We start from the raw sequence: 72,089 nt of genomic DNA, 5'->3' as shown, positions 1-72,089 counted from the left end.
CTATCAGACTTGTAAATACGAGCTAAAGCCTGTGTGCCAGTACTTTAGCGAACATTTTGTAATCAATATTACACAATTATGTCTGTCTCTAGCCTCCCACGGTTTTCAACTTTGCTGCATTTCGCTTTTCGGAATAATAACATGTAAAGTGTAGGGGGTTGAGTGTCGAGTTCATATGCCATCCTAATTATTTTATGTAAAACAGGTGCAAAAACATCCGATAATATTCGCGAAAACTCTGAATTCAGGCCGTCAGGTGCAGGGGATTCGAAGGTTTGCAGGGCTGAAATGGCGCCTTCACTTATTCAGCTGTTATTGGCTCCTCAACCAGAGCCCGCTCATCCTTACTGAGCTTAGGAAAAGTCTTGAGGAATGGCTTGTCATCAGGCACACCACTGGTGCCCGGGTTGCCACTGAAAATGTTTCATAATGAGAACGAAATGTATTAGGAATGTTGGGAGTATGCGAATAGCACCTGCCCGCTGTACTCTAGTTCTACTACAACCTTTTAAAGTGAGTATTGATTTTCATCACCAAATGCCCGTCCTGTTGGTGGTTAGTAAAGACACCTGCGTGTTTTAGGCCGAATTACAGCTCCCTGATATTTTTCGGCCATATACTGCTGCAGCTGAGCTTTAACATAGCATATTATAAGCTTTAACATAGTCGCATGCAACTTCATCAATAAACTGCGGAGCTCACGTATGGGAAGTCGCTGCAAAAAGGCTGCCCAAGCTGAAGTTTGTATAGCTAAATTTTTATTGTTTTGTTTTAAAGAACGGCCATTTTTTAGAAAACACGGAGGTCTGAAATGGCCAATGTATTTTTTTAAACAAGCAGCTACAATGTGCTGCAAATGTTCATCATAGTGTACGCTATAGTTTCGAAATTTCCCAAGGGATCGGCGGAGCGCACCACCCCCGCGGTCAAATCCTAGCAGAAACCATGCAGTTATCATTAAAAAATATCGGCCTCACAAGATAGTGGCACGCTGTCAGCGGTAAAATGAAAGTTGCCATTGTGGTTCCTTTCTTCACGGCACATACCCACGCGATGAATTTGGCAAGTATTGAAAGCTTTGAGGAGCTACCGTGCCCAGAAAATTCACGAACTACGAAGTGGAAACAAAAATATTCTAGAATAGTGCGCACCGCGCTACACCTGAACGCGGCGGCACGTGAGTTGAACAGGCACGCCATCCGCGCAGAACGTAGATTCTAGGGGCGCTGTGGCGTCTGCCAGCCTGCTTGCTGACGTAATTAGTGCCTCAAGACGAAGAAACGGCAGCGAAAAAAACCCAGGGCCAACCCTACTAACCTGAAACTTGAAGAGGGGCGAAGCTTGCAGTGTATAAGTGTATTCAAAGGTTGTAAGTCTCTCTCTTGCCACTCGGCGCGCGCTGATTGGGTGCCGGAGAAGCGCCGGTGGGAGGAGCAACGCACTCTTGCTGAGGCGGTGGCGCCCTCTCTTGCGTTGAACTGGATTTAAGCTATAAAATGAGACACAGACTGTCCGTAGGTTGTCTTCGTGTTACTCGCGGCAGCTTGCTAAGAAGTATGCGTTACAGGAAAAAACCTGGCGTTTTAGACCAATTTCGAGACAAAATTTAACAAATTTCTGTTAATTATGCCATTAAATCCTGGTTCTTCCTGTATAATAAATAACTTTAAAATAATGTTGTTTATTTTTAATCGTTTTTATTCATTGTACACTTGTTTTTGGCCATCGTTTGACAACTTGCGTTACCGTGACGACATGACACGATGACAGGAGATGGCGACATCTCGAGCCCCTACGATGCTTCTTCCCTAAAAGAGATGCAAACACAATGTACAGAAAAGAGGCCCATCGAAGTAATTCACGCCGAAACAAAGCGAAAACAAAAGTGAAGAAAGAGATGCAAATACGATGCAGCAGTGAAGGAGTGAAGCATCGCCAGGATGTAGCCTTGAAAGCTGGGAAGCAGACTTGGTGCCCCCATAAATTTTTACATGACGTCATTCCACGTGCTGCTCCCAAGAAATCGAATTCCATCGAACCCAACTGCATGACGATCTGCAGCATGTTGTGCCTCCACACCAAGGCGCAGCGCGCCGCCATCGCTTTGCAATGGTGACGTCTTGAACAGCCCCAAGCCAATTTGATGGAATATGTTTCAAGTTAGGTGCTAGTCCACCAGCGCTCAGTGCGCCCTAATAACTGCGGCGTCCACAGCAAAATGCGATGCAAATCTGTCACCTCCATCTCTCTGCACACAGAAAGCATGTTTCTCCATGGCAAGTGGACAGAGGGACAGCACGCTCGCTTGACGCAGAGGTTGTGCATGTTTGTAAACCTGCCGGTGGAAGCAAGGGCTTTTTACACCGTAAACCTTCTGTAACGAGGACCCCGTACGCGCCGACACCGACGTGGTCTCGGCACTTGGTATCGACAATTCCTTGTGTACCGGCGTCGGTGTCGGCTCTTAAGAATACCGGTATACATTAACAGACCAGAGACTAGCCTTCTCAATCACCCTATGCGTGCGGTATTCTTATTTACAATGTGCCAGAAGGCAGAGACGTTGTGGACTCCTAAGCACTCCGTATGATAGAGTGACTGCGAAAGCATTGGTGTTGAATTGCGGAACGGATACGCCGGTTGAGTGCGCGTCGACAGGTTTCACAGCTGAAGACGGTTGAGAGTCCACCGCCGTATACATCACACCGATGAAATTTGTGGAACAAGTGCCGGATGGGAGGCAGCGAGTTCATTTTATGCAGGATACTGACGCGGTGCGTGCAGCTGCGCGTGTGCACTTTTACCTTCACCGTCCTTCCTCTTTGCGAGGTTTTCTTCCTTGTTCGTTTAGTATGACTGAGCGGCTTCGCTCAAGGCCCTTCTTAGCCCTAAATATACGCACTGAATTAAAGTTCTGGTATCGACCTGGGGGACGAACCAGACTACGAGTCGCTACATTGTGCACCCTTCGTACAGGTTATACACAGTGCAACTAGCAAGCGCCCACTGTGGGGACCACAAAATGCTTGCCACGGGGTCTACGTGGAGGTCTACTGGACTGCTTTCCGGGACCAAGATTACGATGAACAGCAAAACAATCTCTGGGTCTCTTCGGACGAAACATATACATATACCCCAGTGAGTGAAGCTTAAAAAAAGAGAAACAAGAAAACAAGAAGCAGCAAGGCAGGTACGTTGCGCCTTAATCAAGCAAGGGGCGCCAAACATATGTATTGGTGTGTGGCCGCCGCCCATCAATGTGAAAGGGAGCCGCATCCCCGTTCGCAGGCTCGGCGTGGCCTTGCTCGCTTCCAGTTGCGCCTCGCGCCCTGGCGACCTAATTATTACCAGCCCCTTCGGAAGGTGACGACGTCTCCGCATTTCCGTCGCGGGTGCGCCGAGAGTTACAAGAACAAGAGAGTTACAAGCTTCCAGTTGCGCCTCGCGCCCTGGCGACCTAATTATTACCAGGCCTTTCGGAAAGTGCCGACGTCTCTGCATTTCCGTCGCGGGTGCGCCGACTGTAAAAAGAACAAATGATACAAAGGCCCTCTCCCGCGGCCAAACATTATACACCCTATTAGCGGGCACGTGTTTTGTTACTGACATAACTGCTGCTTGTGCTACTCACATTTCTCTTGTACTGTTGAGGAGATTTTTGTAACTCGCGTTTCTAAGTCACAAGCCCTGGCCCAGTGCCTAGGTTCACGCTTAGTCAGAAATAACAAGCTCAGGAGGTTCGGGGGCTCCTTGCGCATCTCGATTGATTGATTGATTGTAGGGTTTCACGCGCCGACGCAACGCGGGCGATGAGGCGCGCCGTAGTGGAGGGCTCCGGATTAATTTTGACCACCTGGGGATCTTTAACGTGCGCCGAAATCTCGTACAGACGGGCGTTTTTGCTTTTCGCCTCCATCAGAAAAGCGGCCACCGCGGCCGGGAATCGAACCCGCGACCTCGTGCTCAGCAGCGCAACGCCTTAGCCACTGAGCCACCGCGGCGGGTCTTGCGCATCTCGCATTCCAGAGGACAGTGATTCGAACCTCACCGAAAGCAAAATGAATTTTTTTCAATAAAATTCGTTACTTTGTCTACGTAGCTCTCCCGGGAAATGTGGCGTCATTCAGGGCACTGACTGACCAGTTGTGTATTTAGCCGGCGGCCCTTTTGTGTGCCAGGTACACAAATTTTGGCCAACAAGGGTAACTTCGTATTGCTTTCGCATTAAAAGGATTAAAATGAAGTTTTTTTTTTCCTGAAAAAGGTTTATGCTACAAGAGGAAGCTAGCCATTTGTCACATGATAGCCTTCAGTTTGTTTTCTGGCCACGCGTAGTTGCCACGTGCCTAGTGTCATCAACCGGTATCCGCAGCTTGACGTATAATGAAATGATCGTTGCCTGGCACGCCATTCCACTTAGCGTATGGTCATTTAACGTTAAGTAAAAGAATTGAAGGACCCTGACGAAATTATATGCTTAACAACGTACGCGCTCAGGCGGAGTGGCCAGTGATGGCGGTAGTAGTGGTCCGAAGGTCAAGGCCGATTTACCAATTCTCATTGCGATGCCATCATACCTACCCACGATTCTCTCACAGTCATTCAAGTGGATTGGCCTATTACCCTGAGAGCAGCTTTGCGAATTTCATTGCCGATTCAACTATCTCTATTGGCAGTGACGGCACCATATCTACCTACACATGCGATTTCGAAGTTCAACGAGAAGTGATGACCACGCATTCCGTTATACGAGAGTGATTAGATTCCCCGTAACGTTTTGCTTTCTCGAGCACATTACAGAAAAAAAGGCTGTGGCTTTGCGTCAATATCTGATTAACGAATTACTTGGTTTAAAGCGCACTGTAACGCCAAATGGGGCCGCTACCTATTCAGTTCAGTGTCCCTCTAACAACATCAGTTGAGTGTCCCTCTAACAAGATATTTTATGGTGTTAGCATAAAGTATGGGCCATGAGGGCGCTGTTAAACCGGAATTATCTATGTTCCATTTTAAAACCATTACAGAAGGGTGAAGGAACACTGAATAGAAATATTTCGCTTCGTACGTTTCAATTCTTCGGAATTAAGTGAACGGCTTGCTCAAGACTACAAAACTTTAAAAGAGATTGATGTGTATAGAGCATGGGGTACAACTGCTAATAACACAGAATGCCCTACTTTCACGCACCGCATGCCACATACGGTGACCAAGGCCATCGGGCCATAAGGCAGCGAGATGCATGAAGTCTTTTGCGAGAATACAAAGTAGCGACTTTATTCCATTGGCGGCGGAGTGTGGCAGCGGCGAAGCAGTTAGCTTACAGTTCACGAATCGAGAAAAGCCTGCTGTTCCTCATCCTCTGTGCGGCCTGTCCACGTGACGTGTCCAATTCGTCAGTAAACGGTACTGCAGCTACCACGGGGAGCCCTAAATCGAGCGCCGTAAAGAATACTAAAAATAATCCGCGCGTTACAAGGACAAAAAAGTTCGCTAAGGCAAGAAATTTCCAAAAGGAATTACAATAAAATTGCTCCTCAATATTTTTTTTCGTTGAGCAATGTCCATGAATCCCTTAGATCCGGCAGTACATGGCGAAGGTTTGGAGGAAGCGGGCAATGTATTCCATGGGCTATACATAGCGGTAATAAGGAATCGCTACCAACGATTAATTCCCCTGTCGAGGGCGTGCGAGGAGCTAGTGATGCGTCATCAGAGCGAAAGAAGGAACTGAAACATTCTAATCCGGGACATATACGGGAATAACAAGCAACCCTTGAGCTCTTGGAATAATAAGCGGCTTTCTTGCTCCGAGCAGTGAATTTAAATGACTCTTTGCTCTGCGGGAGTTGAGTTCGCCAAATGCAGTGCACTACCGCATAAAATAAGCTGTAGTGTTACACCGGTGCAGAAATGTGGACAAATATACCCGGTAGTGCACAAGTGTGAAGGTAGCTTGAGGTGGGGTGCGGCAGCTATGACTGGTGGTGTTTCAGGAGTGTAGCATTTAATAAAACGTGCTCAATCACATCGAAATGGGGTGCGAATCACTAATGATCATCGATGCTAAAAAATGTGCTCTTTTTACACTAAAAAAGGGGTCTGGATTATTTTAAGCAATGTATACGTGCCAATTTTTTGGACTTTACGGACATAAATAACTTCGGCTTCACACCAGTAAACGATATGGAGTGAAACTACTATATAACTAAATTTTAGCTCATCCATGTGGATGCCATCGATGTGCGTTAAACAACGTCCTCGAATATTTCATTCTCAAGCAAAGTTAATTGTTTACAAATGTCGTGCAAGGTGCGTTTTATAAATGGTAACATTGTTCGTTCTCCTTTACCATCCCCTAAATTAGCAAGCGGTTAGGATAAGTAGTAAAATCATCGGGTTTTTTATTTATTTATTTATTTATTTATTTATTTATTTATTTATTTATTTATTTATTTATTTATTTATTTATTTATTTATTTATTTATTTATTTATTTATTTATTTATTTATTTATTTATTTATTTATTTATTTATTTCTACATACTGCAGCCCCAAGAAGCTATCGTAGGAGTGGGGGGTACAAAACGTACATCACTGGTTACAAAGCACCGATACAGCTTACACTGCAACCGTTCAACACGACGTACGAAAGAAAAAATAACGAACACTCCAAACATACTTCATAATAAACACAAGTACAGCAAGTACGGGTGATTCCACTAAAACCTCTGGGCCTATCACTTCAGTAAAGCTTGAAGCATGTCAGCGGGTGGTGCGCGAGGCAGTGCATTAGACAAGAGTGCACCCACATCCCCCGTATTCTCCGACCTCTCAGGGCTCTTAAATACCCCCAAAACATTTCTTATTTTAATAAAGCCTTTCTCTTGCAATAATCACAAAGTTTGCTTAGCTTTTGCATTGAATGCTGATGTCCAGATCCTAGAACTGTTTGTAATAGTAAATTGCAGTCTTCTTTAGAGCTTACAAATGTTTTCTGCAACGAAAACCAAGGACTGCTTCCGACAGGGGGAACCTCCTTAAGCGTAATTCCTCGGTGATTCCTCGAGATTCCTCGAGAAACACAAGCACCGCCATTTCGTCGCTTTTCAAATACGCGATGCGAAGCGAATTCTACTAGCGTGATGGGTTTTCCTTGCGCCAACGCGGTCCCCGATTCTTAGTTTTCCCTCTTCAGTCCCAGTCATAGTGGGAACACTGGATTTCCACGTGGCGTGCTTCTGAACGTGGCATGACAGGAGCGTCGTAGGCGCAATAAAACATGGGTAATAAAAACGCTAATTTGGCATGCGGGAAGTTTGAGGCAGCTGTGTCGACACAGTCTTGTCATGACACAGCCGTAAACGTGCCCTGCAGGAAACGACATTGAGTGCATGCCAATTAACATCTACTGCGATCGCGGGAATGCGAAGAGTGGGGGGCGTTCCTGATCTCCGTGCACGAGTTTTGAAGCAGAGTAAAGCTCGGCACAGAAATAGCAGCACGCTGTTGGTAATCTACTCTAGAGCAAACTAAAATATAAATTCAGGTTTTTACTCGTCGAGAAGCTTACACGTTTGGTCCTCAGCCACATGCCATAGTGGACAGCTACAGGATAATTTAGTCGACTGGGAGATGTTGAACCTGCGCGGAAATCTCCACACGCGAGAGTTCTCGTTTCTCGGTCCTGTAAAATTGATTGGAATGATGTCGTTGCTTCAAGGTTGGAGTATTTGTGCTGTTGTAAACTGCAAGTGTTCGGGGTGTAACGTCACGACAGACAACGGGTGCCAACTGCGTCCACCATGGGAGATGACTACATGATGTTCGAAAGCGTATATTATCGGTCAGTGCAATAAATGAGGGGAAATTTTTCCATCACCTACAGCGCTCCTGAACGAGTCGTCTTTTTCTGCACGCAAATGCTTGGTGCTTGCTTGCCGTGTCAAAAGAATATTTTAAGCGAACCGCACGCATGATACATTTCAGTTAAGCATAACACGCCTTTTGAAATACCCCCATGAACATTAAAATATTTTAGCCTGCATGCGTGTGCGTGTGGGCACAGGTTCAATAAGGAAACGACATTTGTGTGTATTTCTGATAGAACACAGGCCTTACCGAATAAGAAGCATGGGTATAATGCACTCTACCATAGCTCTCGTTTCTTTTTAACAGAAGAGCTGTTTAGGCCGACACAAATCAGTCTATCGCACAAAATCACCCCCAAGCCTCAAGAAAAAAAAGAAATTTGGTTAGGGGAGTCCGGGAATCGAACCCGGAACATTTACACCGTGAAATCGGCAATCTAACCAATGGGCCTTCTTAACGGCACGAGGGGTACGTGTTACAGCAGCGGGGACAATAACATGTGCAACCACTTGGAAATAATAAAAAAAAAACGCTTCCCGTGGTCGGAATCGAATCTGGGTCCCTCGCGTTATGAAACCGATATACTTGCATTTTTTTTTTTGCATATTGAACAAACAGTCACATCAGTGTCTACGAGCTGGTTTAAAACACATCACTGTCAGTTTAAAACCCGATCACCGAACTTTGGTGCGGGAAAACTATCATAAACATCAAAAGAAGACAATTCCTCTAAAATGGGTAACCACCTAAGCTCCGAAACTGCATATTATTTACTTCCTTCAGTATACTGACATTCTGAGCAAAGTACTTGCTGACAGTCTTCGCATCAGCATCAGAGTGGCGCATCGCCATACGACTCAACCAGATGGCATGTACGCCCAAAAGCATTATCAAATCGTACGGCACACTGTCATGTTTGTCTACTGGAATGAAACGCATTCCATGCGGTGTCACAGACAAGTATTTTTCAGGGTACGCTGAAGGACGTCCCGCATACCGCATGCGGAGCATTTCCTTTGGGTTCGTTGCGTGGGCGCTGGCTTTCATTCAATAATCATTTAAAGTGGCTTAATTGTAAGTTGGCGGCCACAATGCTGACAATTCAGAAAAGCAATGAATATGCGTCTGTTATGAATTTATGTCTTAACGGCCACGGCTTCCATGTGAAAATTGAAGAAAACGTTGGTGTATTGATAAAACGACAAATTAAAAAACTTCGGGAAGAACATCGTGCACAGTTAGAAAAGAGAGATTTGTACATGTGTGCACGAAAAAAAGATGACATGAAATAGCATTACCACACCTTCCTTGGAACAGTACACTTGTCCAAAAAGTGAGCCATAAAAAAAGTTGAAAGCAAACGAAAACTCCATGTATGTACCTACCTTAAAACTACTGAGAATAAAAAGTAAGGAAAAATAACAACAGCAGCAGCATACTAAGGCCTGATTTGTAAATAAGCTCTAACAATAAGAAAACAAAAACATCGCCGACTGCCAAATATACAAGTTTATGCACACCGTATACCACGACGTAGAGGTCCGAACAGATCGCCACCCGCCGCGGTGGCTCAGTGGCTAAGGCGATGCGCTGCTGATCACGTTGTCGCGGGTTCGATTCCCAGCCGCGGCGGCCGCTTTTCTGATGGAGGCGAAAGCGAAAAACGCCCTTGCGTACGTCATTGCGGTGCACGTTAAAGATCCCCAGGTGGTCAAAATTAATCCGGAGCCCTCCACTACGGCGCGCCTCATCGCCTGCGTTGCGTCGGCGTGTTAAACCCTACAAACATCAACAACAGATCGCCTGCTCGAAGGTCTCTATACAAGACATGCGCAAGAAGGCTGTGAATTGACAGATAGTTGAATTGAAAGCCATGCAAATTATAAAACCGACAGTACAACATCAATTTTGCGGTAAGAAGCACGTTAAAAACGCCAGCCATACTGAAAATTAAACAACTGCGTGGCAGAAAACTCGCAGTTGAATGCCACATGGCTCAGCGCGGCCCAGCCAATAGCCTGTTCCGCTGCATTAGCTAGAACTCAGATATCAGAACGCGTCAGTTGTTTTATACTAATCTATTAAACAACGCGGCACTGCAGCGTGAAGTGGGCGCTGACGAACCAAGCCATGAGCCAGCACTCTGCTGCGAAATCGGGGATTTGCATACGAAGCAATCTAAAATTCTTGGGGCAGGATAACTACATGCATATTATGCCAGGACATCTAGGCAATCTAAAACTATCTAAACAACGAATGCTGTCATTTCGAGGTAGTGACAAATATCATAGCATAAAAGGGCAAGCACCAAAGGGAATTCCTTAAAGCCCTGTTTTATAGAATATTGTGCAGACGCGTAGTCTAAGGGCCACGACTCACAATAATTTGGAAGAACGGTTGTGACAAAACCGGTGCATCCAGTGTTAAACAGCGGCACAGACAGACATGTTTCAGGTGTGTAAATGTAAAATGTCCATCACGAGTGTTCGATAGAATACGCGATCGATGGCACGCCCCAAACAGAGTTGAGCCTGCACAAACGTTTAGCCGGTTAGCCTGAATGGAGTGCACACGCAAACCATGTGTTAGATGAACGGTTATACGAAAAGACGGTTCTAATTGGGTTCAGTGATTGATGTAGCGTAACCTAGCTTAAGAATGATTTTTATTTTCACTCAGTTGTCACTCGTTGCAACCTCTCTCTTCTACGTCTTTCCATAAACACGTCAATATCACTAATCTAGCCAGGCTACCTCCTTAACGAACCTCTTTAATACCAACTAGACTACACACACTTAGTTTTGCGCCTGAGTACAACGAAAGAAATTCCGTAATTAAACACATCCTCTTGTCATCGGGCCATCAGGTTGTGGAATGATTATAATTGTAACATTGCATTTGGATTTAACTTGGTATTTTTCCGTCAAAAATTGATATCGCCTTTCTTCTGGTAAACTCTCCCAGAAAAAAATACGAAAAGTGGCATATGTAATGGAAAGTGTAAACTTTCTAGAGAGTTTTACTCGTTTTTTTCCCACTTAATCGCGTATTGCTTTTCGAACATGCTATGTTTCGATTAACGTTTTTGGTGTCAGAACATCGGCGATATATTAGTATTGCATTACTTTCTGCTTCCAATACTATGTTGTTCTGCGCGATAGGTTCTAAACTGCGCCATTGTCGTATTGGAGTGATGTCATGTAGTGTTTGAGGTGTTATGTATTTTTACATGCACGCTATTTATGTGTCCTACGTTTTCTTTGTGGCTCTTACACAGTCGTTATATGTATTATATGCTGTATTTGCAGCTGCCTCCACTTCTTAGTTTTCATTGCTTATTTTGTACTGTAGCCACTCTTTCTCAATGTCCTACACAATGAGCATGTAAAAAATTCTGAAAGATAATAGTAACAAAAAACCTACGGTAAAACTACGCAGTCTGAGTTCGGTAGACTTGTAGACATATATTAGTCATTTGAACGCAGGTTTTTTTCTTTTTTTTTTTGAAGAAATAGTGAGTAGTCCAAGCCGTCGGCCAACTTGAATTTTGGCTTAGGAAAAGAATTAAATAAAGTAAGAACAAAGATTTTGGGACAGCGCACAATAGTGACTCCAAAGCGCTACAGAATCACCCTGAAATTTCATCGTGACCAGGAACATTGCAAAAAGGTACAAATAGACGACTGCGGCACAAAGGTTATAATAAATTTTGGGCCGAACCATTCTCGTTTGTCACAAAGCCCCATTCACTGCAAAAAGTCACATTTGTGGGCGCGAGATGAGGCTCTAAGCACTTTGTTTATTATTGATTGAATTGATACATAGTTGCTCTTTCGACTCCACTACTTACCCCATTATGATAGAAGCCTGTATTGCACTTAGAAACCGCGTAGCGGTCCTCATCAAGCAAATATGCACAGTGGGATGCATCAATTATAAAACGTGATTGTTACGATACGGTAAAACGCCGCTGATCCTGCAAGCGTCATGCTGTTGAAGCTTACACTTGCTAGAAATTGTTTTAAGACATCCACATAGCGCTTCACATTCAATATGATGGACAAGGTTCCAGTCTTACAGCGGTTCTTCAGGCCCTTTATCATCGCTACCTGTTGACGCATTTTCAGTTGTTCCTCCTCGAATTACCTGCAATAAAGATTATCTCATTAAAAGCAAGTAGTTAGCGCGATTGGAACGGAAAGGCAGCTGAACCACCACCAGAAAAATCGAAAACAAGAAGGCAGAGTTTACCGATTGCAGCTTGCTTCGGATGGAAAATAGAGGTGAAGAGAAAAAAAAAAAACGCTAAATGAATGTGAATCATATCAAGATAAGCACATTATGGCCACTGATTTGTGCGAACCAGAAGCACTTTTGGCTGGACTTATAGGCTGCCCATTATCATCCGGCTGACTGGGATATTGAGAGGCTGAGAGAGCACCGTGCAGCAGTTTCGTCGCTTGCGGCGGGAGGCCATCTGGCCGATCATTGCAGGCGGTGCCCTGATTGTACGCCGGCGTTCGATAAAACACGTGTTTTAGGATCTGGACGTGACCAAACTAGTCGCGATATTAACGAGGCATTTCAGATCTACAGGGAAGGAGTTAATTGTGTGAGCACCCCTTCAATCACTCTTACAGATAAGGAGATATGCTACCTACGAGGGCGCATGTGTGACACATAGGCTGGCTTGTGTGGGGATGTGTAGAGGCAGGTCGTGGTGATATGTTATCTTTCTTTGTTTCACGGACGCTAAGTGAAATTTCGGTTGTAGTCTAGCGAGTGTCCTGTGTATTTCTTCTTGAAAATGCAGTAAAACAAAACGCCACAAAGACGATATGTTAGTCAGGACAAGAGAAAAATGTTTTGAGTTTAAGAGAAACGGACACCTTTCTGGGTATCACTGGTAGCATACACGTGGTGGGAGAGCCATGGCGCATCAAACCGAAGTAAAATTTGAAAGCGTTCATCCACCGTCGAGCAACCACATTACACCAGGCGACTGCATAGTACAAGACCTTCAGCAATAACGAGCAACCGGCCGATAACAACTGAGGCCGACGCGCCGACCATACATTGGAGATAAGTGACCAAGAAGCTGTGTCTGGCCACCTCACTCTCATGTTGGAACCCTGCAGGGCAGTAAAATGTAGGCAATCGTTGGACCAAGGCCAAGTACTGTGGCCGTGTTTCTGCTAGCACCTAAACTCACATAAATTCAACGAAACAAAAATCGTCTAGAGGGAAGTATTCAGAATGGAAGTAAAGCCTAACATGCCCATCGGTTCTATTCCTGATTATGAACGTGGCTATGGACTCTAAAGGGCTGTTATGAAGTCTCCGAGAAGGAAGAGTAACTCTAGTTGGCACATTGGAACACAGCGTAATTACTCTTCAAAAACGACTGTTATTTTAACACAGCGCTATAGATTCATTTAGTGTCAAAAAATAAGACTGCTACACGTCGAGGACCACGTGCCCAAGTGGTCGGCCACGGATAAGTCACTCAGTTGCTATAATGATCTGCTGGATTTTACGTTCTTCCCATGGTCGCTTAGAAGAGCGCGTGGTGGACCGTGGCGCAAAAATATGGAGTGTAAAAAAAAAAAAAAAAACTCGGTGACCTCTACAGCGCAACCGGTTCGGAGAGGGTCGGTTTCAGCATAGTGGGTGAGGTGGTCAACCGCAGTTACTACCCACCGATGACCAGCTGGGGTAACGGGCAACGGACCGTATAAGTCGATGCCCACAACATCGACTGGTGCTGACGGACAAGGTAGGGGTTGCAGCATTCCGGCAGGCGCTGTTTTTGGCCGTTTACGGTGCTGGCAGGGCGCGGAGGAAGCGACATATTTGGAAACACTGGTAGAAAGCCCAGGCCAAAAGAAACGACTTTTGATCCTGTGGTAGGTCTTGCGAAAGCCTAAATGTCCGGTCGTAGCGTCGTCGTGAAAAACTCGCAGTATCTGCTGTTGAAGAGCACGCGGAACGACGGAAACCCACTTGTCACCGGTAGGGTCGTAACTGCTCAACGTCTACAGGCACGTACTCCCCCAGGATGCATACGAGTGAGGACATGGGCAAAGATTAGATAGGAGGTGCCCTCCGCCTGCTAGAAATCGCGACTCAGTTGTTTGTTCGGCGGTTTCTTGTAATGTAAGCTTGCACAATCGTAAACCTCATTTAGCCCCGTCGTGAACTTTGGTACTTTCTCAGGGAGAACTCAGATGACATTACTTTATTGTCGGGTCGTTTATTGCTTACACAACCTCAATTAGTGCTGGTCGGAAAAGCAGTTTTCTGGGCCAATCAGTTGGCCTGAACATCGAAGAACAGTAGAACGTTTCACTGTCACCTTTAGGCTTAGCATAATTATTGGGAGAATAAGCTAATCATTGCTGTAACGCACAAAAAACCGGAAAAAAAAGCCAGTATTTTATGCAATATGTACTCTTATTATGAATTTTTTTGTAATAATCTTCGCAATTTACGGGGTGCCTAGAGCTATTTGATTGATCTAAAATCGAACACAGCTTCTTGTAGTGGGTGAGGTACCACGCCAAAGATAGATTCTTCGAGGGCAGTAGTTGGAACCGAAGGCAGTACGCAAGAGCCAAGCTTGAGGCCATAAAGAAGGCGATACACGTCTTTTAAGACATCTTACGCACATGTTTCTCTCATTCCTTGGTTAATTACATCTTTCCATGGTTCAGACGGTTTCAAGGCTTAACTGCTAATCTCAACATGCCACCAAGTGTCATCACTTGGGAGATCTCATTTTGAAGAATTTCTTTTCTTGATGCGCATTCCGTTAGTACTTACTGCCGATCACGTCGCGTTGCCCACAGATCTGTCCTTTTTTACCGACTCACGCAGCCAAGATACCATCAAACGTTCACTTTCGAGCCAAGGACGCTATAAAGGCAATTGCAAAGCTGGCTTCCTCAGAATAACCTTGCTGTCGTGGCACAGTGCAAAGTTTCCCTTTCTTCAAGAATGCAGGCAAAAAAAAAAAAAACTTTTCCTCGACGTTGTAGCGCACCTATCAGTAAGTTCGGGCCGCGAGTGAAACGCGTAGTCTGCTACTTTTTTTTTGCTTTTTTATTGGAAGACAAGGGGTCACTGGGTTCACTTATTTGACAGTTTAGTTTAAATTTTTCGACATAACACGAGGCTCTAGCACGTAAACAGGGTGGGCCGACCAGCGCCACGCGTTCGTCTTCTCGGCGTCGGTCAAGTTCACGAGGAAGGAGGCATTACTCGATACCCACTCCTCCCACGGCCGCTGTTCCCTCTCTGATCCGAACTCGTCGATCTCACGAGGAGCCGGCGACGCCGGGAGTACGTGACGAGCATCGCGAGCGACCCCGGCAAGTGGTCGGAGACAGACGCGACCGGGTTATACGACGAAGAGCGAGGGGGGAGCTGCAAAATTAGACACGAGACGAAGACGCCGAAGAAAGAAAGGGAGTGGGAATGAATGCAGAGCGGATGAAAAAGAGAGCGGATAAGATCGGAGCCGAACGTGTGTGCGGCACTGAATTTCGTATGGCCAGTGAGGTAACCAGAAGAGCAGCTTCCCGACGGTAAAGCGTTCAGGTTTCTCTGCCCCTTGCTCTCTTTTTTGTCGTTCTTACAGTGAAGCGTACTTAGAAGGGGAAGAGGTACTACCCTGGCCTTCGAGAATGCAAGGTTAGGGCGGTGCGCCGGCAGTGTTTCTGATGATTTTTTTGTTGAGCGCACAGACAGAGCTTGCTCGTGTAGTGAGGACAAAATGCAAGAAATAAAGCAGACTGTCTCCGGAGAAGAGTATCCGACCTGGTGATGAGAGGGTGCTTGCTGACGCGACGGCATGAAGAGTCCGCGACCTTCTCGCCCCATTGCACGAAGACTATATAAGGGAGTTACCGGTGTCGCCACGTAGCCAGTTTGATGCTCTGGTCAGTTGGTGTGGCATAAGGAAGAATGCTCGGAGTGAGTTGCAACTATTGATAGTTTTTTTCTATTTATAGCATGAGAAGGGTTTTTTGTTTTTAATAGTAGCCTAAAAGATGCCAAGCCAGTTCAACAAAGCGGTTTTTTTGGAGGAAATACTATTTCCGTTCAACACTAGATGAGCAACACATGTAACGTTGCGCTAGTGATTCCCCAGCTGAATAATTTATGTTGGATTTGCGTATTTGTGAACGAAGTTCGTCTTTTTTCAGCAAAAATAGGTAGGCAGTATGCCCGCTTGCTATGTAGTGTGTATATAAAAGAACTGCGACCTCTGGCATGTTTTTCGATTCCAAATTTTAGTTTGGCGGAGAAGCGAGTCAATCTCAACTACCGCTGCAAGCATTCCAAGCTCAAAATAAATTTATTCTGTCATTACGTCTTATCAGTTTCCTAAAAAGCATCGGGAAAAACGTTAAATTTATTTTTAATCCTGTTTATTTTCAGTTACCGGTCTTGTGCCTCCTGTCACTGGCGTGCAGCGCGCTTGGAGGCGACTACCACACCACCGGCCATGAAACCGCGGTCCCAGCGAGCACTTCCCACACCGATGCTGCCGCAGCGGTGACTGGAGTACACACTGGCCCTGCTTCCAGTACCGTACACACTGATGGATCAGCCACGACCTCACTCCATACATCTTCTGCTGATGTTGGCGGCATCCACGCAGTCAGCAGCGGCATTGATAAAACGGACGTGGCAACGATTCATGCTCAGCCAGCTGCGGCCAATGTGCACAGCACGCAGGATGCGTCCACGATTCCCGGCGCTCCATTACATACATCGTTTGATGCCATCTCAGGTGTGAGTGCCGTCCACACGTCGCCAGGAGCTGTGCCCACGGTCCATTCCGCCCCGGCTGTGACTTCGCAAGAAGGTGTGACTCCTATTCACGCTGCTCCTGCACTTTCCACTGGTCAAGCTGCTCCAATTGATGCATCTCAGGTTACTCCGGGTCAAGCGTACCAGCCGGGTACCATCTTCGGGACCGCACAGGCCTCGCCACCGGCACCAACCTTCACTCCACACCCTGGTGTGCCCGGCTACCCAAGTATCTTTCAACCCGGACCTCCATACGGCCTTTATTATCCGCCGACAGCAACTCCTGATTCCACGCAAGGTTCCAAGGTGACCAAGGATGGGGTACAGGACGCACCATCCGTGCAGGGCGTCTATCCGCCTGGGCCAACACCATTCGGCCTTTATTTCCCGCCGACAGCAACTTCTGATTCGACGCAAGGTTCCAAGGTGACTAAAGACGGCGTACAGGACACGCCATCCGTACAGCGCGTGTATCAGCCTGGGCCAACACCATTCGGACCTTACTTCCAGCCTGGCCCTTACTTCCAGCCGAGTCCGTACTTGGGTTTCGCGCCTGGTCTCGGCAGGCCTTCTCCTTACCCTTCTGGGCCGGTATTTCCTGGCTACCAAACAGACTCCAGCGCTCCCTCGAACGAGGGTGGTTCCGTTTTGACATCCGTGAACACCGTGTCGTCCACGCCGAAGGACCACAAGGTGGCTGATGCCTACCAGACCTCCCCGGCAGTTGCTAACACGTATCATGAGGGTGACCCAGCGGCTGTACCGGCTGTTCACGCTGCACCCGATGTATCTAACCCGCAGACCACTGACTATGGCACCCCGGCAGTAGGCACTGGTGCCGCTGTCTACCAGCCTGCCTCAGGAGTGGCCACGACTGCCCACACAGACGCGGGTCCGGGTTTTACTGCCTACCAGGGGGTACACCCTGCTGTGAGCAGCATTCATAACACTCCTGGAGTGACCTCCGTTCATGCCGCCTCAGCTGCCGTACCAGCTGTTCACGCTTCACCTGATGTCGCTAGCCCAGGGACCACCCACCACGATGTCCCGGCCGCCGTCTACCAGTCCGGCCATGGAGAGGCCACCCCTTCCCACGTGGAGGCGGGTCTTGGTATTACTGCCTACCAGGGAGTTCATCCTGCTGTCAGCAGCATTCATGAGACTTCTGGCGTGACCCCCGTTCATGACACCCAATTGCCAACCGGCTACCAGACATCTCCGGCCAATGGGGCCGTTCAGCCGTCCCTACCTGCCTTCGGAACTACCGCTGTTCATGGGGCTGATCCCGCTGTGGGCTCTCTGCATTCGCCTGCGCCGGCCTTGACTTCCGCCACTGGTCACGAAGCCACCCCGGCCGGGGTTGGTGTTCATTCTCAACCCATTGTGGCTGGCTCTACAGCCGTTGCCCACCCTGAACAAGGGGTTCATGGAGTCGCTACTCCAGCTCTGCACCAAGGCCTACAGAGCACTCAATCTGGGGTCCCAGGATACAGCGGCATTCAGCTACTTACCGCTCCTCACGGCCACCCGGCTTTCGCACCATACGGCGGAGTACACAGCGTCCCTGCTTACGGTCTGGGAAACAGTGCTGCTCTCCACGGCGCCAATCCAGCGTTCAACTTCGGGCCTGCGTACACCTATGGAGCACCCGAACTCGGCTACGGCGTGGCTCCCTTCGGAGCAGGAGTCGGCCATGCATTCCCACACTATGGTCTGAACTACGCATATGGCGTCGGTCCCCAGGACTACAATGCCCTCTACATTCGCCGCAGAAAGAAGTGTAAGTCATATATAATCGATTCTCAAGTTTTGGAACCAGCAAAGTGCGCCGAGCATGTCCTTTTCCCTCCTTCCCATTTGAAATTAAGCAATTGGGTGACAGCCATCACAAATGTGCTTAAAGTCTATGATGACAAGAATTTTACAGTGCAGAACATCTTCGTAGGAAGAAATGTACACTTACGGGGAATGAAACAGTAGTTTGTGTGTGTGTGTGTGTGTGCCAAAGAAACAATTATATTTCTTTCTCAGAGGAAATATCAGTGAAAACCGCTTGTGTTAGTTATTATAATGGGGCGAGGTTATGTTGGGGGAGTTTGTGAAGATGTTTGCTTCTAAAGAGGTGCCATACCCATAGTTCACTACAGTTGTCAAGTGGTATGAATCTGCACGGTTGACAGAGTATTACAAGACAGCGGCTTTTCATTAGCATGTCATATTAAGCGGACACTGCTATCTGCTGCAAGGGCACAATCTCTTTTGGTATAGTCATAGATCACGCGCTTGATTACTTAGACCTATGCGGCGATAATTTCCTCCGCACTGTGTAGATACGCAGACGAGGTGACGCTTGGTGAAGACTGGGACGGTATTTTTGTGCAGAGCGTCCGTGCGAATTTACGGCTACTACAGCCCATGCCATGGTTCAGGCAATACGTCTGTAGTGATGAGGGTCCATTTGCCGAAATACCTTCAGTTTCCCGAACCTCACGCAGTGTGATTGCTGAGCTCCTCAAAAATGCTATTGTTACTTTCATTTTGTAGCACCTATTGTGGACCCATTTTGATTTTTGAAGCCCTGTTCACTTTAGAGATGCAACTTCGGACCTCGATGTCCTTTGAAGAATGACTCTTGATAACCTATGTCAGAGACGTCGTAGTTGCCTAAAGATGACAGGCATCTACTCTAGTTTGTAATGCGTCACACACACGTATATGTACACCTGACGAAGACACTTTTTGTTTGTGTGTAAAATCGCGCTGTTTTCAATTTTCGCCAAACTGTAATTCGATCCCCGCGCCACCACGCAATAGGTATCGTTGATTGGGCTTCACCGGGCCACTAAGCCAATACAGGTGCTTTAACGTCACTAGGAGAAGCTTAATATACGTAATGGGAGAGTCGTTACTGTTTCTCAGAAAAGGACCACGCTGCCATTGAAATACGGTCATCAATTTTGCTCCTGCTGTAATTTGAGTTTCTTTGTGGCGATGAAGAGAAGACTATTACCGATTTATTGTGTTGCAGGTTTGAGAGCAGATTAGTAAGCTATGCCGTAAACGACGGCCCATTTGTAAAGTCAGAGATTGATGGAAGTAAGCGTCGAAAGGATTATTCGAGAAAGCAAAGTATGAACGCTACGGTAGAAAACATTGTGATTTTTAACATGGTGATTTTTTTTTTAGCATTTGTAATGTGTATGTAAGTCGAATTAGGGCATACGAAGGAAGATTATGAGGTGTCTTCGTTCCGTGGTAGCAGCTGTTTGAATATTAGTGATGAATTAGTGGCAACAAAATCCTCCTCGCCCCGCAGTACTTTAGAAAAAAGTGCGTTACATGCGGAAATGTTTCAAGGTGTTTGAAGACGGTCTTTGCATTTGTTAAACTGCGTACGGGTAGTTTCGCTTGTGTATTTTTCAGTCTGAAGCTTTTTCGCTGTCTACAGTTTGTTTTAAAGTGACTGGTTTTTTCATGTGTACCCTTTCAGAAACCAAAAAAGGCATCGCCATTGAAGTCATCCGTTTCACCCGCATTTCACAGTCAACACTGCACGGAAGCTCAGCTCCAGCCGATCGAGAATCAACACACAACGAAAAGAAGACCGACATGCACTTTCAATGTTGGCCAATAAAAAGCCCGACCGTGCATCTGCGTTTACGTGTCTTATCAGCGTTACTTCCGGAAACGCTTCATTTTCGCAGCCGCAATATTTCCTTAAGAGTCAGAAACCGGAAGTCTGAAAAAATATTTCTCAATTGGGAAATTGCGCGATGATGAAATTTCGCAATTTAACCCAAGAGTGCTAGAGTTACTATTGACGCTTGCAACTGCCACGTCGGCAGCGTCCATGGGTTGTTGTTGATTTCGAGAACTAAACATTTTCAACGCAGCATGGGGTGATGGGGTTAGGCAGAAAAACAATAAAGAAGTGGGTAAATTTGTGTGTGCGTTTATTTTATAATATGGCGGAAAGTTACCGGTACGGAAAGAGAGAGAGTACAGCATGCGCGGGGTTATGATTTTTCTTCTTGTCAACTGCGTCAGGGTGTAGGGCTAGGAGGCGCTCGCACCGAGCGTCCCGTACTAAGCACTCCATTTTTAACATATCAATATCGTAGGTTTAAAGGAACTCACACCATGACCGCGTTTTAGGTGCATTCTTCGCCAATTTACGATATACATTAAAAGGCGCTCTGAAGAATGAAATTTTTAGACACGTCTCTTTCGAGGAAGAGTATTCATAAAAAAATTGCAACGACATAAAACAAAATTCCCCCTTATACAAAATTGAAGACACAGTAGAATAGTGACGTTAATGTGTCCCGATCCGAGTTCTAGGACGCTGGTGTGCGGCAGGTAAGTGTTGTAAGACCACGCGACACCTAAATATTGACTGCTTAAAAGATCAACTGCCACCTAAACTACTACCCGTGAACCGGTTCACTTAAATCACTGAACCTCCTTGCGTCCCTCCTATTAAGCCTTTAGCAGGAGTATTCGAGCTCATGTAAACTTAGCCTGAGAGATATTTATTTTGGACCAAATGATAATTACACCTGTTCCCAAAGACAGGGTAATTCACCAGTCCATTTGCAGGTGCACTGAGTCTAAGTGCCGGAAGGTAGATAAAACACTACCCATTACATCTTGTCACAGATAAATCGCCCACCCGTAGATGCGGGTCAGAAAGTTCTGTGAAAGGGCAGATGGGCGTCCAGATTAATCAGCGGGCGTAAGGACAAACAAGATACGAGCTTCGAGAGCAAAGGCGGATCGCCTCACATAAAATAGAAAGCGCATGCACTGAAGGTATTTTCTTCAGAAGGTATTTCTATGCACTAATAGAAAAGAAGTCCACAGGGTATAAAGCAGCAAAACATGGAAGCTTGAAGTATTCAGCAAAGCTTCGGGCTGGGTATATGGCATGCGTGGTCCGGCAAAATGTCTGAAATGGGGCTTGTGCGCCCCCTCTTGAGGGAGGAATCTGTTCGTTGCATTTAGAGGCCCCTTGCAGAAGCCCGGTTACTTTGCCTTCAGTTGACACTTAAGACCAAGAGACTTTTTTCATCACACAATGCTATTCGTGTTTTTTTTTTTCAGTGGAAATCTCTAGGCACATAGTACAGATGCTTTTACGCACGCAACAAAATCCCTTCCCCCAATTTCATCATTATTGATATACCTTTGGGCTAACGCGCAGCAGCAAACGTGGAAGAGCTTTGAAGAATCTTGGAGGCTTTGCTGCTGTGGAAGATTTCAATTGTCCTGGGTTATGAGGGGTGTATATGTTGCTAAAAAGTTTGGTTTAAATTCACAAAACTCAACCTGTTTAATTTGCCGAAAAACTGGTCTATGTGTGTCCACACACGTACAGGTACCTTCATAAGTATTTGGCCTCCCGCGCTGCCCAGGGGGCGCTGCGCAAGCGGCTTCCTGGTAGTACTTCCGGGTAGTACAAAGCTGCGCGGGTCCCATAGGATCCCGTGTGTGACAGAAGCAAAATGAGCTCGATTCTCCCGATTGTTTTGGGACATGTTCACCAGCCCATCCCCGACGAGTCCGGTATCGTCCGGCGATCAACTTGGCATTAGGGGAAAAATCTTTGCAGCGCTAAATACGTTTACAGCGCCGACGAAAGTGCCGGGACGGTGACGGCGCTCTGCCACTCGCAGGTTCAGCGATCGATGGTCGTATGAAGTGAATTTGAAGTAAAAGCTTCTTGTTTAAACTAATTACTGCTCTGGGTGACAAGGAATTTTCAACAACAGCCGATCAAAAAGTAGAGTGATACAATCGGCGATGATGGCGCTTTAAAGGGACACTGAAGTGATATGTAAACATGGCGGGATTACTAGCGCAAATTGTAGTCCGGAGTCCCCAGGCCATGTTTCGACCACTCTAGGCGCGTTTACGCGATTTTATTTAGTAGAAAAACTAATTCGAAAATGCTGTCCTCCTCTCTTTACGCTCGCCCATTTTCTGTGGCGTTTTCGTGTGACGTCAGGAGGGGATGAGCTGGCAATTGGCTGCGCCACGGCAGCGCTACTGCACGGCTCCCCGGCCGACAGAGTCAGTCGGCCCAGCGTTTCGTCCGCCGGCCGCCGGCGGGTCGTCGCAATCAAGGAGGTTAAAAAAAATTGCTTGGTCGCAATTCGTTCGCTCAGTTGAAACGAAGCCAGGACACGTTTGTGAATGGAAGAATGTGCCTTTCTTTACTTGGTTTGTTTGTACACTGTATCTAGCTCCAAGTCAAGGTCGCTTCACACAAGCGCTGCCCAAGCGCACATGCGACGCTTCGCTGACTGGCACGCCAGTAGGAAAATATAAGGCCTCTTGAAGGCGGGAGAAGAGTCAGCGAAGTCAATATAGGTACTAAGGAAATAAAATCAACTGATATTTTTACCGTACAGCGTAAAACTAGGGCGCGGGAAGCACTTTTTTGCGCTGGGCGACTAAGCACAGCGGTCAGCAGCACGACTACGCATCTGCGAACGCTTTTCCGTCTACGAAATGCAATTGCTAGACGTGAGCTACTGTGGAAACTCGGGCGACGCTTACTGCACGATCGCAGTACAACAAATAGTCACCTAAGCTGCTTGAAATGCCAAAACTAAATAATAGTGTAAACCGGTTGTACATTGTACATTATATTAGCAAGGCCTTCGCGTCCCGCTCCGTGGCTCAGTGGTTAACTGGGATAAGTGCATTGGTTTTTGGCATGGTAAATGGCAATCGAAGCCCAGCGTATTTGCACTAATAAACTGGGTAGACACACCCACGAAATACTTAGGCGTCCCGTTTGAAAATTATCGGGATAGTGACCCGTACTGGCGAAGGCAAGCAATCGAGATACGGGACAAAGCCGAAAAGTTGGGGGGAAAGCAACTATCCGTTTTTGCACGTGCTGCTGTTTGTAATTTGTTTTTCGTTTCCAAATTGTGGTACGTGATGCAGGTATTACACTGTGGGCGTGCCAATGTACAAAGATTGCACCGTGTTTTTGCCGTGTTTTTATGGGGTTCCACATGGGAGCGAACGAGTCGGACAAATCTGTTTCGTCGTGTCCGCTCCGGTGGACTTTCTTTGGTGCACTTATTCTTGCGCCAAGTAGTAAACCGTTTCCTTTTTCTGAGAGATGTACGCGACCCTTTTTTGCGCACAGTGTGTCAGGTTCGTTTGGGTGCAGCACTGCCCGAATTGATTGTTTCCTGTTGTGTTTATGGTGGTGGAATCCATGGCTACCTACGTGAAGTTGTTGATGCCACAAGGTTTCTTTGTGCCCGATTCTCCTTGGAATATTTATCTCACGTGCCGAGGAAGAAACTGTATAAGGATCTCGTGGATACGGTTTTGCCGATCCCACTGTACAGGTCCCTATACCGTGTGGGGCCGGGACAAGATGTTCTTCGGCGTGTTAAAAGAATGCCAGCTCCTGGCTATGTTAAATCGTTTTTCTTTAAATTGCATGTGGGTGTACTACCTGTAAAAACCTGGATGATTGAAAAAGGTTTATTTGTGCCTTGGGGCCCTGATTGCTTCCCATGCAAAAAACCAGAGACCATTGAACACGTCTTCATAGATTGTTGGGACGGGGTCTTCCTATGGAACGTATTGCAGCGTACCTTAAAGAAAGATTTTCCTGTGGATAGTTATGGAATTCGGTTTTTAGCCATAGAAAATGAAGGTGAAGTTCCATACGACTTCATAATGTTACTGGCCCTACACGGTATATGGAAGGCTCGCATGGCCCGTCGGTACAATGATGTCGATGCGAGGCCAGGGAGGGAATACTTTTGTGAAAATGTCCGCTACATAGTAGAGGTGTTGAAAACCGAGCCTAGTCCACCCGAGTGGCTGACTGTGCTGGAGAGTGTGGCGAGACTACCGCCTTTTTAAACCTTACTCACTAGCAAGGCATGAACTAGTGTTTTTTCACGTGGTGTAATTTTGTCGATGATTTGCATGTATGTATTGACCCATACCAGGCAAAAAAGAAAAAAAAAAAAAAAAAGCTCCGTGGCTCAGTGGTTTGGGGCGCCGGGTATGTCACCGCAAATGTCTTGCAAGTCACGAGTTCGAGTCCCCGCGCGTACGTGCTTTTTTTTTTTTGTAAGTTAACTTTTTTGTTTTCCGCCGATGTTTTCTATATTGAGTTCACCTTTTTTTGGGCCGCAACGTTCATGGCTACACGAACTAGTTCACAAAACGCGCGCAGGCTGGCACTGGCGCGCTAGCGAGTTCTCGTTGGCGTGCTGTTGCCATAAGCACCGACTGCTTGCAGGCAGTGGGCACAGGCCAGAATGAACAGACCCTTGGCCTGGTGCGAACGCGCTTTTTACGATACAGGCATGAGGGAGGCAAGCTCCAAATATGGGGGAAAAGCGCATGACATTTGGGCGTCTGCGGGTACGCGGAGGGCGTTCATGCACTGCGTAGGTCTCGGCTAGTGAATGCTACGACTACAAGCCGTCCTGGTAGGCTATCTTGTGCATTTTACAGCCGACAACATGGCAGACGCGCGGTACGGTGATTACTGAGATATTGAGAATGCCCATCTAACAACGCCATTGGTTATGTTTTACAGAACTGAAACCGAAACCGAAACTTGTGTGATTGCTAACCTTGGGCATCGTCCAATCACTGCGCCCCTCCTCCCAACGTCACAGCCTTAGTTGGTGCGGCCGCCGCAAACCGCGCATGGTAGTTTTTCTTCTTTCGCGCTTTGTAAAATAATTACCGATTTGTCAACCGGATAAACGATGAAAAGTGTGCTAATTTGAGCCAGTCTACGCAGTGCAAGCAAAAACGGGAGCTTGACAAATTCACTTCAGTGTCCCTTTAAAAGCCAGCGAGTCCGGCGGACCGCTGGCTCGCCTGCTGCGGTGCGCCGCTATTTTGCGTACCTGCCCACTATGCGTGCGCTTTCATGAAATTGTGCTCGTTTGCATCGCCGTTACGAATAAATGGTGCAGCCTTAGCTTGCCGTTTTGTTGCGTGTCTCAGCGACAAAATTGAGAAAGCGTAAGAAGCGTGAAATCTGTTTTGCGATTCCGAAATTAGTGGCCGTAAAACAAAGTTGTCGGGTGAATCGAGAGACCGCTCGCTTTCCTTGCTTGCGCTCTCTTTACTTAATGACGCTCTTGCATCATATATTCCCAGTTCGCACTTAATAGGCTAGAATGAGGGTCAGCAACGTTTTGAAGTTAAGGGCCGAGTTGCATGCAGCCGACACGGCGGAGGGCTGGACGGCAAATCGGGTGGGAGGAGGAGGGGGGCTTTGAACGCAAAAAAAAAAAAAAAAAAAAGGAATAGCGCATTGCCAATAACATTCGGCAATAATCTAGCGAAGTGTGGAGATGGGGGGCAATTAAACTGGAAGCGACCAATTTTCTGTTCTTGTCTTGCTGTCTAAGTCCTCCTGAGGACAACACTGGCATGTCGGCGTTCAGATGGTTAGCGTCGAAGATAACCAAGAGAGTCAGTGATGATCGCATGTAAATATTCGGGGCCGCGCGCCGTGTATGCGGTTTTGTTGGGTTATACTATGCAAATATAGAAGTACACATTTCTGCAGGCAGCGGGCGTGTGATTTGGTGATTGTTTTGTGTCCTTTAATAGCGCTTAATTTGTTTAGTTTACGCCATGCCTCACCTGCTCGCTAGTATACATGTACCCTGCCGTTCGTAAATCGTCTGGCGTAAAACGTTACGCAAGGATCATTTAGTTTGCGAAAATACAAAACAAAATTTCCACTCGTTTTCATGGCGGTGCCACGCGAGCAGTGTCAGCTGAGTCGGCTGCGCAATTCTTGGGTTTACTTGCATGCTCCCGCTGAAGCAACCTTTTGCAGTTACCTCAGACTATAGGATGAGCAGCGTTCCGTGTTTATGCTGCTCGTGAACTTCCCTTTGTCGACCGTACGCAAGAAGAAAAAACAGTAATCGTCGTCAGGAAGTTAGACCACCCGACCTGGCGATACTGTCCCACGCCGCGACGACCGCGACAGCTCGCTGAAAAGAAAGCCGATAAATCGGCTTGTTTGGGCGGATATTATTTTGTTTAGCCTCTACAACTACTTTAAGGGCTATTTCATACAGTATGCAGTCATTTAAACCCACCACAAAGCGATTAAACTAAGTACAAGCAAGTTTCACTCTACCTAGTAATTGAAAACTCATGGAAGGCGGCGAGGTTCGTCTGCTTTTGTACTACCCAGAGGCGTCGGCCACTAGGAGCGCTGCATGTCGCCAAAACTCCAACGCAGGAGGCCTATTGGATCAAGGATTTGTGAATATCACGAAATATTTGTCTTAATGTTATTATGGCGGCCATTACCGGTTTACAGGAAGCGTTTTCTATTAGGGATTCGGGGATGCAGGGATTCTACCGATGCAAAGAGGCTAAGGCGAAAGCCAACACATCTGACCCAAATACCGCCCGCGAAGACATCCGGCCAGGATATAGAATACTCCGCAGCCTACGACCGTAACGCAGAATGCCTACGAAGAGGGAAGGTGTGTAGTACGCAGCCCGCCACCAGGGAGAGGGCGCGACGCCGGTAACGAGCGTGCGGGCCTGACGATTGGTAATTTGAGGTTCATCAGACTGAAGTTGACATTATAATGTCAACCTCAATCTTTTATATTATGTGCCTTTCGGCCATGGAATATTTGCGTATATTGAACCAACCATGCTGACTACTGGTTCAACCTCCACTCCACTGCATACGATAATTATATGTCGTTTGGAAACATGACAACAAAACACAATGTAGCAAGGCTTGGCGCAGGGCTACAGAACAAGTTTTGATTTTATAGGCCGTTGGGTAGGCCGATAAAGTAAATGTAGTTCATTTTTTACATGTTTACGCAGGAGTGATGCATTAGTTTCTGGTCTTTTGGGAACGCGCATTTGTAAGAACTACGCTTGCACTTAATTGTTGGTATGGAAAGGGGAGGACTTTTTTTTATTTTTTTTTTCGCAGATGCTTTGGTCATAGTTGCTCATGTTTGCGAGCTGTGTTTAATCTTTGAACATAATACAATGGCCAGTAACTGCGTTATATACACAGAAAATATTACAAAAGCGCTTGAAAAAGAAATTTAGCTACTTCTACCTCCTTGCTGGATTTTTTAGCTACTTCTGTCTACTTTCGCGTTCCCATTCAGCTACTTCTTCTCGCCGGTATTTGGCAACACCACTGACGAATAAAAAGACACTTTGAGTCTCGACTTCGCTGTGTGCAGATCTCTCTTTCCTGCGCTCGACAGGCCGGCTGGCCGCCAGTGTATACTACACCCGAAAAAAATAACAATGAAAACCCCTAAAGACACCACAATATGTGGCTTCTCTGGTATCTACTTCGCCAGATATTATGTTTGGATGTGCATGTTTCATGTAAACGCTTTGTAAGTGGGACTAAGGAGATTCCGCGAACGCGAACTTCATGAGAAAAAACAAACGTGCAGTGCTATGCAAAAAAAAGAAAGACAATTTACCAATGTTGGTCACTTTGTTTTTAGAGCGGTCGCAAATATGTGGCCGCGAAAGTACGAAAACGAAAAAGTGCTGCTTTCCACTAAGAGATTACTCAGAAAAGCGCATCTACACGGGGGCAGGCAGGGCTCCTCATTTAAAATTAATGATTTCCTTAATCAGGGTTTCATTTTTCGAGAAGGAATTTCGTCCGAGTGTAGTTCGTTATTTGATTCGGTCGGTTCCTTAAGGACTCCCGTGAGAGTACTGCGAAAGTAGTGGACTGAATTACATTAATAAGGCAAAGCGCCATACGGAGAGGGAAGATAATTCAAAGCGAAAGCACTGTTCACAATAGCAAAGCGAACTGTTCGCAAAGCGAACTGTTCACAAAAAAAGGGTGTGAATCACAGTAATACAGAAAAAAAAATCGAAGGAATGATTAAGTTCAATCTAGTTAGTGGCTGCAAGACCCCTGAAAGTTGGTAACTGTTGGTACGTAAATTGGGGGAATATGGTCTTACAACTTTTTAGAAATATTGGTTTAGTCTAACGCTTGGGAATTTGATGTGACCCGACAAAAATAAAGATTTAGACCATCTTTTAAGGTCCTCGAAGTCAATTGGACGAACCAAGCATGCTTCGCTGCAAGGATAAATAGGGTCCCTTAAAGTTGCCGATGAAAATAAATTGTAGCACGATAAGCGGGTACACATTGGCATTATGTCCCTAGTGCAAAAAAGAAACGTCACAGTTGGAAGAAATGCATCGGATTACAATACGTGTTTGACCGTGGAATACGGGAAACGAAAAATGCGCCGCATGGGACGAAAGTAAAAAAAGAGAGCAGCTTGGCGTTCCAAGGACAGATGAGATTCCGTTATGCGAGCGAAATCGTGAAGTGTGTGGAAGAGTGGGGGTTCCCACTTCTGCGCGTTAATCATCCATTCTTGGCATGTAACCCTAAGCAGTCAAAGTTGGTCTCTTTGGCGGAAAAAAATGGCAACCGGAGTAGGATGGTCAATTATCTTCCTGGAAAGACGTGTCGGATTTTCGAAGGACTGTTCTGTGGGTGCTGCCTGATGTCCAAAACAGGGTTTCGCGACAGTCAACATACCAGTGAAGGCTACGTGCGTGTGCATTCTATGTACGGGAAGAAACTGTTGGTGTTCTTCTGTTTGGCTTTCTCGATAGCCCAGGAAAAAACAGCGTTTGATTTCCTACATGTTCAAACACAGAAAAGGAAAAAATATTGAACGTCGTTTCACGTCGTTTCACTAAGGTGAATGCGACTGGTAACGCTCTAGCGGTGGGAGTGCCCTTTGGTTAGTCTTGGTTGTCTTTATTTTTCATGTTTCTGGGATGCCTTTCTGTGACTGCTCTAAGGGGACAATTTTGGTCTGTGTGTACAAAAAATATTAATGCAACAAACGAACACAGGTGTACAAAGAATACATTCATAACTTTGCAAGCAGGACCTTCTAAATACAGACAGACAGACAGATCGTTCGCGCCTACGTAGCGTAAGAAAGACTATCGTCTGAAAAAAAAAGTCGTTTCGAAAAACTGTCAGGAAAAGATACGATTTCCTCTGCGATTCAGCTGTACAATGCTCTTTCAGCTCTACCTGCCCTAGAAGGGTCTACGCAGCCCGAAGAATTCAGAGTTCCGCGTGTTCTTTCTTGGATATCAGTGACGTATACAAGGCGACCGTTCCCCATTCGATGTTTGCGCTTTAGGTATTTGCAGTAGGCCAATTCTAGTTCCCAGGACTCCCTATTTGTTGTACGTGCGTGGCTGTAATCACGCTGTCTTTAGGGATTGCGAGGCTGACTTTAAAACGACGCGGGGAGGTATGAGTTCATCAGCCTCTCTCCCTGGTTGATCCTACGCCCACTCTTACAAGACGAGAGAGAGAGATTGCCCAAATAGTTCATCGACTGAACTAGCATCGATAGCTTCCAATAATGTATAATCATTTTAAGTTGCTTGCAGCATAGTGCACGGCCTAATCATGCAGAAATGAGAGTAAACACACATCTAACATTGGAGACACCTAACTCTACATCAATCTCTCTTTAAAGCACGTTGTTTGCTGGAAGGACTGCATAATGATTGCCGCCCTAACAAATACAGAAGAAGAAAAGAAGAAGAAGGAGGGGCTTGTTCTGGCCTTGTACCCCTACTGGCGTCCAGGAATTATTTAAGTTATTTGCAGCGGTCTATGCGACATTTCACTCTCCCCACCGGAAAGAAATCTTGGGCATGGTTCCATGGAGGAAACCAGTGTCACGAGCGTTTTAGTCATCGTCACCTTGTGCCTGGTAAGAATTATGGTTCATTTGCAGTGACAGAGGTAACTAAGACAACTAAATCGATAACATTGGCTGGTTATCGAATACAGCCTGTTTTATTGCGTCTGGGATGTACACGAGGTGCAAATGTGCCACGGCAAGATTTATCTGAAATGTCCTGGCTCCGACTTGCCGTGCATGGACCTCTCGCAGTGTGCCGGCCTCCTCCTATTCAAAACGTCATGACACTGAAAAAGAGACAGATCTTTCGATTCCGAGCACTTCCACCGTGTTTCAGTAGGAGGAGGCAAAATAAATTGTCGCATTGAAGAGCTTAGAGGGATTTCAAACTGCTTCAACTACAATGTAACCTAGTGGTACATCTACGCTTTAATCCTGCATTTAAAAGTATCGGGGCAAATTCGATTTTTTTTCTTGTATGGGTCCTGCTTTCGTTTTCACCTTTTCGGCGTCCGGTAATTACCAAACCAAATGGAGCGATGAATTTTATAGTAAAACATACGGCTGCAGGGAATGATTACAACACTTGTTACTATCTCATTCTGATCGCACATACTTTAACATCTATGAGGTCAGAGATGATGAAGCATGTGAGTTCGCTTTGCGATGAGATTAGCAGAGATCGTGAGGATCCGCGTGTGGTTTAAATTAGCACCCATACCTCAACGTCGGTGTGCCTCATAACCTATGGGTTAAGCTACAGCGCATTAGGACAGCAATGACGTACCATATAACAAGGTGAAACTTCTGTTTGACGAATTGTTTCACATTTCGTCTTCTTGTTTCGCCAGATTTCCCCCCATAATCTGGTGCTTTATTGCGGCTTGGAGGGTGTTATTTCAGTAACAGAAAAATTCTACCGCAATGAACTCTGGTGTTTTCTATTCGACGTACTCGTAGAAAAGAGGAGTGATCAGGAGGCGGTCAGTAATAGAATACTGCTAATGGTTTCCTATATTTCATATTGACCAAGGAACGGGTACCTTATGGGTAATAGGCATTATTCGGTTGTGCTGATATATTCTTCCCTTACTTTGAAATATATCTCCAGAACATTTTCTCCGAACTTGTTCGTTCAGTGACGATGACGTTGCCTTGTTAATTAACTCGGGGGAGGAATTGCAAAGCATGCTTACCGCACTGGACAAACAGAGTAGAACCGTGGGTCTGAATATTCTGAAATATAATTTGCAGAAAACTAAAGTAATGATCAATAATCTTCTAACAGCACAGCGGTTTCAGACAGGTGGCGAGGCCGTGGAAGTAGTAAGCGAATATATCTACTTAGGCCAAGTTGTGATCCCGGATCCCAACCATGAGGCAGAGATAATTCGAAGGATAAGAATTGGGTGGAGTGTATTCGGCAGACATTCTCAGATAATGAATGGCAGCCTACCATTGTCCGTTAAGAAGAAAGTGTATGACAGCTGCATCTTACCGGTACTCACCTACGGGGCAGAAACTTGGAGGCTCACTACAAGAAGAGAGCGGAGTGTGTCAGGGAACAAACGCGTGTTAAGGACATATTAGTAGAAATTAAGAAGAAGAAATGGACGTGGGCAGGGCATGCAATGCGAAGGCAAAATAACCGTTGGTCATTAAGGGTACCAGAGTGAATCCCTAGAGAAGGCAAGCGTTGCAGGGGGCGGCAGAAAGTTAGATGGGCAGATGAGATCAAGAAGTTTGCGGGGATAAATTGTTCGCCGTTAGCACAGGACCGGGGTAATTGGAGAATAACTGGAGAAGCCTTTGCCCTGCAGTGGGTGTAGATAGGCTGGTGGCGGTGATGATGATGATGATCGTTCAGTGATGCAGCAATATATACCTTATTTTTGCGATTATAACCCCCTCCCCCTTCCGATTCTAAGAACCCTCCCCTATTTTCGGGGGAAAATTTGGAAAAGTTTGCATGCGAATCTAAACACCTCCCCCCTTCTAAGCAAACACCACCAGGTTGGCCTAAGACGCGTAGAAGCGAACTCGAGTAGACGATGTGGCTAAGCTATTTATGAAGTTTTCAATTACAAATCATTTCAACGGAACAGGAGCCTTGCTGGGGGATACTGAGAGCGGCGACCGAAGGCGCCCAACGGACTCTAATGGTACAGTGAGGGCGACTGGGTATCAGACGTAAGCGGTGGTTCACTGTCTGTACCTATTTTTCTTTTGAATGTTGACTAAACTAATCATTATTCTTTGTGCCCGTATCGTCGAGATGCGGCTGCGAGAAAAACTGGCGAGGGGCTTAACTTAGGTTTTTCGAATCTAATCGCGATCGTGTAAAAAAAGGGGTGTTTAGAATCGAGTAAATACGATAGTTATGCGTGAATACGGGTAGAAGCTTTTGCTGCCGCCTGCATAGCTTACATAGTGCGGTGAGAACCTGAACAGCTGTTCTTGCTGACATTACTTCTGGGAAAGCGTCCATGATAACGAAAGAAGTCCGCCAGGATTTAATGCTACGGAATTGTGATGGGTGCGTCACATAACTTCACACGTAGAGCTAAAGCTATCCTTTACCTCATCAATTTCCCAGCCATTAAATAAGGGTTTACCAAGGCCGCAGTTGCTACAACCTTATTCCCACAAAACCTGAAGCACGAAATTGTCGAGATTCTTGCTTTGTTTGTTTTTTAATTGCGAATTTTTAATATCTCCTTGCTGACCTGGGTTGCCCGCTTTCCCCTCTTCCCTTCCCCGTTGCCTGAAACTGTCATACTGACTTAACTCCTCCCCCCACCACCCCTTCCAGTTTTACCATTGGATGGTCATCGGAGTCATCATGGGATTCATGTTCACCCTCGTCTTGGAGCCGGAAAAAATAGGTAAGGTGTTTGCGAACAAAGCACGCAGTAGGCTTTGCGAGTCCCGAAAACACTTAAGAAGGGGACTGGCGCTGGTATTTTGATGCTCCTACGCCTGTGCTTTATTTAGCATTGGTTTGGTTAGCTTTGAAGGAAGAATAAAAACTTGAAGCAATAATCGCAATAACACGTAATCAGCGTGAATGCTATGAAATAGTATACAGGTATATGAAGTCTTAATATTACATGCGACAATTCTGAATCGTGGCGGCGTCCAGAGGTGAATGCGTTGACCTTTATTGTCCTCGGGTACAAGACAAAAGAAGACACGAACGCAGACGAGTAAACAAAGGAAGAAACAACACGCCCAAGCTTATATGGAAAACCTTTGTTTGCTTAGATTCATAGTCAGCCTCAACTCAGTAGGAGAATCTGAAATATCCGAAACAAAATTTGCAAGTGCGTCGGGCCTTAATGGTCGCCACGGTTCCTGGCTAAAATTTTGGGTAAAAGACACCCTGAGACCATGGTTGAACAATTTTAACCAGAGCTTGAAATGGGGCTAGTTGGTTTCTTACTCGGAACATTGCTGGCGCTAGGCGGGACAAGGACGACGAATCGCATGCTGCTCAGGGGTTGTCTATAGGATACCTTTGTCATGCAAGAAGGCATACATTGGCCAAACTGGACGCTGCGTTAACGAACGACTCAGAGAACACAACAATATGTGCAAGCAAGTCTCAGCCCCAGGGCACTTGGCTGCCCACTGCGCCAGACATGGGTGCTCTGCGAAATTCGAAAGCACCACGATCCTCTTTGAATCTTCAGAAACGATCACCCGCGAGATATGGGAAGCTTACGCCATCCGAAAAGAAAAAGACTGTATCAGTTCGCCATCAATTGCACTGTCGACAACTGAGATGGCACTACTTGACAGTGCGTAGGCAAGCGAATGCGCATGACAAATATTGTATTCATTTTCAGCGAGATTGATTAACTCCACCTTTCACGTCATCTGAATTTTTCCTTTATAAGTTGTGTTTGTTGTGATTAATAAATCAGTTGGTAGTGTGCGCTCCAGTTGTGTGTAATTCGTCGTCCTTGTCCCGCCTAGCGCCAGCAAGGTTCCGAGTGAACAATTTTGTTGCTTGAAAATGCCAAATATAGGATACAAACGGTGCTTTTTTATATATTATAACGACATTAGGCGCTTTTTACCTAGGATATGAACCGACAACGTTCATATATATGTGTAAGGAAGAGCAAGTCGTGTCCCCTTAGCTTGCAGTACTAATACCTCAGTTACCGCAACTAGGATAAAAAAAAGACGTATTTTCGATGCTCGCGCACTGTTAAAAGTTTTAAGGGGAGATGAAGGGACACCCCTGGCCCGCCGCGGTGGCTCAGTGGCTAAGGCGTTGCGCTGCTGAGCACGAGGTCGCGCGTTGGATTCCCGGCCGCGGCGGCCGCTTTTCTGATGGAGGCGAAAAGTGAAAACGCCCGTGTGTACGAGATTTCGGCGCACGTTAAAGATCCCCAGGTGGTCAGAATTATTCCGGAGCCCTCCACTACGGCGCGCCTCATCGCCTGCGTTGCGGCGGCGCGTTAAACCCCACAATCAATCAATCAATCAATCAATCAATCAATCAATCAATCAATCAATCAATCAATCAATCAATCAATCAATCAATCAATCAATCAATCAATCAATCAATCAATCAATCAATCAATCAATCAATCAATCAATCAATCAATCAATCAGGGACACCACTTTTTTCGAACGAACGCAGGCGCACCGCACAGCCGTAGATTTAAAAGAATGCTTCATTATGCATGTGAAAATCTTTCAAGATTATCCATGCATGATGGCTGTGATAGCATTCAGGTATGCAAATTCTTGACGTCGTTAAAATCAGGTTTGTGTATTCGCAATGTTTCAGAGAAAGAAGGCATATACGTTTTGATTTACGGTAAGCAGATCGCAAGCGTTACTTTCCATATGCTGGCGATAATTTCGCAGTGCATCTGCATGCTACGGTCAATTGAAATCTCCACGGGTGGCCTTCAAACATTTTCGTAGAAGGACTTTCAAGTGCTCCCTTTCTGGAGCGAAACCGCGAAATGGTGACAACTAACGCTTTTATTTCGGAAACTTTTTTTATTCGCGGAGTCACAAATATTGCTTGTCCACGAGCGTCACTTGACATTCAACCGTTCAGGTTTCCTTTGTTACTATGCGCTATAAGGAGCCAACCCTAAAGTAAGCCAAGCTGAAGGCTTACTAAGGCGTGCCGGAGTCCCACCCACATGCTCAGCTATTTTCCTCTTTTTAACGCACGCCGCCTTGGCTCGGTGGCTAAAGCGGCACCTCCCGTGAAGACGAAGCGGTTTGCTTCTTTTCTAGTCATGCAGGCTTCCACTATTACGCAAGCGAAATACAACAACGTTTAAATATTCCATGTTGTTGCATACCTTTACAAACTCAAGGTTGCCAAAACCAAACTCTATCCCTCCACTAAGGTGTGCCCTATAGACCACATTTATATATTGGCAGTAAAAAGCGAACGTATATTTTGTTTTGTTTCTGTGTTAGGCATGATATCTGTTCATTACCGATTTGTCACCGGTACTCTAAACGTGGGCGCGATGGCAGAGTTCGGCCCTGTATGCAAACAGAAACATTATATTAGGCTTAGCACACTGACGCGAACACAAGGTACCGGAGGGGAGCAACTTCGTAGCACATCGCTCGCTGATTCTCCGCGCGTAGAAGTCGCGAGCTAAAGCGGTCGCATTACGATGCTGGAGCCGAAACGACGACGCGCTAATTTTAAAGACGATAGTCTTTCTTGGGCAAACCCAGAAATTTTGGTCTGTCTGTATGTCTGTCTGCCTGTCCGTCTGTCTGTCTGTGACTCGATTCAGCCACCCGGCCAAAGCAAAACAATGCCTGCGCAATAGTCTTATATAGTCACAGCTAAATCTACCCGTCTATGTCCGGTGTAATGTTCATACTTGTCAACATTGTTGGAGAAGAACAAGACATCACGCAAATATGAGACAACACATCAATACAGAAGTGATATTTGCAGTGTTCCTTTATAAAAAAATCAAACATGCTCGACTTTTGCGAAATTAAATACTTCATCAACTGCAGAAAAAGAATTCGCTCCGCCGTCGCCCGCTGTCGCCCGCGCCACTATAGCTTCTGGCGCCATTTTAAGAAATCAACCGGCAACAGTTACGCAAGGTTCCACTAGACATGTTCCACGTTCTGCTTGCAACGCACGTGGAGTAGGGAAACGCGGTTCTATAAACGTTGAAGTAGGGCGCCTTGATTAATGCGCCTTCGCCGTAAGGCAGCGTTCGCATCGAGACACCCGGTTTGGAGCATGCAGTGGAACGCGGGAAATTTAAAATGATTTAAGCAAACCTTTGGCGTATTTACCTTGGGAGGAGCGCGACGCAAGAGGAACAACATGAGAGGTGAGCGGGAAAGCGAAGGGAGGCATTTACTTCGCAAAAGCCGATAAAGACTATCGTCTTTTGACGGCATTTGCAACGAAAGGAGCAGATACGCGGCCAATTTTTTTAATGAAGAGCAGGTAGAGAGCATCAGCTAGGGACGCTGGGGTTCGTCGGCGAAGTGTTGTAACTTCGTAAAATTTAGACCTGGTGACAGTCATACAGGATACATTGGTAGCAAGTAGTAAAAACACCGTTGAGCTTCGCAAGCAAAACCATGAAATTGTCCTTAAACAAAGCCGTCGGACACACTTTTTCAAATACATCAGAAAGGTGCGGCCATGAAAAAAGTAGTTTTGTCATTTACAGAGTAACCTCACCAGGGCAGCTATTCCAGATAGCTCGAGATAGCTCACTCCCGAGTTTCCAGCTGCTCGAGTAAAGAAAATAGGAGTGGTAGAGCGTCAGATAAGCTCGAACGAAGCCGGCGCAAACGCGCGGGGCACGCTTGGCATTATCAGCGTGTCCAGTTGAGGCCGCTCACGTTGAAAAAGTACGGCGTGGGCGAACATGTGCGTGCAGCGCCGTCTAGAATCTACTTGTAATAAGCATTCCGTCACGTTAAGTAGACAACCTAGCTATTTCCTTAAAACTCCGGCCTGGCCCTAGCCTTCTTTCAAAGCTCCGCGGTGCGGGGCTGTTCCGATTTCCTCGGAATTCTGTTCTTCGATAAAATGTGTTTGCTGCGCGATTTGAGAGTGGCTCCAGTGCAACTCAGCGCAAGCCGAAACCAAGTAAGCGAATATTGTAGCGAAAGAACGTGCCCCTCTCCCGACTCTGTCAAATGTGGCTGACCTTGTTTAAGTGCAAACGGTGGGCGTAGTATCAGAAATCGCCCCCATTCCGGGTGGGGCGGGCGTTTTTGAACAATAACGAGTGCGTTTTAGACGTTGAAGTCCTGTCATCTGTCATCGACAGTGTTTTACTGTGTACGAAGACGGTTGCCATGGGAAAATCTTATCGCCTTGGCCGCTCCTATCATTCGGCTTTGAGCGAACTCTTTCGTATCGAACTGCGGAAGCATTTGACTCACGGCGGCCCGGGGACTTCGTTCCTTATTTGCTGATGAGCTTCGTTGCTGGAGCATCAAATGCAATGGACTTCGTTGCGCGACTCTACCCAACGGCTAAGTCGCCGCCATGGTTGGGTGGAGCTTCGGTCGAAAAGGCGCGCCCACGAAGGGTCTGGGTGTGTTTGATTTACACGAAAACACCGAGGAAACTCGGGATTGATATTGCAGGGCCGAGTTGAACTCGTGAGGCTCGTTATGGCAGCTGCTGCGGCGTGGTTCAGTGTTCATGGTTGCACCGTAGCAGGCATACCTATCCCGAAAGATATTTTTCGTTAGCGGAGGCGGAGAATAAATTTCGAGCTCATTTTCGTCTATCGAAAAGTATTGTGTATTGGCTGTGCAGTCATCTGGCGACCGACCCAATTGTGACAACTTTGGAGGGGCTTTTGCTACATGACCGCAGAGGAGCAAGTGTTATGTGCAATGCGGTTCTAGCCGACGGGTACCTTCCACGGAAGCGTTGGTAGCGACCGCACCAGCGACCGACACCAGTCGGCAGTCTGCTTGTATGCGCGCAATTAAATTACTGATGCCATGTTTTTCGCCTTTTTTAGGTGGTTTGCCGGACATGGCTTCCGCAGGTTCTACGATGCGTCTATTTGTCTGCAGCCGGAGCATGCGGTTCGGTTATCGTCTGCTCGCGAAACTATTTAGAACAAGGCGTTGCATGACCATACGTCATCGCGGCAATAAATTTCGCTTGTTGCATTGCCTGTCCCACCATTCTTGCGAAAACATTATTGGCAGGATAGAAAACAATCAATAAACGACGCGTATCTATTACCGGAGGCGGTCTCTACGCATTTTATTATGTTTTGGCGTGCGTCATCGTCGTCTGGCAGGAAGCAGAGCATGCAAAGATTGTGAAGGGGAGAGTTGAGACCGAAACTAACAGCGTGACGCCAAAAGGAAGGCGGGCGAGAGGAGAAAGAAAGCGGTGGAAGAGAGGGGTGGGGGGTGATTGGACTCAATAAAAAACCGACTGTAGACAGCTTCGTCGAGCAAAAGCGGTGAGGAGCAAAGCAAAACAATGCTAATCTTGGCGTCGCGGGAGCGAATTGTTCCCCAAGAACCGAAATAGGCTTCTCAGCTTCCCAGCTAATTTTCCCACATGAAAACACAATTAAATCAAAGGTTGTTCGCTGACCACGCCTAGCTGACCTGTCTAAACAGACAAGTTGATCAGATTAGTCACTATATAATGGTTACTTACGGCGGGAATTTTTTCGCAGGAGATGTTCACGAAACGGTTCATTACGAAGCCTGTAAGTTAAACCCAGCTGCTGGGTTGTACAAATCGCAATAACAGAAAATACACATCGCTTTTATTATGAAACATTCTTCTTTCAACAGTCTTATTGGGTCTGGCGATTCTCGGTCTTGCCATCCAAGCCGCCAGCGTTGGTGCCACTCTCATGGTGTTCCGGGCGGTGCACCACGTAAGTGGAAACTTGCGCTAATGGCGATTATGGCTAACGCTAGAAACGGAGCAGGATTCAATTAAACATTCTGATATAGTGCTCGTTCATTCTTCGTTTTGGTTTGTTTTGCGCCTATGACCAGTATAAATTATAAGCCATTGCTGCGAGTATGTCTATGCCCGGTTCTCGCTAACACAATTTCGTTTTAGACTAAGAAAAACAGCGCAAACGACAGGACGAAGAAAAGGATGACAAAACCACGGGCGCTGTGGTTTTGTCATCCCTTTCTTCGTCCTGTCGTTTGCGCTGTTTTTCTTAGTCTAACAATGTACCAACTGGCCCGTCAGCAAACCATCCTACAATTTCTTTTGTTTGCGCCCGGGAAGTATACGAAGCCGTGTGGCGAGCGGGATAAATTCATCGTGTGCAAGGGCCTGAGTCCACACTACCTAAACATAGAAGCATTTCCATTCAACGTGAAAACTGTCAAGCGCGGAGCACTAATTCACCAAAGGGGCTGTGGCGTCTTCCCTTGACAAATTGCAGTATCAGGCTGGCATTCGTGTAATAGCCTTTGTGTACTCTAGCCCCGTCCCGTGGTAGCGACTCTGTTGCCCTGTCGGTTCGCTGGTTGTCAGTACAATATTTAAGATTACTCTTTCTTTAGATGTAATCTGATACATATGTTTTTATTTATTCACAATAATATTTTTTTACTTTATTCGTTGCACACTGCTGACCGAAACTTTGGCACAGCAACCTCGTATTGGTTCACTTTGGTGTTTTCCTTCAGACCTGCGGAACTTTAGGTTCAGAACGTCTTGTAAACGCTAATAAATTGTATCGCAATCGAGGGTTAAACCAGCGCCCATGCCGACAACAGCCGTTTTGTTCCTGCCGGTGCTTAGCGACTTTTTCAAGGCCACTGTCCGTTTTATACCGAACTTCGTGCTTACATCAATCGTGATCTGCCGTTAACTAAATCCTTCAAAATAAGGCCGTATAAGTACTATGAACTGGATGTAAAGCTTTTCTAAATGGAAAGCATTTCTGCACGTAATTCTGTCGGTTTGTCCCTTGTTGAGGTATGTGGCTTTAATGGCTCTTCGTAGGATAATTGCATCAACCTCTTCGACTCATTTCCTCAGAAACCGCAAATGGACCCAATTCGTAACACAGAGCACGATTGACTTCGCCACGTCGGCACAGTTACCGGCAAAGGATATCCCCATAGCGAGGGTAATCCCAACGCCGTCGCGGTTCCGTCTGCCGCACTATTTGTGATGCAAAGCAAGTCTAGCACATCTGTTGGAGGGCGTGTTTCGAGCCCGTAATGTGCTAACAGCGAAGTATTTGTGCGCAAGTTTCAACGGGTTTTTCCGTCTTTTGGCACGCGGCCCCCATGATCGTTTCGTAAAAATCAACATCTTCCAAAGTCGCAATACAGCTATAATTTTAGGGACTGGATCAGATAGCATACAGTGTGATTACGAAAAGAAAAGAGAAATAAAAGCTAGGATTAGAAAGAGTGATAAGGAAGGAGGGCCTCATGCGCGGCATTTCACCGATTAACCTAGTTTGAAAACATGGCAGGCACCCGCATTCCGTTCCGTGGGAGGCAGAAAGTAGGAATTGCCAAAAGGTGGCATGCACTCAATGGTTGGTAACCAAACCCGGTCGTCAGGTTTAGCTGACGTTCTATCGATTAAGACACAATTCGTAAGCCTATGTAAACGTTCTGAAGGAATAACATAGCTCATACGCGGCTTAAAGGAAGAAACCGAAGGTAGACCACCACAAATGCGTTGTGCCAGAATGGCAATACAACCCTGTACAAGACAAACCAAAGGTAAACTTTCAAATACACCAAAAACGTGATGTAATTCAACGGTTCATGACTAAGTCATCAGATAAAACGTGTGACACATTAAAAAGCCACATGAGTACTCTCTCAATTGCCCACAATGGGACGTATTTATTCAATTCTTGAGCATTACCGCAACAGCGTTGCCACCACCAACCGTTCGTATAAGGCAGCACAGCCAACATCAGTACCCGGGCAGTCAACCCAACGCTGTGGTCCCTTGGCTAAGGCGCTGTTCAAGCAGGAGAACGCGTTTTCATCATCATCAGCAGCATCATCATTGTCGTCGTCGTCGTCGTCATCATTTGTACTTGCCCACCAACAGCCCATGCCCTTTAGTGGTGGTTCAAAGGCTCATAAAGCCCGAAAATGTAAAGCAAACACAATTTTATCATCGAGTCTGAAGAGACAAAACTAGAAGAGAGAAAAATGGAAAAGGGGGAGCTATACACTTCAGCCAAAGTAAGTTTAAATATAAGCAAATTATTGTTAAATGATGACTTACTTCTCGTTGCACAATTGGGAGAACAAGTACACGTAACACAAAATAAAAAAAATGTCACCGAAACATTTACACGGAACCCTCACTTGTATTGATGACGGACCTTCGCAGTCGACGATTCACTACGAACAAAGTTAACCGGCAAGGCGGTTGTTTAAATGCACCAACATCACTGTAGAGGTAACGACGTCTCCAGATCGGCGTAACTAAACAGCTGGGCGGGACTTTGCTGATAAAAGGGAAAACAGCGCAAACTCAGACAAGACACAAGAAGAAGGAGGTTTGCGCTGTTTTCCCTTTTATAATCATGAACCAACTCGCCCAAGCCCTAACCCTTGCTTGCTGATAAAACCTGCCCTCGCCATCCATCGAATTTTCCTCAAAGCAGCGCTGCCCCGCAGTCGATTTTCTAGCTGGCGCCAGCTCACTGCGAGACCCGCGTGCCAGAAAGAATCACAGGTGGCACCCTTTCTCTACCTACGGCTCCAGTGACGTTTTCTCCTTCGCCCGGCTGATTAGGTCCTGTTAGATCTGTAAGTCAAGGCTGGCGAGGGTGACCTCCCATGATTCTCGTGGAGTTAGTGGCAGCTGCTTTTGATATGCGGCACCTGACCAGAGGTGTGAAAAAGCCCACGTGGCGTGGAAGAGGGCAGCAATCTATCCACATAGCGTGCATTGTTCTGTATAGTCGGGGTGCCATCGACGGAAAATCTTCGCCCAGCGATAATAATGAATGAAAGTTTTTACACCTTTGCGAGGATTTGGGCTTCATTTGCCGTAACTTCGCGATGTGGGATTGTGTATGTATTCCATTGTTTTCAGGCGTTTTGAAGGTATTCCGTACTTCGTGGTCTTACGGTATCGTTGGGCGTCGGCCGCAGTGAGGTGGTGAGTGGTTTCGTCGCCTCGTTACCCGGCAGTCCCTCGTTTCAGGCCATCCACGCAGTGTTGTGGACTTTCTCGAGGAATTTCCCGCCTTTGTCTGTATCTACCTTTTGCTCATCTTTACTTCAACAAGGTTCATGAAAAGGAACGCAGCAACAGAAATGAAAGAATCGTCTGCATGATTGTCTGGGTCCCCATCGTCTTGTGAGCAGCCGAAAAACACTGGGTTCGTCCATGAATGTGGTGTCGTCACTCGGAAAACGTGTTTTTTTTTTTCAAAACAAAGTGGTGTGACCTTTCACGGCAACACTACTACCTTCGGGAGGGATTCTGCCATTCAAACACAACCAAAAAGGGTCCAAAATCCGAAAAGTGACTGGTTTGTCGCTTGGCGGTTTGTTTTGCGTCATTCGCGACATCATACTTCCAGCAACGCTAAACTCACCAGCACGAAACTTCGGGGCACAAAATATCCAGCTGAGCAATATAGCTGAGCGCGAACTGATGCTGCCGCATTAATCACACCATGACAAAGCTTACGTGGCAGCGTATTTTTATTTTTGATAGATGCAAGAAGAGAAAACAGAGAACACTCGTGTGGTGAGATTTTGGCGCAAATTAAGCACCCCAAGGGGGAATGAAATCGTAGCCCACTGTTATGGTACCCCAATAGCGCAGACGAAGCTAAAGTTATTGAAACCCCAAGTTGAAGTTTACTGCCGGTTGATCCCGGCGCGAAGAAATGCCACCCCGACATCTTCGATGAGTGATTACATATGGGCGTTGTTCCAGAAAAATACAGTTAATGTTTATCCGAGAATGTAATGCTTACGCGATGATGTTTTTTTGGGTTTTTACGTAAGTACCAATGGGGCCATATTATGGGCACAAATGCCCTACACTTGGGTTTAATCTGCACGCTCACTAGTACTTGTGTTCCATGTTTCCCCGATATTTCGTGCGGCTGCTATTCATTAGTTCGAGTGTACGGCTTCTGTTTTAAGTTCCTAAACATCACGTCGAAGTGGTGGGGTCGGCATCAGATTCATCAGTCATACTTGTGGACTCAGTTCAATTCTTGCATCGGTCTGCTTTATTTTTGGTTTGCCTCCAACAGACGCATAGGCCGCATAGAAACGTGCGCAGGTATGTTTAGAAATGCCTCGTCTTTTGTACGTAACGCCTGTTCGCACAGGAAGACAGGTCTGTTAATCTTACCGTTAGGACTGATAAGTTTCGTTGAAAGTGCGCTAAAATATTTACGGCGTCATACCCATCAGGCGCTGTTCCTGTGTGGTGGCTACAAAGTGCTTATCATGATGCTGGCGTCCCCTTTCGCGCACACTGGGCCAGGATGCGTATTCTGACGGCTCTGTTGACCATTTGGTTCATTTTGCGCTGTCGGAACATGGTGAATACCAGAGGTGTGTTCTTTGATACTGGAACAAGACCACATACGCAACCCATGAAGAAACACATAAAATACACCGTAATAGTTGTAGAATCGCTTCGCATATGAACCGAGCCGTTCATATGCCTGTATTTTACTCGTAGCGTCGAAACGTTGAAGTGCGAGAGCATGAATGATCCATTGATCATAAAATCTGGCGTCTACGTAGACGTTACTTGCAATGGTGAGTAACGGCCCCTGTGGTAACGAGGCAGGAGCGCGTTAGTTCCCAGTGGATGCGAGCGTCATGTGAGTCATCAAGCACGCACCGCTCAATGTCAAAGCTGACGCGCCTCAGACGCGAAATGCAACGAAAAGCAGGAAAAAGCGGATGCTCCACCCCAAAAGCCGTTAGGCCGGTGGGGACGCCAGCGTGGTATCATCGCCGAAACCCTGTGTTTGATGGGATGACGGGACGGAGTGAATTGGCCTTACCCTGCGGAGCTACAGTCACTAGCGGGCCAGGGCTGCGCACAGCAGCGACTGCCGGTGCAGCAGAAACTTCTGATCCACGGCGGCGCCTACTATACCGGCGTCTCCGTTTGGAGCCACGTCATCCCTGAAGCGTTAAACTGCACAATGAGTCTTTTGTATTTACGACTAGGAAGACGTGCTTAAGAATCGTGAGGCATTTATTTTCGTACCTTACGTGGGCGCGCCATCGCGAGAAGACCCAGGGACATTGTCCAGTTTAGCGCTGTGAACACAAGATATCTCAGTGGCAAGATTGCGGCCGCTCTGAAACTGGGATCAGTTCAGCGGTGCGCGTTGCACCCTCCTGTGTTACCCGCCGCATACTAAACTGCCCGAGCTATCGACCGCTTATGCCTCGTTCGGAAACGTGAAAATGCCTTATGTTAAAAACTTGCGCTGTAAAAGTTGTATCGTCAAAAACGGTGAACCACTGTTGTAATGTCAACAATTGGGTACGCTTAGAAAGAAAGGCACGCTGACTCTGGATGATCTCTCAAGAGGAAGCTGAACGGTGACATTCCTTCCGTTACGTTTTTAGCAAAAGCGGTTCAGTGTGTTACAACACTGCCTTGAGTGTTGACGTCACGCTCCTCATTGCGCTGTGTAGGTTAGGGTAAACGCGGCTGTGGAAATAGGGAGCGGGATGAAATTCGTTTTGACAGCGGAGCTGTTGTTACTGGCCGTAAGTTCGGGGTTCGTGCGCGCCGAAAACCCCCCGCGAGGAACATTATCACGTAGGCGTCGCGCAGCTGTCGCATTACCCACTCTACAACGATAAATCACGTGGTAGCGGCCGCAACACCCGAGAGGAGCGTACGCATGCGCTCAGTATAGTACAGAAGACCTCGCGCGCAACGTCTTTGCAGTTCTCGGAATGGCCTGGCCGCGGATAGTTCGCATGGCCGTGGAAAGAGGCCGTGAACCGAAAGGCAGGGCATGCTACTGAAAGTACCCGTCAATGCTCAACTACAACAGCTTAGCGATTCAAGTCTTGCACATGAGTGCAAGCTTCCCTAGATTTTTTTTTTCTTCAGGGCATCATTTTTTCTGGATGGAACACACGGTACTGAGGCCAGCCTTTTGCAGCCATATTGACCTAATGGTTATGAAACCTGCGAACTTTTATTTTCTTTCCCAGAATTCACCCGAATTATTGAGTTCCGGGGCACTTGTCCTGGCCACATCAAACGCCATCGAAGCCGTCTTCGGGCTGGTCTTCGTGTTTGTGCCGCCGTTCTTACCTAAATCGGTAGGTATGTGCTTTAACTAGAACACAAGATTACCTTTTTTAATGTCAAAGATTTGCTTGAAAATAGCCGAACCCTGAGAAATCTTTAGCGCCAACGCAAAGAACATCTCGATGAAACCAGCTGTAGAATAAAATCATTACTGATACAGGTAGCAGAAACTTTGTGCTGCCTCTTCTATTATGGTAAAGGTATTTACAACAGAAAATAAGCATTTGACATGGATAGTCGGTTTACTGATACTTTCCTGCCGTAAAAATTGGCTCGACGTCTGGAGTTGTAGAATTTCACACGGGTAAATACTAGTTGCATCAGCCTCATTCGGAGCTAAAACTTCCCAAGTGAAACCTTCCGGTGATTCTGAGTGGCATCTTTGGCATCTTTGCATCTGAGTGGCATCTTTGCAATGTAGAGCGCCGGGCGTCTGGTGGCCAGGAGATTTTTGGTTTCTTTAATGCACTTCAGAGCGTCCTCATTTTAAGCTTACAAGAATTAAACAAAATAAAACTTGTGGTATTGATCGACATAAAAGAAAATAGAATTCGCACCCTTTCACGAATAAAGGCAAGGGAAGCGCGAAAGCATTCTCAACTCAAAACTGCGTCAAACATGCTTCAAAATCTTCTCTAAAAGTGTGTCCACCTTTCGCTGAAAGGGCGTCCAATGGCTGATCAAACTTTCAAAGATTCAAATCGCCAACGGAGAACGAACCCTTTCGAAGAATTTCCCTTTCACAAAATAGACGCGTGTAGGAACGATCGAAATGCACAGACATGCGTGTTTTGTGAGATAAAGGCGTACTATTGTACTCCGTCTCCATGATCGATTCATGTGAGTGTGAGAGGGAAAGAGGTTCCCAGCCTGCACCACATATGTATCGCAGGGAAAGAAAAGGAAGCGGAGGGGGTAGAAATATGGGTTGAGTTAGTGGTAGAAAGGTGGTTGGGGCAGAAAATGATGGGGTAATGGGGAAAAGAAGAGAGATCTATCATAAGTCATATCTAGAACCGTTTCTTTTTCGTGATTTGCAGGTAATTCTTTTGACGCAGTTGAAGCCTGGTTCTACACATGCGCCGCGTGTGTGAAATCAGGCTTCAAGGGCTTTTCGTTCGGCCAACAGGTTTATGAGGAAATTCGTTTATTTCTTGAAAGGACACCATCGGTCCGGCTTAGAAAGCTGGTGCTTCAGAAAGATCTGTAGGGCATCGTAAGAACACACAGCTTGTGATTTGCATGCAAACGTGGGCAGTGGTTTCCCGCTGAGAAGCGAGATTTTAAGCAAGACGCCGGTTAATAGGACACTGCTGTTGCTGTATCTGACTTGCGAACAGATTTAGGAGTCAGGGCCCGTGCCAACACATTAATGAATGTGGCCAATTTGTCATATGTAATTCGACAAGGGTCTTTCCTACTGGTTTGCTTATTCGCTGGTTCTTCCGTTAGTCATCTACATTCGCATGCAGGGAGGATTTTACGCACTCAGGTGGCGTGTAGTATCAACCCTTTTCCGGCCGAGTCCCAACATTCGTGACCGTGACGACTAATGAGACCTTGCCATTTCTTGAACCCACCATGATAAAACTATATGCTCGGAAAAGCTTCACGCTTCCTTCTCGGCGCAGAAAGCAGCTTGAAGTTCGAATTTCACTACTCAAGGCCCAGTTACTTAAGGTGGTTGCAGTGAGACCAGAGGTGCAACAATTTTTTGGTCTAGCCGAATGGCCGTACCTTTTGTAGTTTTTTTGGGCTCTCGATCGACTACAGGCGATAGTCTAACTTGTGTGGAAATAATTAACGCGTTTGTTTTTCTATTGTCTCCACTCTTTCTTTCGTGACGAAATACAGCGAACGGAGCCGAATAACCAGCGCCAGAAAAACCGAGGGCACTGAGAAACCTTGTCGCTCTCTGTGTGATGCGGTCTTGAAGAGCGGTTACCAACTAACCAATTAGGGCAGTTGACGCACCTTATGCATTTAGTAGACGGTGTAGAAAGTGCCAGCAGCAAAACGTACGGCTGCTTTGGCCTCCTCGTCACTTTCACTAATAATCTGCTGTTTTTGCCCTTGGCTGTGGTATACAATGTATACGCTGGCTGTCGCAGCGATAGCTCTCGGTTTCCCCAGCCTAAATGTATTGGCAGCGCTTGGCCAAACATTTTAACTAAGTTGAAACTGAAATGGAGGCATATAGTAAGGCAGCCTCTTTAATAAAAGTAATGGCCGAACTCCGCGCCCTTTCAGAAACATGTGCTCACCACAGCCTTCCAGATGTGCACGTTTTATAACAAATGCATAAAGTACTGATTTTGGAAAAGAAATAGGAGGAAATAGAGCCCAGAATTTGCGGTTTGTCATGGCACATACTGCAGCTGCAAAACGTGTATGAGGAGGCAGTAGTACCTGCTTTTATTATTAGGACGTTTTGAGCTTTACAGTAGCATGATGGGTCTTCCATTTGAATTCCAGGCACCCGAAAGTTTCGTCTACACTAACTTGTTTTCACACTTCAGTGTGGGGATGAGCGATATTATAACTATACAAGCCTTGGTAATAAGCTGTAGAATCAGTGCTGTGTGCTTGTTTTGCTGACGTTACGTATATATATATACATCCGATGCGTAACAGGGGCGCAACTCGTTAAAATGCAGGGCCACGATGCTTCTACGTGCCGTTCCATCCCGAGCTCAAAATTCGAAGTTCAGCGGAGGGCTACTAAGGGGAAAGGGGTCTCCTTTAGAAGTTATCTAACACTAACAAACAAACATAACCAATGTTTATTTAGAAAATCTAAGATGGCGTTTACAAGGCATGTTTATGAGTGCTCGGCGAGAACACAAGACTCTCTTTTTTTTTTTTCAGTACAACTTCCCGCGAATAATATGGGTCTCCAAGCTCCTAATTTCGGTAAGTTATTGTTTAATTTCCAAGTACTGTGGCTTCGAAACGAGTAATAACTCACGACAACAGACGAGGTTTAACCGTTTCTGCATGATTCGATAGATTGCTGCCTATGCTGTCCGAGCTTTTGCCGCAGTTTAACAGGGCTGAAGCAAGTTCGTCGAGCGGTAGTTCGGTTTTTGCGTCGAGAGCGCGCATTAAACGCGCACACAACTGCATCACAAGAGAGAACACGGAGGCTTCCTGGCGCAGTGTGGGTGTAGGCACGAAAGCGCAGTGAACTCCATTTCATGGACCGTACTTGTCGGTCGCACTAAATACCATTCACAATTTTTGTCGCAGAATTTTCCAAAGTATTTGAATATTCTCGAAAGTAAAAATTTTTCTTTAAATTGGTTTCCACAAGAACGTTTATGGAACTGAACGATCTCTTTGAGCCCTCGACTGAATAGGATCATCTGTGGAAATATTTTTTTCGCGATACAAGCGTGCACACCTATGCGTGTATGTATAAATGTATGCATGTATATATGTGCATGTATGTACATATGTATGTATATGTATGTATGTGTGGCCTACGTTGGGTCGACTATGTTGCTGTTAGAATTGTGTCATGACACGTGTGTGAAACTTCGTAAATCTGTAAATTTAGAAATCTGTTACAGAGTATACGATATTAACACTCGTTTGAATTTTGGAGCTCTGTAAACTTAAAACTGTGCAACACAATTGGGTGTACAATGTTTTTTTCTTTCGTGAAGTCGGGCTTCACTACACGGCTTCTCTGTGTGGAATAAGGGGCCTTCAAGCTGCAATTTGCAGCTTTCCCCCTATGTCCTCTCTCATGCTGTACTTTGTTTAAAAAATATATCTATCTAAACTTGAATGCACCCAGCCAATCGTTGCATCATGGTACGCGCGCGCTTAGTCTTCCCCCTTATCCTTATCTCAGCACCCCTTTGAACGAATGAGGTACTATTTAACTCTTTCACGCCGTGCCACCACACGATGCACTGACCTTGGCTGAGCCTGAAGGTCAGATTGACGATACGATTCGTTTTTCTCAGTTTGTACCCAGAGGAATAGAGCTTTCATTCTAAAAATATGTGACATAGAAAGAAAAAAAATATATCGGCAGGCAGTTGGACCTGCCCGTCCAAAGACATGCAGCAAAAGGTTTATGAGGTCTGGAAGATATGGTTAGCAAATGGAACTTCCATTCAATGCGGACGAAGAATGGCGCTACTTACGCGTGATTCTGGACCTTTTCTGTTTTTTTTATTTTGCAGACAGCCCTTGCCGTAAATCTGCTTTACTTCGCTAGTGACGAGACTTTGGAAACGGTGAGCGCAGTCGAGATAAAATTTTCTCATTTTCTCACTTTCTGTGTTTGCGGTAATTTTTCAACTATTGCACACTGCTGTCCCGAACACCGTATGCGGCTGATCGTGGATATATTCATACGAAGGGGCTGGAAAATAAACTCAACATGTCTATATTCGGACACACAAATTTGTGCTAAAGTATTCTTCGTTACGGGGTTTTGCCTACCCCTGCAATAATTAACCATTACTGCAATTTTCACAAAGCAGTGAACACTATATGGCGAAAGAAAACAGCAGCCTGCTCCGAATTATCATAAGCCGTCGAACCCGTGTGGTCGGATCGTCATTGCCAGCGTAGTTTCAAGCAAACAAAATGAGGCGTAGAATTTAGCACTGTTAAAATGTGAACGAAGCTCAACTGGTAACGAAGGTCAAACTTACAGTTTTGCTCGCTAGAAACCAACTCTTTGTAAAATACAGCAGGCAAAAAATTTTCAAGCATCCTTCTTTTGAGGAATTCCAGTGCCCAGTACGCTTGCGATATCGAAGAACGAGGCCTTGCGCGGATGCCAAAAGTATATAAAAGAACCTGCGTGATCGGGGCTACAAAGCCCCTAAAGAGGAGGAGCTAGAGGACGCAGAATGCTTGAGAGAATGATGAAATATTTTTTGACAGATCATGTCAGTCCCTTTTACACCCGAAACACAGCTTCACAAACCCTGGTGGTTTACACGACGGAGTTTGTTGGCGCAACTTTTTGCGTTGCCTTTATGGCGTCGCTTTTAACAGCTTCTTTCAGGTCCCGTGGACTATGCTGCAAAAAAAAAAAAAAAAAAACCGTTCCGAAACAGTGTGTATGTACGGAGAAATAACGTTCGGAACTACTCGCACAGGTTGTACGATTACGGCACATTAACGTTCTTTTTACGCGAAGGAAACCTTGGGGACATTTGAGGCAGAATACGAGTGCATACCCGAGGGTCGGCACTCTGTTTTAATTAAAAATACCTAACAGATGCGTTTTTACGAGAAGCAATTCACACCACTAGGTTTTCAAAATGGTGTCAGGCAAATGGGGAGATCACTGTGTACACGTCCAAAGTAAGAGAGGGCGCTGCTTGACGCCTTGATTTAGAGTGGGGCAGAAATTGCATTCAGATCAAATCAAAGGCAATCAAAATAAGCCGTGTTCTAACGCTACACTCACGACCGGCCGGTCGTTGTTACACCATACAGAAGGAGGTCCCGAAGTCACACCGCATACTCCTAACACTATGAGCTTAAGTTGAAGTTAAATAAAGCAGCAATAGAGCAATAAAAAAAGACAAAGAACAATAAGGTCAGTTTTAAGCACGATGAAAATAAACAGAGGATAAAAAAATGTAAATGTGACCATGAAAGAAATTGTACTACGTGCACTGTAGGTAAGCACCAATATTAGAGGGGCATTAAAACCAAGCAGGTGGTAACAAAATTAAATGCATGTATGGTCACTAAAGCATACCAGCTGAAAAGGAACGTAAGATGCGTTGTTGAATCTCCGGCTGCGTATGCCCGAGTCACGATCATCATCGTGCAGATTCCCGTGCAATAAGTCGTTGATTCCCGTTTCGGTCAGTCATGGCCTCGGTCAGCCTTGAGTCGTTCTTCCTGCTACATTTCGGTGCCGTGAAGCACGCGAAGATGACCGAAGGCTTTGAGGGGGACCACCAACGTCCCCTCCAGTTTTATGTTCGTAGAACCCCTTTGTTTGTACTCAATTTACCGTTTAGCCCCTCCCTCAACCGGAGGTTGCCATTGCTGGGCGTGACCGCTTACTGACGATACATGATAGCTGGGGTACTTTGATTGATACCCTGATAATTATTCAAGTTTATAGTAAGAAAAGCAATGCGGATATTTATTTTTATTTAACCAGGTATGGCTGAGGCCTAAATTAAGAAAGAAATTCTTAAATGGGAGATAGAAGAAGGTTGAAAATATTGTCGAACTATTTTCCGAGGCGTTTTTCATCGAAGTGAATAAGAAGGCGAGAATCAACCGATTTAGGATATCTTAACTGGGCTGGCGATGCAAGAGACGATGAACTAAACCAGGCGTTGGTGGGTTCATGTAAATGAAATGGGAATACATCAGTTAGCTCTAGCTAGGTCGGATTTGAATTAGAATGAGCTTCCCGTCAGTCGTTTTCTTGGCGATAGAACTGACAGTTCGTTGACAACGCCGTGTGGTTGTTTTTCTAACAGAATAAGGAAAAAGACCGTGTTATCTGGGGTTATGTAGTTATTTAAATATTGGAACATCGAGAGGAGTTTCTCCAGACTGAACCAGGCTTTCTTTCTCCAACTTTCTCCAGACTGAACCAGGCTTTAATCCCTTTTATAACTAACTCCGATGTTGTTTTGTGTGTGTTCAGATTTTGGGCAACCCAGGGAGCAACGTCATGATTACTTGACGAAAGACGGCAATTACAATTGACATAATGGGGATGCCATCTTCACGTTGGGAGCAACGATTATCCCTGTTTTCGACGTTGTTTAACCTTGTGGGCTGTCTGAGTTTGCATGCGCTGATAAACAGTGCATAGTCTTTTTTTTTAGTCGTGTCGTCGGCACTGAGAAACACATTTTTTTACAGGTCTTTTAAACGTTCTTTCGTGACCGCTGGGCTCGACGGCCACCGATAAAATTTGTTTTTAGGAACGGTTGAAGTGTAACAGAAACATCCCACAGATTTCTTGTGCTGATGACTTGGATTCAGCGTCAAGTGTTGCTTATAATGCCTTTATTTCGCCCCAGCAATATAAACTTAAGAGCTTTTTGTCGGCAATTTGTGTTTAAAAGATGGTTCGGGAGATTGGAGCCACTGGGAGCAACTCTAGGGGCAGGAACTTGGAATTGAGCAAGATGCCTAGCGTGTTCTTGAAAATTATTTTCTGCGGCGCGTGGGAAACGTTGTCGGTATGAAATATTTCCACTAGGTTCTCCCCGTCATGCTCATAAATTGTGAATACTTCAGACCTTCACTAATGCACTACGGTTCTGTTAAATGAAGTTTCTTTGCTTTGCCTGCCCTCAATTAACCCCGACCCTTGGTTCAACGCAGAAAGCAGCTGAGAACAAAGGAAAGCCGAGTCCCCTTTCCTTGGTGCCCGTTCCTGAAAGCGAGAGGAGAGAGGGCGTGGTGCTGGCACAGCCACCAGCCAAGACGCTTGAGACAGCCAAACTTCACTGGTCGCTGACCCAGCACTCTTCATTACAAGCGGACAAGTATACGCTGGCCGGCTCAACGCAGGGTTCGAATCGGAACCCCAAGGCGGCCGCGACCGCAGGTCGAAGCACGCGTCACCAGCGGGATGCAGAAGCGGAAACGGCTGCTGATGGGGTCTTTAAGAGGAAACAGCGCAGCAAGATTACGCTAACTGCAATTTAGTTCGTTGTACAGCCCTAACCTCAGCGGTTCTGTTGGAACAACTTTAAACGCCATTAAAGGGCATTTATTCATTAGTAGCGTGTATCAAAGACAGAAACCTTGTAAATACAATTATATGGCACATTTAGCAGCGCAGCATCACATTTGTGTCTTACTTTCGACCGTGTTCCTGTTCATGTGTGTAACGGCTTGTATCCATGAAGAGGTACTTCTTATGCAATATTGCCATTTGAATGCCCTCGAAGCTATGGACGTCGTTGCTGGATATTTATCGCGCGACATAAAAGGAGCTCCAAAGACTTCCCGAACATGTTAAATGAACATTCACAATCGCGATGTTGCGGGCTTTTTGGAAACAATCATCTTAGCGGAATATTACTTTTTAGAAAGCAGCAAAAAGCTGACAACTGCACTGAAAAGTCTGCACCACTTTCCTTTGCCTTCAGTATACTTGCACGATTCTGACTCTCCCCCGACTGTAACGCGCTGGTATGTTCACTTAAGAAAATTTGCAAAAATAATTTGAAGCTGACTTTACTGCGCCGATGTAATAGGCATGTCACCCCGTACCTGGCAGAAGACATTTTGTTTTATGCAAGCCGCTGTGGAAACAATGTCTCGTGGTTCATAAGAACGCCTATCTTGCTCCTGCTAGCATTAAAAACAAAGCGGGCACCATTTCAGCTTTGAGCCCTCTTTTAACACGCATGACAATTTTAAGGCTGCTTTACGCGAAAAAAGTGTTGGCGTTAAAATCCTGCAAAATGCGGTATTTTGAATCCATGTTGTATAGCGCCGCCTTTAATCATCAAGACGCATCGACTTCCGCTATTTCCCAGATTTTTTATGCCCTCTGGTAAGAAGCAAGCGTGGCCGATACTTTTCCGTCGACGCGACCACTTGTCATGAAGGGGCCAGGAAGACAAAAAAAAAAAAAAGGCCCGAATCCACGCTGTGAAGGTGTTTGGACTGCGAAGTTGTAAACGACACCAACAATGATTACCCATGCGGCGTCACTTCAATTCACACACGTGGCTCTACAAAGAGTGAAACCAGAGACTCCCTCAGCCCTTACCTGGGTTTCGCGGGTGCGGATCCCGGAACGCAGCAGCGTTGGCGGAAATAAAACAGAGAGGAGCGTCTTTCGAAGGGTGAGGAGGAGAGCGGCACGCGCGACTATGGCGTCATCCCTTCACTGCCTCACCATCACTCTTGTTTCATGTGTCGCCTCCAAAAAGCGCCCTCCCCCTCCCCAGACGCTGAACCAAACCACTGTCTGTCTCCCTTTCTCTACGTGTGGGCGTAGCTTAGTCCGCAAGACGAAGGTCTCTCACCCTTCTTCTCTTCGGGCCCAGGTTCGATCGAAGATGGTGCAGCGGTTGGTTTCCGTAGCGTGCGCGTAGCCAGTAGCCAGTAGTAGCCTAGGATGTATGTTTGTGTAGCCAATAGTAGCCTGGGAATTTTCTGCTGACGCGGACACAAAAATTTTCTTGGCTGGTTAGAGGTATACTGCTCCGCAGTAATACAAGTTTGGTTTAGTAAACAGACTGTTTCTCCCAATAACAATGATGGCAGATTAATCGCAGACTTGGAACAAATAATAGAAATATGAAAAAATTTACACCATCTTCCCGCGAGGGGAACGATGGGGTAGATGTGACGCATCGGGGGTTGCCGTTGCGTTATTCAAATCATCGGACGATGTCATCGGAGCGCCGGTGGCGGAACGACTGAGCGGAGCGGCGCACTTACCGCGTTTATATGCCGCGGAATGAGAGAGAGCAGCGCATAGCAGCGCATAGCAGCGCATGCGCATGTGTTAACCGAGCGCAAGCGCGAACGCAAGCTGCGCGCTAACGCACAGCTGGCATGGCGACGGGAGCGAGCTGACCACGCTGACGCACAGATGGCGCTGCGGTGAGAGCGGCGGAGCGCACAGCTGCCGCGCCGAGGATGCGGACTACGCCGCGACAACGACGCGGGACAAGGTGAGTTAAAGAGATGCGTCGCATCTAAAAGAAATATGAGACAGTGGCGACTAACTGCCATTTTCCGGCGATTTTTCTATGACGTCACAGGATCCTATTTACGGGATTGGTTGCCAGCGACCTAAGCCACCGCTGAGAAACATGACTCGGAGATTGTAGAGGGGCATCCAGGTCCGTTTGATCGTATCACGTCAATGCTAAGATGAAATAACCCACAGATAACTGTCACTGTTTTCCTCTTCTACGTCCCTGTAACCCGAAAAGTGAAGGCTTTTCAGAAAAACATTTGTTGCGTTTTTCCGGTTATTAGAGAAACTTGCCCTCACGGGAAAGACTTGACGGAGAAGCTGTTGTAGGTGAGCACTGACGGACACATAGTTAAGTTTTAGTATCATAGTTTAATTGCATAGTCGTGGTGCAAGTAATCGTCGTCTTATGCATGGAAGAGGTCCTCGTCTTCCTCGAGGCGTGTGGTGGATGCAGATGCATACTCAGCATTGTAGACTTTCACCAGCTCGTCGTCATCGACTCCAGGCAGCGGTGGCGGCAACTCCAAGTCGTCTCGGGAAGGACTGCCACACTCGTAGACATGTCTCTAATCTTCCAAAGGGCTTCTAGAAAATGCGGCGGTAGCGCTGACCTCTCCCAAGCAGGGTGTCTTTTCCACTGTACCACTAGTTTCGTTTTAAATGCAGAGCATTTCTTTAACTCACGATGTCACCCGGCGTTGTGGGCGTGCCTCGGCGTCCGCAACAGCCGTTCCAGGTGCACCCTCTCCCTCACTCCTCCTCTCCCGCATCACGTTACCCTCCTCGCTCTCAACAACAGGTCCACACCCCTCCCCCTACACTATATAAAAAATAATACTTACCGGCGCCTGGTTTCGATCCCATGACCCTGCGGGCGGAACGCAAGGTACTATTATGAGCAATATGAAAGGGAACACAGGAACGCGTGGCAAACAGCCTCGAAACAGACTCGGAACGATACGCGGATGGCGCTGTGAAAATCAAAGGGGGAAGGAGGGCGTTCTTCCACTAACTGTTGGCACTCCCACCACGCTGTGATTTCTATAAAGCAGCAACTTACGGCATTTCGCCGATAATATGGTATCGTCCGACAGCCGATAAGACGCACGGGGGGAATGGGAACAGTTGTGAGAACAGAGTCCCCCTTTCCACTTTGTTTCCAACGGCGGCCGCTGCGTATCACGCATAGCTGGGTCTGAGGCTGTTTTCTATGCGTTCCTGTGTTCCCTTTCATATTGCTCATAATAGTACATGGTGCTCTACCCACTGCGCCACAAAGCCGACACAGAATGGAAGGCTACGAACGCGTCTTATATCCTTGACTCATTCAAACTACGTCAAGAAGCTGCTGATACAACGCATTGACTACCTGTGGGCGGAACGCGAGGTACATGGTGCTGTTCCCACTGCGCCACAAAACCGACACAGAATGAAAGGCTACGAACGCGCCTTATATCCTTGACTCATTCAAACTACGTGAAGAAGCTGCTGATACAACGCATTCACTACCACCAACTCCCCAAACACTAAACGTTAACGCAATACACCCACCCCCTATGCGACGCATTTACTCGAGTCCCCCTCGCGGGGAGATGGGCCCTTTTTATTTACCTTCGCGGCAGCCCTTGGCGACAGCGATGGAGTGTTTTTTGTTGCTAATGCCAGTGCGCGAGCAGGGGACTCGGTTGACGCGACACGCGCTTACGAGCACTGCGCATTTTCTCGCTCTTAGGTGTTCTTGCCAGATTTTTTAAAAGGCACAGCGCGTGCCGGGGACGCTTCGTTATTCCTGCGGGGCACGCGCTCACGAGCGCTCGACATTTATTTTCTCTTTTTGCCTCAACGGCGAACTTAAGGCTTGTAAAACAGCTCCACTGTCAAAGAGTTCTGTTTGGTGGCTGAAAATGAAGCTGAAGGGGTTACCAAAGGGTAATTTTTTTCAAATTTGCAAAGCTGTTTTTTTGTCTTTATGGCCCCTTGAAGCAATGCAGCCTGCAGTCTGCGCCTGGCCTATTCAATAAATGCATGCTTATCTTTTTTTTATATAGCGTAACACATCTTCTGGCCAGACATGCAAGCGCATCGCATAAAGAATTGTGCTCATTTTGGCTAAATTTCAGGTCCTGAATGCACGCAGGGCACGCACCAAAGCATTTGATACAACAGATTTTCGCTTCCCTCTCTAATGGTTTATTGCGTGGACACTTCCAGGGCCATGAACTCTGCTGGCAACCGCCATAATCTTTCCTCTCCGTGATCACCCACAATTCGAAAATTTCAGACTGCGGCTCTTTTGATGGATGTATGCATTACTACTGCCATTTCAGGTGGCACTAAAGCGAAGAACAGCACTTCCAAATTCAATCCAATGGCTTACCGTAGCAAACGCTGGTTTTTGTGCAAAACGTAGGGACAGACACTGACTAGGTACGGCATCGATATTTTGCGAGTTTAGTTGCGTGCCCAATCAATGGAACCACCATACTGAGGAACTTAGCAGAAATATTTGCGAAAAGCATGCGTAAACCGGAAGGTGAATGAAGTCAAGCTCACAATTACGTAGGTTGTCTCCCGCAACCAGTGCGCCGCAACTGCAACAATACTTCAAGCATGGTGGAAGAGATGCAAAGAACCAAACACTCTTCTGGTATACGATAACTTTGTGAACAGACATTTTTGCGGAAGATTGCTTGAGCGGTCATGTGTGAAGCCGTGTGTGCTTAACAGAGTCACTGCAGCTTCTTTGAGGAACCCTTCAATGTTAATGTGGTCTTGCTTTGATTTGTACATACATGAAAGCGTGAGCGGTTCGGGAATTCAGGCAAAGACAGCTTACCCAAGCAAGTGATCAGTTGCTCTGTGGGGGAGGCAGTAGTGCCCAGCCCTTCGCAGCGAACTTTCCCTACCCAAAATTCCTTTCAAGTGGGGATGAAGAAACACTGCATTAGAATTTTTTACAAGCGCATTTTTAGAACGTATAATTTGAAATACAAAAAAAAGTATAAATCAATCAACTATACACAACGTTAATGTTGTGGAAAAATTACGTCGCGAAGACTGGGTCAAGGAAGCAGGTAATATTAATGCATCCCCACCCGTTTGGCTAAAGGAGGTCAAACCGGGAAAAATCTTGATAGGATACCTAAAGAAAAAGTCTTCCATTCTGGGTCATGCTTTCGAGCCACATCCCTGCACGTAATGTCGAGCTGCATTAGCCTGTATAGTCGTTCGGGTGGAACGTATTTCTGTCTCTCGGAACGCCGACAGCGGTGCATTAATATCGCTCAAAACGAATGAGCATGCGTTGGGCGGGCCACCCCGCCCAGTTCGGATTCGCGGCGTCCGACGTTATTCTCCAGAGAAAGCCATGGGCGCAACCCCTGCAGGCTGGTCGGAATGATTGAGGATGGCGGACCCGGGCATTAGTCTGCAAGCTGTCCTCTGTCACATGTGTTTGTGTGCTGCACATGTTTTCACATTTTGCCCAATATACCTGCCCATTATTCAGGTGGAAATGCCGGCTAGGGCAAGCCCACTTGCATGCAGTCTTCGCTGCGCGGTCTGTACGCCTGAAGTTGTATTGTTAATCTGTTGATATTCTGCCGCAAGTATTCATTGCACGACTTAGTTGGCCGAGATAACCACCGTGGGTGACCAAAAATACTTGAAATTGACACATCTCTCCTAATGATTTTACACTGATCACAAAAATGATATCCACCAACGAAAGGAATGAGTAAGCCCCGTGGTTATTTTGCTTTAAGCTGACTCGATTTCAATATTTATGTTCTTTCACCAGAAGGCAAAGAAGTCAAACGCAGCGTATAAATAAGCTACTCGAACACAATTTGTGGATATTGACTGCTGAGATTATTCCAAAAACCTTCATGCACTCATATTTTCTTGCACGTCCTCGGGAAATTATGCTGCCAAAAGCCCCTGTTTTGCAATCTACTAGTGTATTACGTTATTGCCGAGTTCAATTGCCTCGAAGCATTTTAAAAAACCATATTCATCTTAATTCCAGCAACAGCGAGCCTTTAGTTCTGCTTGTTAAGTTAGGTAGGCATCAGTAGCGTACCAAAGTAGTTCTCCTTGGGCGGGAGCGGCAGAGCCGCTGCAATTTGGTTATCATTATTCCCATCCGTAGCCAAATTCCGTTTAAAGCACAGCTGCAAGACATCCGTTGGTGCTTCTGGCTACAGCGTGGCATGCGACCGAGGTACGGGCACGATTTAAAGAGAGTGAACGAGGAGCAAAGCGGGGAACGAATGAAAGTTACAGAGAAGAGAGCTACAGGGGGAAATGTGGGGAAAATACAGCGTAAGCACAACGAACCAATCTGAGGAGGAGAGTAACGAATCAGAAAACACAGCCCAGCATGACTGGAGGTTGGCTGCAGCGGCTGAGGAGCGGCGTCTTCTCTCTCTCCAGCTCATCGTATCTTGAAGCCTACCGCTTAACGAGGCCGTAACCATGGCAAAGAAGACGGCTTGTGCTGCAGAGGAGGCTTGGAAGGGTTTAGTGTTGTAGAATCTGCTTTTCCGAGGAAAGGGGATAGGAGCGGGGGGTTTGTGGGCTGAAAAGGGTCTAGGAAAAGCTGCTGCTCGACAGGCAGTCCCAGTTTTAGCGGTGGTACCAGTGGTTTCAGGTGGATTCAAATCCGTACACCACCGCAATAACGCCATAACACTAATGTAGCCACTAGCAATACAGAAAGTCAACGTGTAACCTTTGTTATCCAACGCTAAAGCTTTGAGTGCTAATGCAGAAAGCTTCCGACAAACAAAATAACCAGGCCAGCGAACAAGCCAACAAACCAAGAAGCATTCTTGCAAGTATGCAAAACGAACAATGGTAAGCATGGGTATACATACACCTGGTGTCGCGCTTTTGACAATAAAGTTAGATTTTAGCACATTGTGTTACTGCGTGTTTTAGTGCGCAGCATTTTGGCGGCCGATACTGCGGTTTCGCGGCGTCCACGGCGTCGCAACCGAGCGAGCGAACACAGAAGGAAAACGACGAAGGGAAGTGTGGCTATACTGAGCCCACACGAGACGCTCCTGGGCGGTGGCGTTTGGCGAAAGTGTGAGGGCGAGGCAGTGAGACATGCCCCTCGTCGTGTGGCTCATCCGAAACACGTAACATTTGCGCGGCAGGTTCAAACGCGCTTTGAACAACTTGCTCTATGGTGGCGAAGCGCTTCGGCCATCCCTCCCCCCTAAATCCCAGTTGTAAAATAAAGTGTTTCTCTCTCTCTCTCTCTCCCCCCCTATCTCTCTCTCTCTCGAGATAACGGAGGAGTAGCGCGTGCCGCCGTTCGTTAGCTCATCACGTAATCACTTCCTTAGACACAGCAGCTATGCGCCGTGACCGAGAAGAAGCAGATCGCGCTGCGCAGAAATTTCGCGCTAGGGAGTATAATAATCATCCTCCATTTTTTTTTGTTCCCTGTCTTGCAGTGTTTTTAAGCTTGGCAGGTATGCTTCTTGAAGTAAGACTTTTCTGTTTCTGTTTTTTACGGTCTCAGTGGTTGGCTTATAGAGATGAAGGTGTAAATTAACGTAGGCGTGGAGCATGCGTAATAATGGAACAGAGAACTAAGAAGAGGTGCAAATTATTTGCTTTTCAATACGCGAGAAAATCATACTGTATTTTGAAAACACCGAAGAAAATATAATGGCGTTCTCATCGCTTCTTATGTCCGGGTCCAGACGTGCCAACCTCAGACACGACATGTACAAGCGCAATGAACACACAAGGGCCGCTACGGTCTATTGGTAACATATCATTACCTCTTTTTCTGCTGCGGTAGTTTTGTAGCACTTGGAGCTGCCCTAAAAACAGCATGAAAATAAATGAGAAGGTGTCGGGCAAATGGCCCCGGGCACAAGAACCGTTGCGCAGCATGACAAAACGTTTTCTCGAAGGACGCCCTGAGAAGAGCTAGCAATGTTCGGTACCTTTTGTATGGCACTCAGTAGCGTTCCCACTCAGGACTTGTTAAGCTTTTTAAATGCTGAAACACGGTTTTCACCTTCCCTGCATATACTTGGCGTTGCGCAATGAGCTGCAGTTGTCAGCCAGCACCCACAGGTGTGACGTCTCCTGTCAAATGCACGCTGTTTAGAAGCTTGAAATCCCCACCGACTCACCAAACTACACACACACTGTTCACTATTTCAAGTACGCTCAAGTTAGAAGATTTTAAAACGGAGGACGCCTTTTAGAATTGTGTTTTAACCCCCACTGCAAACGAGACTTGATAATGCCGATGGGGGTATTTACAGAATACGGTAATGTTTCTACTGCGATTGGCGTAAACACCATAAAAATAATTCCCGCGCTATCCAACTACATCTTGCCACTCAAAACGGCGTTTGGTTCCTCTTATACGGTTTTCATGCACTGCTTGGTTAAAATAATTCTGATTATAGGTAACACTTAGACTGTCGAGTGATGAATGGTTCAGCGCAGACATTTCACAGCGGTAACGGTGTGAAATATGGTGTACGTGGGGTGAGGTGTCGCAGTCAATTTTTTCTCTGCTTTTTGGTCAAGTATTAAGAGAACCACTAAATAAAGGGCAAATTATTTATTGGCTCTCAAGTCCCCCGTTTGCAATGCCCTTGCAGTGCATGTTGTATGCTGTGATGCCCCGATTGCACACCCTTACGGGGTGCTTTGCCACCAGGCTATGGAGGAATATCATACGGTAGCTTTAGCTCCAGTGTAAGAACAACCTTCAGGTGGGTTCTACATTTAGGGTAAAGCGCAAGGTATACTGTGGAATCTTAGAGCGGGCCCGGGCAACAAAGGTTGTGTTGAAAATATGCAACTCAATTAGTTTTAACTCCCCAGGAACGAAAAGGAAAATTAGGTAAACTTGCTTACCGCCTCGTGTAGACACTTCAGTATCAGTTAGCAATTGTTTTATCGCCCTGTACGTGCAAAACAGACACACAGACACGTTTTGAACGCCGGAGGTCATTAGCTCAAGGTGAGGGGTTGAAGGACACACGTGAAACGTGGTGATAGGTTGTGGTATTTTGGAGTGAACCAATATTTCTGTCGCCAGCATTGCACTCCTGTTTTCCAAAAAGCACCCTAATAGAAGCTGATGCGGGCGATTTCAATAAGTGGGTGCTTGCACCAGCGAAAGCTGGAGTTTAAAAAAACGAAGTGAGGATGCGCGATACGCCCTGTGATATAAAAAGGAACCGATTTAATAGAAGCGTCTGATCTGATCGAGTGCCGCAAACGTGAGCTACGTCAACATGTGCTGCCGTGTTTTAATTGCCTGCCCTTGGAAGCGAGGTCCCCGAAGATAGCGAGAGGTTTCGGGCCCATGCGATCTATTTCGGTATTTTAACGTCTTAACATCCTTCACGCCCACAGTTTTACTTCAAATGTCGTATGTAGTCTTTACGCTTAGTTAGCTTGGCCTTTTATGTGTCTCTGAAGTCTTTCGATGTTGCAGCTAATGGAAGTGGAAAATAATCGCGATCTTCTTTATTGAAAATTATTGTAATGGTATAGACCGTACTGCAGGGAATTTTAGTGTAGATAAATGCTCCGGCATACGAGGAGATTAACCAATTTTGTTCGTCTGAGCTCCCATCTTTCCTACGACCATCCGAAAGTTGTTTCATTTTATTCTTAGAGTAGCTTTGGTCTTAACACTCGTTGAACTCGCTTTTGGAGCCCTAAATAGTTGAGACCAGTTTATGCTTTTTGGGATAATTCGAAACCATTCTAAATACAAAACGGGCATTAAGTTGTGAAGAGGCACTTCTAAGTTTGCGTCTTTTCTGATTGAAGTACATTTAGTGCGTAATACAGCCAATACACATCCCCATCACCATATCACCATTACGCATTCACATTTTGTGTGAGAATACAACCACCAATTTTCATCGTACATACCACTATTGAAACAACCGTACCATTAAAACACGGTGTACCGCGCATTTGTGGAACTGCAGTCAAATCTTGATTAACAAACCACGCGGGACCACCGAAAATCGTTCGTTACTTTGAAATATCGTTGAAATGAAAAACTGGTGGTTGTAAGCCATTGCTCAAACCTAGGAATGAAAATGACGTACGTTAGCAGTAGACGCGTGTGCAGACAGGCAAACTCCCAAATCAAAAAGTTGCTCTCACGCCAAAGCTACTTTATTTGAAGAAATCAGTTATTCACTTCTCTCTCGTGCAGCACGTATGAACAATTAGGAATACCTCAACCTTGCACAGCACCTACAGCATTGCACCGAGCAATGAAAGTGCGGAATTTGTTCATGTGCTATGAACCATCAATGTTATACACGATTTCATCTTCTTCTGTGTTCGGTGAACCACAGTCGTCTTCCTTCGCGTCGTCATAGTCACTAAAACTGATGACTGATCTCGCTTCTTCTTTGCTGTGTCGCTCGCTGCATTCATATTTAGATCTCGCACAAACTTTGCAGCAAAGCACAAACTTGGCAGAAACTCACCCACAACAAAGAAATACCTGCCCGCACACGTGATTAGCGTGAAGAACGGCCGACCGGACCCCGTCACCCAACACAATGAGAGAGAGAAGATGCAAACGCGGCTAGGCCTACTAAGCTACTGCACATTAAACCACAGCTTTGTGGCGGCACCAGCTGTTGGCACTCGACATAGTGATGATGATACCTACTGCCCTCAGGCAATGCACAGAGAAACCGCGGTTTCGGTTTCACGCGACAGTTGCGACGCTCTTACTTTTATCCGAATTCGTAATACTGATGTACCTCTTCTATAATGTGGAAAATAAATTACGTGCGTTATTGAGAAATATGCGCTGTATAGAAATTCGTGGTTACGAAATATTTTTACATTGAAAATATCGGTAATCTGGCGGGGATTCTAGAAATATTGGTAAATTTGAGAAATTGGTTATTGTGGGGTTTGTGGTAACGAGATTTGACTGCATAACGTTTTAGCAACGCCATGTACAGCAACCTGAATTGACGAACTGAGGCACAAGCATCGACTCCGGTCACCAACCCAAACGGGAGGTTCCCGTTTGAACCCATTCCCATTTCGCCCTTCCCGCTTGTTCCGTCCCGTTTCAACCCGGCGCAAAACGACCTTCCCGTTTCGTCCTTTCCCACTTGGCCCGTCCCCGTTTGAACGCATTACCATTTCAACCTTCTCGTTTGTTCCTTCCCATTTCAACCCGGGGCGAAAGAAACTTCCCGTTTCGTATTTTCCTATTTAGTCCGTTCCCGGAATAATGTACCCAGTTTATGAAACGTTATAAAAACATTTTCATAGTGTTTTTCATTTGGTTACAATTCAAGTCATACCAATTAACAAATATTTTAATCTTTTAAATTAACAAAGCCTAACAAACAAATTAACAATTAACAAACAATTTTTTAGATTAACAAACAAATCTTTTGAATTAACACACCAATTAACAAATTAACCACAAATTAACAAATTACCAACACGTCGCTTATGAAAACGAAAACAGCAAAATACCTAAATGCACTTAACTAAATGTATTTAGGTCGCGAGGGTCGCCCTGCGTCTGCCCTCGTTTTCACTTGTTCGGTGGACTGACTCTCGTCTCTAGCTTATTTAGATCCACCCCCATAAACACCAGACCCTTAAGTTATATTACATTAAAACGACGCCATCATGGCCGTGTCCCGAAAGAGTGTGAGGAGGAACTACTAACACACACGCTCAACCAAAGGTTTATACACAAACATATTTTTATCCACACTCTAGAGCTAACTTTAACTCAAGCTTCAAAATATTCCTCAAAGAACGAGTAAATAACCAATTAAAACAAATATTTTAACCCCCCCCCTCCAGAAAAGACAACAAATGTTAAAAGTGAACTAAATAAATCAAAACTATCTGATACTCCGTTACTAAAAATGATAAAATCAAAGAGCCCAGAAAAACGCCGCAGAAGCACAAATGAAAAATCGCAAAAACACCCCCACTTTGAAAGAAATCGTATTTGGCGGACTAACACATTTAATCGTTATAATAGCGCAAGTGTACATCAATGTCGAAAAGAAACAGATGAAAACTATAAAAGATAAAAAGATGTATAAAAATAAAGTAACCCTATGTATCTGCATACATATGTCACATCTGGCTATAAAAAATGGCAGTCATGAGAAGCAGCGAAAATTATAAACCTAGCTTCGCGTTTTTTTTATTCTGTTTATTCCCGTCACTCTAGTGTACTCAATTTGCATAATAGAGCAAACCGGCATAAACTTAAGCAGCGCAGGGTCGTCTCTAGCCTAAAGTTTTTTTTTACTACAGAAACTTAAAGGAGCCATGAAGAGAAAACACAAGTTTGGTTCATTCAAAAGATTGTCTCGTAAGAATCATACTGACACCACTTTTAACGTAAACTTCGCTCAAATAAGCTACATAATTAGGAAAAACGGGAATGGTCATGCGACCCACCAGCTCATTTCCAGCAACAGAACCTATGTCGTCACATGAGCTAAGCTCTGCGATTGGCGGAGGCTGGCAGAAGCAGACGCAAATTAGGTAGAACTTACAAACGAGACGAAGGAGCGATTTGCGCTTAAATTTAGGGCACATTCTTTACAAAGCAATAAGAATGATGGGACAAACAGTGGAAGTTACGAAAGCACATGTAAACATAGAAGTACTGATGCGTTCTGCTGTTCGTACTGCGCACAGCATGCTTGGTTTCGCTGCACAGCACTACGGGGCTTGGGGTTGTCTCAGACGACACTGGCCGATTGACGCAAGCAACGGTGTCTTACGTGACCCCATTTGTCGAGCGAGCACTGTTTCAGGGAACGAATATTTTCTCCCAGAACAAAAACAAGCCAGGTTTAAATGCGGGCAAAAACAAACCAAACGCTTGCCACGGTATTGTGGCGCCATCTAGGTTACGGAACGTAAAGAAACGCGGGAACAAACCAACACCGCTGTACAGGGTGGAGACAACCTTTGAACGGTCCCGTGCCGCCGCAATTGGGCCAACGGGCTCAACGCGTTATTCTTTTCATTTCCCACGAGACCTAGCAACGCGAAACAGACAATATGATTCAACCTTCTTCAGTAAACCGCGCTGCGGCGATAATTTTAGCGCGGTTTTGACACAATGACTTGCTTCGGCGGCGAGCGAGCAACCGAACATGGCGGCGCCAGCGTTACGTGTCTCTACCCTGTACGGCGGATGCGTGAATGAAGGTACTCTAGGCTGCAGAGCAGTCGGTTTCAGTGATGTCACTTGGGACCACGAAAACGCACGATTGAGCGGGAAAATCAAATTTTTAACCTAAATTGTTTAATTTCTCAGTGAATAAAGCACCGTTTGTATCCGGACAAGCGCTGGGGGCACTATAAAACACGAAATCTTTCGAATAAAACCAACTTGCATTTTCTCTTCATGGCTCCTTTAAAATTGTCGCGGGAATACTACCTCTAAGGGCCTTTCAGACGTTTAGCGAGAAGACATCATAGTAAGAATATTAGGCAGCCAATCAGCTAAATTACTATTCGAAAGTTCTCTTTGTTTCCTCGTGCGATTTCTTACTGGAATAAGTTAACTGAAGGAACAGGAACTCGGTATCGTTAGAAGAATTTTCCCCACGTATTGGAAATGTGTGTTCTGGTTGAATCGTGGTGTTTTAAAATTGGAACACATTACGAATGCATATCGTTGTTCGGACCCCTTTCCGTTCGGACCTCTTTGCGTCTATTACATATTTATGTCTTTTATTTATTTGTGTTGGGCGTTTTTAAACTACGCCAACCAATATTGATGTGTTTTATGTTCACTCCTGCATGAGCCCGACCAGGCCGTAAAGTATCGGTACATAAATAAAAAATCTGCCCATTACTCACGCAGGAAAGGCATTAGTAGTCAATTCTCAGATTTATGCACATGTTTTTGCCTTTTTTAAAGTCTCTCCTACGGACATCTTTGATCTATAGATCTCTCGAACCCGAAGACAAAGCTACGCTCCAAACAATGAGCATACGAGTGGCTGATAAATAAATTTCTGCCGCACGTACGAACACCAACTGCAGAAAAATCCAATGCGTGCATTACTCAAGATATTGGGTATCTTTCTCGTACACTTTCGCCGCTACAAATTTTGTGTCAAAAGGGCAGTATCGGCCTAAGGCATTCAGAAACTTTTATCAGCTGGAAATATCGGTCGATTCCGGAAAATTTCCTGCATACAAGTTTTCAGTGCATGACCCGTTGCTTGTAAGCACATTTTGGAGAACAGTTTCGAAGACTGTAACGCATATTTTAGGAAATAAGAATGGGTTGGAACGATGCGGGTTCAAATGAGAAGGGCGCTTTGGGAGCGGGTTGTAACGGGAAGGACGTTTTGGGAACGAACTGAAACAGGAAGCGCCCAAGCGGGAAGGTCGTTTCGGGAACGGGCGCACACGGGACGGGTCAAGTGGGAAGGGCGTTTCGGGAATGGGTTCAAACGGGAAGGGGTCAAACGGGAATGGGTTCTTTCGGGCTACACCCACCCAAACATGTTTGCCGATTACAGCTATAGGCTTTCGCTGCCGTAAAAAAAAAAAGAAAAAAAAAACACTTAAGCATTCCACTCGAGTCCGTCGGACACTTTTAGCAGTGGATCGCAAGAGTTGTGGGAGACCTGAGAAAAGGAAGGGGGCTTGTCTGTCTATGCTTGATCACAGTAGTCGGGGTAACTGATGTAAAACTACGACGAGTTTGAATGTTAGTTTTCTACATTTGACGTTGGATTTTTTGAAGAATTCACACTGGGTTCACAATGTTGTTCCGGTATGTTCCTACAACACGCATAGAAGAACAACATTTCTTTTCAGCGAGGTAGGGATAAGGCAAAAGGCTTGAATATTCTTGCGTTCCCGCAATATTTTAAACATTTATTTTGGTTTTATGTGCCGTTTTTGTGCAAGGCGTGTCAGGTAAGGCTAGCATGAGGCGCTCAAATTTATCCTTCCCGCTTTCCCTGTACTTTATTCATTCTATGCAGATTTTACAGCTACTTTAGAGAAGTTTCTCTTTTTCGTTTTTTATGTACTTATTAAAAAAAAAAAAACTAGCCCTGTAACAAGCGGAAGACGTACAGCCGTCAAAATCTTACACTAGCGTTCGGGAGCGGCGACTTTTCATGCGTAAGCGGCGTATGGCGGAAGCCAAGTTGCAAACAGGTCCGGTTCCAAACAGTTCGGAAGCCAAATTACAAACAGGCCCATCGTCTGTTAGGCTGTTCCTTCCTAAGACCGTCATAAGACCTAAAATTCGCAGCTCGCGCACGCTAGTTAAAGATTTGGCCGACTCTACGTCTTAGGCAGTGTCTTCCATTTTTGTTCCATTGTAGTGAGACTTCCATGCGTGTGGCCCACGATAAAATGTTTTAAAGTAGAGAAGCAGTAGGAGAAGTACCTTTATTAAGGCGAGTCTTACGTGTTGATGTGCCCAGACCTGCCTGTTCTGGCGGGATGCGCATGCCGTTAAATACGAAAGTTCGACATGGATGAGGGCTTTATTGGTGACCTCTTCCACTACAGCAAGCACAAATCACTAGATTGGGCTACGTAGCGATTCCCAATATTTCTGATTGAACTTCCAGTTCGACACGTTGGAATGCTCCTCCCCGTGGTTTTCGCTCATGAATTTGCTCTCGTAGTGTTTGCTTCGCCCGAGTGTACTCTCTAATTATGTATATCATGTAACCCAACGTCCAGGCTACAACATTATACGTGACTCACCTGTGAATCATATATTAGTCACACTCCGTTCACAACAGGGATCACTACCCTGGCGGCGGAATCATCTCTTTCGTTATAATGCCTTTCTACTTGGGACAAATCTGAGTTGCTTTCTTCTCTATAGTCACTCAAGACTGACTGAAACACGTCTGTGCGCATTCGCACTTCTTTTATTATCTTCTATGCGTCATGAACGCACGCTCATGTTTATATTCCAGCGTTGCTATTTTGTTTGTCTTGATTATTTGCGGGTTCCGGACTCCTTCTACATCCTTTTCCTGTCACAGACTAGCATCACAGGCTGCCCGTTCAGTGTCTGTGCGGTTACTGCCCAATAATCTAAAAAAAATGAAAAGAACACAAAAGAGGCGTGGTTGAATAGGGGAAAAAAATATAAAACACAACAAACAAAACATGCCCCCGGAAAAACGTGCACGAGTAAATGCCCCGATTCGACTAATGAGCTCGGGGCACGTACAGGGTTCGTCGCGCTAAATGAAATTGCCCAGATAATGCCGCCACGCGGGGGCAATAAACCGGGGCGTTTTCAGAGACAGAAACATGGGGGAGCGAAAGAGAATGCTATGCCCATCGGTTCTGCGGTCACGTTATTATGTGCTTTTGTTTCCCGACCGCAGTGGGTCACTAATGGCGACGGTCACAAAAGGAACAATGGCCCATGCTTGGTCTTTCAGTCCGTAGGACGCTCATACCATAACCTTGTCGATCATTTGCTGCCACGTGGCAGTGATCAATCTTGCTATTCGATGACCGTCTTTCTGTCCTGCACTGTGAGCCTTCTAATTGATATCACCATGATCAGTACCATTGTCATAATAGTAATCATCTTCTGCTGGATGATTGCCCCTCCCTCGGAATGCAACTGCTGCTTATAGCGGTGCCGTGCGAATACAACCGTCGTCCCCAAATTTCCTTTTCTCATCAGCCCCTCGAGTAATCGGTCTTCCACTTTTGGTCTGCTCCCTCGATAGCCACTCTGGAACCCTGGTTGTCCACCTGTTTTTACTTTGTCTTCTTAAATATCCAGCACCACCGCCCACCTTTTTTGTCGTTCTCTTTGAGGCAGGTAGTCTTCCACTTGAGTTTGCTCCATGGTTCAGGACGCTCGTTTCTTTCCTGTAAGCGTTGCTCCTATCTACGATTGGCTTTATATAGCGACCTGCCCACGCCAGCCGATTCCGCGCGCTGAATTTGTTATTGCTTGTTTGGTTTTGTTTAGTTCTTTCGGACGGCACTGGAGCGGCCGGCGCTGCATTCAATCCCAATTTCTCCGCTTTACGCGCATTTGCTCCGCCTGCAATCATTAATTCATCTTTCTCTCGGTCCGTTGTGCTCAGTCTTTGCCAATACTTACTGGCTGAAGTGCAGTGAGTATGCAGTGAGTCTGATGCCGAGGTTGTAAGTTATGTTCGACTTAGGCAGGAGGCTCGGCGACAAACCTAGCCGAAAGGAACTCTTTCGCAAAAGAATACGCTGAAGGATCATCCAGCATTTTTGCATCGTGCTTTCAGTGAAGATATCGTACGCGTGGTAGAGAGAGAGGGTCTAAATTTTAATTGAAAAGAAGAGGTCGGCCTGAGAAAATGATCTTGGACCTGCTACTTATTATTGGGGGAGGGTACTGGGGATAAAAAGAGAAAGGAATGAATATGGAAGATATGGGAAATGACAATCAAATCGACAAATGAACTATGTGCAAGCAGAAAAACCAATAAACGTCTCAGATACAAAGGGGCGCTTAATCAAATGATTACAGTACAGATGATTATCGTCCATAAAAAAGCAATTGAGACATTATTTCGCAGTCTGTCAAATTGTGTCAGAACATAGAGCGAAGAATCCAGAGAGGAATCACTAAGAAATATCAATAGGGCTTGAACGGCTTGGCTTTGTTTCCTGTTGTGGTATTTGTCACGTGGGCAGGCGCCCGATAAAGGCAAATTGTTTTCACCAGGTTCCGATCGCTTCGGTACGGGCGCAGTGGCTCAGAAAGATATCCCGAAGATAATTGTGGTTCTCACCGCAAGCATTGATCTGGGGCGGCTGCCATACCCAACTTTGCCTTTTGTTGAGCGTGTAAGCCAACCCTACGCAGCTCCTACAAACGTGGCGCTCCAGTCATGGGGAAAAAGCCGCAGCCGCTGAAAAGGTTGCCGTGGATTAGTGCTCCCTTCGGTGAAAAAACCTTGTTTTCCCTCGAGAATGGCCGCGCTTCCACGCACAGAATGGCCATTTTGGTGTGTTTATACAACTTCGAGCCTCACTGTGAGTTTTTTTGCACGTGCATGGATGAACTCCACGTCAAAAGGAAGCTCTCGACGTAAAGCGAAAGTTGATCAAGTTTGCGCATATTTAAATGAACGAAACTGCTCGAAAATAAAGAATGCTAGTCGAGCAGGCGGATATGGTAACAGTTTGGTTTAATTGGGCACGTTGACGTTTCAATATCTGAGAAACAGTAGTAGATTTAATCGTGTATTCTTGTGAGAAAATGTTCCAAAAGCCAGGGGACATTATTCTTGAGTTTCGATAACACATGTTTAAAACAAACGATGCCACACGCATAGGTGACGAAACCTATTATGTTTTGTTTTAAACATTGTTGAGTAAAGCCAGTGTACTTTTAAAAGTCAAGAACTGTGTATTTTCGTTGCTGGCCGGTATTACATAGGTAGTGATCGGTAAAACCGGAATTTGTTGGTACGAGTGCTACATGTTTTGCAAGCATTCGCAGGCCCCACTGCCGGCGAGGAGAAGCTGACGAGTGTAGGGATTAAACTTAGTTCCACCTGACGGAGCCCGCCTTCACTACACGGCAATTTTTAGGGGCGAAGCACCTTAGGGGCTCTGTCCGGGGCTTGGCTTTGTCCGGTGCTTGTCCGGGGCTTGGCGTCCGTGTACAG

At 46.1% G+C, this 72,089-nt stretch overlaps 1 protein-coding gene and 1 long non-coding RNA gene across 2 annotated transcripts; both read left to right on the top strand.

Annotated features, from left to right (window-relative positions):
- Positions 1-15,761: 15,761 nt before the first annotated feature.
- LOC144151964 (uncharacterized) lies at positions 15,762-20,333 on the top strand. The gene is made up of 3 exons (XM_077683149.1): positions 15,762-15,842; positions 16,311-18,465; positions 20,176-20,333. Coding segments are annotated over exons 1-3 (2,166 nt in total). The 5' UTR covers positions 15,762-15,833; the 3' UTR covers positions 20,178-20,333.
- Positions 20,334-48,579: 28,246 nt separating this feature from the next.
- On the top strand, positions 48,580-53,560 carry LOC144151355 (uncharacterized). Its single transcript, XR_013318856.1, has 3 exons — positions 48,580-48,626; positions 49,910-49,963; positions 53,052-53,560. It is a non-coding gene; the product is annotated as an uncharacterized LOC144151355 (long non-coding RNA).
- Positions 53,561-72,089: the final 18,529 nt, after the last annotated feature.

This window comes from Haemaphysalis longicornis, unplaced genomic scaffold, assembly GCF_048455015.1.
Source record: "Haemaphysalis longicornis isolate Haplotype H1 unplaced genomic scaffold, Haemaphysalis longicornis Haplotype H1 scaffold_9, whole genome shotgun sequence".
In the NCBI taxonomy this organism is placed as follows: Eukaryota; Metazoa; Arthropoda; class Arachnida; order Ixodida; family Ixodidae; genus Haemaphysalis; species Haemaphysalis longicornis.
This window is presented reverse-complemented; position numbering and strand designations above follow the sequence as displayed.